At 35.6% G+C, this 60,948-nt stretch overlaps 2 protein-coding genes across 4 annotated transcripts; one reads left to right on the top strand and one right to left on the bottom strand.

Moving 5' to 3' along the window:
* Positions 1 to 2,436: 2,436 nt before the first annotated feature.
* LOC106070897 (homeobox protein 4-like) lies at positions 2,437 to 19,761 on the bottom strand. 2 transcript variants are annotated; one of them, XM_056004135.1, is made up of 4 exons: positions 19,499 to 19,761; positions 6,738 to 9,894; positions 5,790 to 5,862; positions 2,936 to 3,055 (listed from the first exon to the last, which is right to left on the bottom strand). In XM_056004135.1, exons 1-3 carry the CDS (start codon positions 19,632 to 19,634, stop codon positions 5,811 to 5,813), a joined length of 3,345 nt encoding a protein of 1,114 aa, XP_055860110.1. In that variant the 5' UTR covers positions 19,635 to 19,761; the 3' UTR covers positions 2,936 to 3,055; positions 5,790 to 5,810. The 2 variants fall into 2 exon arrangements, with proteins under 2 accessions (XP_013086339.2, XP_055860110.1); XM_013230885.2 differs by lacking the exon at positions 5,790 to 5,862 and having other exon boundaries at positions 2,437 to 3,055.
* A 5,878-nt stretch (positions 19,762 to 25,639) lies between these two features.
* LOC106071894 (coatomer subunit zeta-1-like) lies at positions 25,640 to 55,977 on the top strand. Of its 2 annotated transcripts, XM_056004149.1 has the most exons (8): positions 25,640 to 25,727; positions 40,497 to 40,565; positions 43,007 to 43,088; positions 45,575 to 45,666; positions 47,221 to 47,354; positions 51,344 to 51,434; positions 53,899 to 53,943; positions 55,833 to 55,977. In XM_056004149.1, exons 1-8 carry the CDS (start codon positions 25,650 to 25,652, stop codon positions 55,878 to 55,880), a joined length of 639 nt encoding a protein of 212 aa, XP_055860124.1. In that variant the 5' UTR covers positions 25,640 to 25,649; the 3' UTR covers positions 55,881 to 55,977. The 2 variants fall into 2 exon arrangements, with proteins under 2 accessions (XP_055860124.1, XP_055860125.1); XM_056004150.1 differs by lacking the exon at positions 53,899 to 53,943 and having other exon boundaries at positions 25,642 to 25,727.
* Positions 55,978 to 60,948: the final 4,971 nt, after the last annotated feature.

Below are 60,948 nucleotides of genomic sequence, written 5' to 3'. Positions count from 1 at the left end.
ATCAGCAAAGTCCAAGTCCGTCAATTGGAGTTGTTCATGCCATGGAATACCAAAGGCAGTCTGGTTCATTGCTCTCCTCATTATGTAGTCGATGGCTATGAGGAAAAGGAAGGGAGATAAGATGCACCCCTGTCTCACACCTGTCTCGATTGTAAAAAAACTCTGTTGTTCCCTCTTCTGTTTTAATGCAGCAACTAGACTGACTGTAAAGGTGTCGTAGGATCTGGACGAATTTTTCTGGGATACCGTATTCTCTAACTATTTTCCATAGTGATTCTCGGTGGACACTATCAAACGCTTTTTTGAAGTCCACGAAACTGATCGTTAGCCGTTGTTGGTACTCAAGACTTTGTTCTATGATATTTCGTAAAACGAAAATCTGCTCTGTACATGATCTGCCTCTTCGGAAACCTGCTTGTTCTTCTCTGAGCCTTTCATCTACAGACTGTTGAAGCCGTCTCAACAAAACAGTGCTGAAAACTTTGCCTGGGACAGAGAGGAGAGTAATGCCCCTCCAGTTGTTACAGTCTGCCAAGTTGCCCTTTTTTGGAAGCTTTACAATCACTCCCTTTTGCCAGTCCTCTGGGACTTTTGAAGTTCGCCAACAGAGATTTAAGAGATCAGTCATTCTGTTAACAATGCACTGTCCCCCATATTTTAGCATTTCTGCTGATATCATGTCTAGTCCTGGTGCTTTGTTATTCTTTAGCACTGCAATGGCCATGGTAACCTCCTCAGCAGTTATTGGGTCTGTCTTGACCTTGAGATCATTGTCTGGAGAGGGGTCCTTGAATATGTAAGTTAGGTCTGGCGACAGTTGGTTAAGGGTCTCTTTAAAGTGCTCTACCCATCTTGCATCCTGTTCTTCTTTTGTTAACAAAGTTTTGCCTTGCTTGTCTTTTATTGGTGCCCCATGTCCACTCTTTGCTCCAGTGAGATCTCGGACAATACGATGGAGGGTTTTTGTGTCATTTCTGCTTGCAGCTGCTTGTGCCTCTTGTCCCTTCTGCTCAACCCAGTCCCGTTTATCTTGCCGACAGCTTCTCTTTACTTTCAGATCTGCTTCCCTATAGGCTTCTTCCGCTAGGCTGCGATCCTGTGTTTCATTTTTCTGATCTCGTCTACGTTTGGCCTCTTTCCTCTCATCTATCAATTTCCATGTTCTGTCTTGTATCCACCGTTCCTTGTATGAACCTCGCCTCCTTCCGATAACTTCTTCTGCGCACCCAATAGTGGTATATTTGAAGTTGGCCCACTCTTCTTCAAGGGTCAATATATCTGCAAGAGCCTCAAAGCGGTTCGTTAGTTTCAATTGGAACTGTGCTGCAGTATTGCCGTCTTTAAGCTTCTCTACATTAAATGGGCGGGGTCGTGTGGCTCCTTTTGGTTGGCGTTTCAATCGGAGCTTACATTTGCCACTGACAAGGTAGTGGTCTGAGCCGATATCAGCTCCTCTGCGGGTCCGCACGTCTAACAGAGATGACCTCCATCGTTTGGAGATGCAAATGTAATCTATCTCGTTGAAGGTTTCTCCATTTGGTGATCGCCATGTTTTTTTGTGTATTTGTTTGTGCTTAAAATATGTGTTTCCAATTGAAAGGCTGTTGGATGCGCAGAGAGAAATCAAACGCTCGCCATTATCACTGATGTTTTCTGCAGAGCCATATGGTCCCATTACATATTCAAAGCCAGTTCGGTTGGGATTGATTTTGGCGTTAAAATCTCCCATCAGTAGAATTAGGTCGTGAGTAGGTGTTTCATCAAGAGTGGTTTGTAGTTGATTATAGAACTGATCTTTGATGGTATCTTCTGCATCCTCTGTAGGGGTATAAGCTTGGATGGTAGTGACTTTAATTTGCTTTGTTTGGAGTCGAGCTGTAATGATGCGGTCACTGACCGGCTTCCAAGCAATTAGCGCTGAAGCTGCTATTTTAGACATGATGATTCCTACACCACCAATGTGCTCCTTGTCATGTCCTGAATATATTATTGTCTTGCCATCATTGATTATTTTTCCACTTGACGTCAGTAAATGAATAAAAAAATAAGGACCTTTGTGCTTATAGATTAGAAGATCCATTCAAATGTAAGCAGCTGAAGATGCTATTGAAAAGGCAACATGTTTCTTATTCAAATTGGAATGAAATCACTAATCCAAAAGCATACTTATTTTAAAAAATACAAATGAATTTGAATTTTCTTTCAGTCCTTTAATGCTTTTAAGACGGCATTTTTTTTTGGGTCAACTAGAAATATTTTTTTTTTGTGAGCTTTAACATACTATTTATTACTTTCTGCCCAAACATTTTGCATGACAGTTCCAAGTGAATGATTTAAAAAAAAAAAGGGGGGGGGGGGCATCAAACAAAGCTTTTAGTATGATATGTACAAAACATTTCTAAACCAGTACCAGGTACAAAGAGTCAAGAAGAATCATAATTTGTGTGAAGTTTTATTGTTTCCCATTTAACACTAACCAATGTAGTACTTCATCCTAATTAATAAATTATTTTCCAACCAATGGACTGCGTATACTTTCTTAAGTCTTGTGTAAAATTAAAATAAATTAGGATTTAAAACAAAAGTATAATTCATACAAACATAAGATGCACATTAGGAATACAGTAACAAAAATTTTTTTTTTTATTTATCAGTGGTGTCACCTTCAAGCATAAATAAGTAAAAAAAGTTTGCTCTACACTCTTTGTGTTTACAAACAAGAAAAAAAAACATTGCCAAATAACTAATTAAATTTCATAAATTATTAGAGCAATTTAAAGACATTTATAAAACAAAATGAATTATGTTTATCTTTAAATCATGTAGAAAGAGAAAATGAATTGTTTTTCATTTTTAAAACTACTTGACTAGAAATTCAAAATACATTTGGTTCTAATCATCCACGTCAGTAAGTTCTTTCATGCTACGGCAAATAACTAAGGTTTGAAACAGACTCAATCCCAAACTTTTCTTTACGCCCGTGTAGAAAGAATCAGAGTCATGCATGTACTGTAATGCCAATCTCTTGAGGCCTTCTCCATCAAGGTCACTTAAACTGGGGAAAAAAAGGAATTTTTTAAATTGCATTATTAATGGGTTTTCAGAATATTTGATTGAAAAGCAATTATTTAAATCTTGAATTATTTATTAAGGTGTAAAACAAAATCCTATGTGTATGCTTCCATATACCAAGAGACCTAATACAACACTATAAAATTAAAGAAAATTACAAATGATAACACTTGACAAATTCTGAGACGGCCCCCAACTAACCATAGATGAGAAATAGTCCGAATGACCTTAAAGGAAAAAACCTTTTCACCATGGGTAAGTTAGACTAAAAAAAATGTCTTTTTTTAACACGAGGGAGTTGACAAGGGTAATTAAACATTTTTGCACAAGTTCTTATAATAGCATTTCATTTAATAAAATCATTCCGAATTAAGTCAAAGGAAAAAAAATATTTTTCCACATGAGAGAGTTGACAGGGGATGACAAGCGTTGCACGAATTCTTATAGCCTATGCATAAATGTAATAGCTATATATATATATATTTTTGCACAATTGCTCTCATTTTGCTGCTTCCCTAACATCTTTAGGAAGATATTTGGGCTAGGATGCAATAATCTTCAGTTCTGAAGGAACATTCAAAACAATTTTGGGCTATGTCCTGCCCATTAATCCTTAAAAACTATTCCCCATTCCATTGAAAAACAATTGGGATGCTAAAAAACTATATAGATCTAAGTTACAATTCAAATGTTAAAATCAATATAATTATAATTGAAATATTTAAAATTTTGATTTTAAAATACTAATGTGATAATATACTCCCACCGAAAAAAAAAGTCATAAATATATCTCTTACAATTCTTCGGCTTCTCCAATTCAATATCCAAATATTTTAAGGGCTCTGTATTGCTTTTGAGCTGTAAATTCTAAAGTTATTCCAAATGTAAGCTTATGTTAAGGAACCGCTAACCCTAAATCCAACAATTGCTAAGAACTCTTCACTGATTTTAGTGATTGTACCACAGCAATGCAGTGTCAGATCTTTATTAAAAAAAAAAATAATCTCAAACCAGACTGTCAAAAAAACTATCGCTTCCTTCCTATCAAATATTCTGGAGTGCATTGTGTTAGTGCTAATTATTTATCAACTGAAACGGTACTGTCTCACAGAAGAATTTCAATCACAGAGACAGCAGTAGTCAGGGTACTGAATGAGATTGACCTACTTCGCAACTCCGATATTGGCCACTTATCAATCCTTTCCGTGATGGACTTGTCCGCAGCCATGACATTGTGATGGCCAGATTCTCAGCCACTTTTGGTTTAGCACAAATTGTCCTGCCGTGGCTTGGATCCTACCTGACAACACACCCAAAGTGTTGTGATTAATGAGACAGTGTCAAAAAGCTTACCGTTGAAGTACGGAGGACCCTAAGTACATATCCACTCGGCAGTGTCATACAGCCACTTACAGACAATTGGCATTTTGTACAACTTCTTTGCCGATGACTCATACGACTTCTCAATTCCTCTGATGTGAAGCATCTGGCAACAAAAATCATCGAAACAGTTGCAAGGGTTTCATTACAAACTGCCAAGTTTCTTTTATCCATGCATGTAGTTTGCAATCCTAGAGTTTTCTTTGACTCATTTCTGTCTTTTGACCCATCGTAAGTCAGCTCAATGGTTTCTATCTGCGCAGAATAGGCCAGATTTGACAACAGTCAACAAAAAAGCTAGTTGTGGCATAGAATAGGCCAGATTTGACAACAGTCAACAAAAAAGCTAGTTGTGGCATAGAATAGGCCAGATTTGACAACAGTCAACAAAAAAGCTAGTTGTGGCATTCATACTCTCCCACCTTGACAACAGCAATGCTATGCTAGCAAGTATACCCGATATCAAAATCTCTAAGTTGCAGCTAAATCATAACAATGCTGCACGAATAGTTCTACGAAAAACAAGATGTGATTCTGTTATTGCTCTCTTGCATACACTTCATTGGCTTCCTGTGAAAGCAAGAATCGACTACAATGTGGCCACATTTTGTCATCAGTAAATCTACAGAAAAGGAATGTAGTACCCGTGTAATAAAGTGAACTGGTATCCCCATGCGTCTCTCAGAGCTCTAGCCGAGAGCCCTGAGCTCCAAGGATTCTTCACTTCTAGTAGTGTCACATTTCTCCCTTAAAAGTTATGGTTTGTGGGCTTTTTTTTGTGGATGATTTGGAAATTGCTCCCCTTGATCTCAGACTAACATGCTTCACTAAATTCAAGAAGAGCATCAAAACCTATCTGTTCAAAACTTTTGTTAGTTTGGTCATTATAACTTTTGTGATTAAATCTGTTTGTAAGTGTTATTATAGTGTCTTGAGCCTTCATTATGTTTGTTAACAAAGCTTTATAAATTAAATTATTATTACTATTAAGGAATAACTAGGTGAAATGTCCATTCTTAAAAAAAAAGAAATTAAATATAATTTACAAAATTAATTTACAAAACATAAAAAGTCCACATGTAAGCGCTCTCCCATACATTCATTTGGTCCTCAAAATCTAACGCCCGTAAATTCAAGGATCACTTCTTCACACACACCCCAAGCTCTTTGCCTTAACAAAGTCTTATTTAGTTAAAATATTTGTAAACACTATCTGACTTTTCTGCTTTTAATCTTAACCGAAATATTTGATATTCACAATGATATTTTTTGGGTGAGCGTCCTTTTTTTTATATCTTCAAATCATAATGCTCACATAATACATTTGCCTTACCTACCTCCCGTAATTTTTTGCACTTTCAATTAAACTGTCTGCTTATTATTACCTGACTTTGAACATGTACCATGTGCCTAAAAAGAAAGTGGACTAAAAGTGTGTTGTTTTCAGACATTTAAATAAAGTTAGTCAATTTAATTCCAGTTGGTCTACAGTTTATATTTAACTTCAGAAAGAGTATCTAATAGAACATTAGCAAAGTAGTAAAATAAATAATTTATAAATATAAAAAGTAGTTTTTGATTGTTCATGCATATACATGGGTAGTTTTTACTAGAAAGTTTGTCCTTAGTTTGATGCCCCTCAACATTTGATGGCCCGTATCCGCACATTACTAGATACGCCTATGCAGCACAAAGATATAAAGGTTATAAAGAGATTGAAACTCCATTTATGTAATGAATTTAAGAGTGGAAATGGGGAGGGGGGGGGGGGGTTAACAGATAATAGAATTCATAGGCTAAAAAGTTTGATAGGGGAGTCATTAAAATGCGGAAGTTTAAAAAAAAGGAGGGGATGTTCCGGCCTAAATAAACAGTCAATAACCTGCAAACAAATCAACAGGAGTAGCCAGTCTGTAATGCTAGTATTTATACATATGTATATAGAGAGAAAGAATATTTCAGACATCTAAATGAGTTGCACAGTAAATCCATAGTGAAAATGTTTTTTTAAAAAAGCATTTAATAATGTACAAATTACTCCAAATTAAATTCACTTTTTTCTACTTTTTATCGATCTGAGAAAAAATGTAGATTTATCTAGATTCTGATTAATGCAAAGTCTGCATTTTTTTTTAGTTACATGGGACTTTTGTAAGCTATTTTTATCTCTACTACAATTTGTTTCAAAAGCAACTGAACTGTGTAAAAAAACATCTTTCATTGTTGTTGGTGACCAATGACATGATTTATCATAATTTAATATAGCAAAACAAATAATGACTTACTTTGGACAGATTTTATCCATATGATGAGCTTTCAACCAATTATGTACTTGAACTTTAGACCAAGAAGCAATTTTAGCAATGACTTGTTGAACTCTAGTTGAGGATATTTGTTGTGCTGTTGAAATGTTTGTCAAACTGTTTCTGCTAGGCCCATGGTGAAGTAGCGATGAAGGCTCCAGACTAGATTCATTTGAAATTACTGACTCAACACTTGCTACAGGTATACTGATATCTTCTTTCTGTAGGCAGGATTCAGTTACTGGCACTACTTTTTTACTTATATCTGTCTCATTGAAAGCAGTATGATTTCTATCTTGTGGTATAACATCTTCAATTTCAACACTAAGATCAATAATCTCTTTTAAGTGCAAGCTTACTGGTATTCCACCATCTTCACATTTCACTAACGACAGATCAGGCTCAATTTCAACAGAGTGGTTTAAATTTACTGTTGGTAATGATACTGTTACAGTAAACTGACTTTCTATTTCTCTGTTATCCAAACAATCAGACTGTGAACTTATATTATTGCTAGAGTCAGAAACATGCCTTGATGGTAATGGTTCTAAAGTATTTTTTGGCAAAACAGGTGGTTCAATAACAACAGCAACCTGAGGCAGAGATGAGGACTGGCTGTGGATTGTACTTTCTTTCCTGGTATTACAAAGAACTGGTAATGTTTTTTTGCATTCAATTACTTCAAGGTTTGATTTGTTATTTGGTACTACTGCTGAAGAAGTAAGAGGAGACTTCAAAGTTATTTCATGAAATTGTTTACTGGTATTGTCTAGTTTAGATAAAACTAATGAAGATTTGTTAAGAGCCTTTTCATCTTTGCTTTTTAATGTAGAGCTTACTACATTCATTGCAATAGGTTGTGCTAAATTTTTTGATGACATTGTGGAGATAGATTTTCTTTCATCCACCAATTCTTCTTGAGATAAGAGATTAGCAACAAGTTTTTGAGATTGTCTTACTTTAGAAATACTGTCTGTGAACATATGACTTAGTTCAGATATACTTTCTGAATTCATCTGCTCAGACTTTCTTTTAGAAATGATATTACTGAGAATATTTCTAGATACAGAATCACAGTCAGTGGTTATCTGCTCATGATGTCTTCTGGTTTCAAGACAGCTCATCTCTGAATTCATGTTTGAAGATTGGCTTTCACATGTTTTTGAAATGTCTCTTTTAAAATAATGGTTGGAGAATAAACTATTATTAGAAGACATTATTTTTAACATACCGTCTTGTTGATTACTTAAATAAGTGTTTTCAGTTTGTTTCATTTCAGTATTGGTTGATGTTTTAAGATTTTTAAATGGATGCAGTATACCAACTTGTCTATGAAGAGATGCAGGATCAATAACTATATTTTCATCTGTGCAATGGGTAGTAGATGCTGGAGAAAAATTAATACTATATTGATTTGCCTGTTTATTGTAGAACTTGTCAGTACTGGTGAATGACTTAAAGTTCAACTGAAGTTTATTGTTATTTTCACTACAGCTAGATTCTTTAATCTCATTTTTAGATAAACTATTAGACAATGGACTAAGAATTTCAGGGCTTTGGAAATGATTATTTTTTTGTAGTGACATTGTGTTGAAGCCGTTAGTATCACAATTAACTGAACTTCTCCAGGGTAATTCTCTAGCAGAAAATTGTGCTTGAGATGTTTGTGGCAAACTTGTCATTTTATGGTGATAGGAAGGCATATGATTGTTTATAGATTGAGGTTTGTTAAATTGATTGGTTTCAGCCATTGTTTGATGTAAATATGGATGATTTGAAACTTCTGTAGATGTTGCACTACTTACAAGAATTCTATTTAAATGACCATGCCAACTAGAAACTTGGTTCATACAAGATTGCGTTGGATATAATGGTGAGAGTTTGTTGATAAGTGTCTCTGTTCTTGCATCACAATTCTTTGTCCCCCTGTTGCTACCATTAGGGCTTAATGCTTCAGACACAGATGTGCTATTATTATTTTGAAGAATATTAGAAACTATTGCAGTAGTTCCTGTATAGTTTGATGTAACTCTTGTTGAAGTGCTTAGTTTACAAGGATTTAAAATTCTTGCTTGTAAACTGCAATCATTCAGATTTACAATAACACTTTCTGCAAATGACTTGCTGGGATTATTAGTATTATTCAAAAGTGTTTGATCCTGTACAAAATTTAAAGCATTATTATGACTAAAACAATTAGGTGAGATGTTTACTTTACTGCATCCTGTATGGTTTATAAGGTTTGATATTTGATCAACATGAATCTCTTGACTAGCTTGTCCACCTGGAGCCAATAAAAAATTTGGAGGTAAATTGACAGGTTGAGTTTGTTTTTGAAAACTTACATTTTCATTCAAACATTTTCTGTCCATCTCTGAGGAGGACAAAACTGGTTCTTCTTCTTCCTCTTCTGTATCTTCATCTGGTAATTCTTCATAACAAATTCTCTTCTTCTTTCTTGTACTTCTAACAACTATATCTTGTGTACTGCTGTCTGCATCAACAATCTCTGGAATTGTTCTACAAATATTAGATCCTGATTTGTTTATGTTTGTTTTCTGAGAATTAGGAGTCTTTTTAAATGTTAACTTTAAATGGGAAGAAGAAGATACATTGTCACAATCTTTTATCTGATGAACACTTTTTGAATCTTCATTTGTGTGAGTCATTCCCTTTAAGTTTGCTTGGAATAAATCACTTTTCAAGCTAGTCTTAACCATTTCCTTATTTTGTAAATTTTTAAAACTTTTTTTATCACATTTTTTGTCAGTTAAAATGGCCTTACTTTTCTGGCACAAGTTCAGTTTAAATTTTTCATAAAGAAAGGAATCTCTGTCTTCTTTATTTTTACCTGTTGAATACTTTTCAGGAGAACTTAGTATAAGACCAGAATCTTCATCTTTTTTTTTAAAACTTTCCTGAAAAGTTTTCATTATTTCTTGCTGTCTACGCCTTTCTAATTTATAGTGTTGCTGTTTTGATCTCCTTTCTTCTCGCTCACGCACAATTTTTTCTCTTTTAGCTTGCTGGCGCAATCTTGCTTCTTGCCTCTTTTGCTGCTCCAAAGAAGCATTCCGATAAGGAAATCCAGAACCAGATCTCGAATTATGTCTGTGATTTACACTTGCTCCTGGAAGATCTGTAATATATATGTTGTTTTTGTAATGATTGAAAATTCAATAATATAAGATAAAATAATTTTTATTGATCCAATCAAATGGAAATTCAATTTGACTACAATTGACAACCTCAGCGTAACTACTGTACAATAACAATATAGATGAAAAAATTCGAACAACATTCACACACGAAACACATACACACTCACAACCAGCGCTTTATGAATTAGACTTCTATGTACTTCTCGATGACGACAGATGATCTTGTAACACTCTAACTGAAAGTGGGATAAAGGAGTTTTTAAATCTTTCTGTTTTAGTCCTAATGGAAAGGAGACGACCACTTCCTTTCAGATCTTTAGTACCAGAACAGTGGTTTAATGGGTGCATCAAAATTGGTACAACATTATTTTTATTTGTGTGTGTAGCGATGTAAATACATTCTGGAGGGGGGGGTCTGTGCTTAAATGATTTCTGAGTGTCCTGCACTTAAAAAGCAAAAACTGTGGACACTGCCCATTTCTCTGACACCCTCCATCAGTGCAGGTTACTAGATTTACTTATTGCCACTGCAAATTGTTATAATATTCCCTTAGGCCTTTTTAAAATAAACTCAGTGTCTTCTTACAAGTACAAATGCAGGTCAGGTTAATACACTTTATTGTTTTATTAGTATTTAGTAATGATTATAAAAAGCATTTAGAAATAGTTTTAATAGATAATCCATGTTGCTAAGATATTTTGTGAAAACCAGTATGTAGTTTAATTATTTAATTACGTAGCCTACTTATCAGACTAGATCTAGACCTAAACCAACAGAGTGAATTCTATTTATTATTTAAGTTGTTTAGAGAAACATTTTGTTAACTAGGAAACTTATTTTTTGCTAGCCAATATTTTTCCAAATGTCAAATGTTTGCAGATGTTCTTTATTGAACTTACTTGGAAATTTGAGTTCAGTACTAAGTACTATTTAAAACAAAATTAAATTGTGTTTGATTGTGTACATAAATTATTGAGACAATTTTTTTATTGCTTGTTTAATATGTGTAAAATTATCATGCTGTCATTAACATGTTTACAGTTCTATACTTTAGTTCTAGTATATTTAAAGAAATAAGCAAAATTTGTATGGTTCTGGTTTAAATTTACTATTAGATGTCTTTTGTTAGAAACTACATATGTTTACTTTTGAGACTGTTTTAATTTTAAATTTGTGTTTGCCATTGGCAAGTGGCTGGTTTTTAGTCCAAAAATAAAAAGATGAAGATCAGTATACAAATTTTCATCAATTTATTTCTGTGCCAACCCACCACATTTGTAAACATTCAATACAGCATTTCTTACACTGTGAGGATTGCCCTTGCCCCCCCCCACCACCCCGATGGTGGATGTTCTCTCTAGGGTGCACAACTCCCTGACAAAAAAAAAAAAAGGAGAGGGCGACAATGATGGTAGATTTAATTTTCAATGGCCCAAAAAAAAAAAAAGTAATTATCAATAAAAGTTTTACCAAGTAAAATGACATTTGTACTAGTGTTTAAAAAATTTAAATATTTTGAGTCAGAAATGTTTCACTTCTAAAAAGGACCTTTTAAAATGTATACCATTTTGGTTAGAAGTGTCTAATACAATACTGTCTCAAAACCTTTCTGAAGAAGACATTTCAAACGTTTCTCCTAACATTATTCTCTCAAATGTCTCTCCTAACATGATTCTCTCAACCTTCTTGTGTTAGAATGTTTGAAATTCTCCCTACCATTGTACATCAGTATGTTAACTTTAGTGGGACCGAAAAAAAAAAAATTCATGATCTTACTTAACACGAAAATGATATTACGAAAATCACACCTATTACAGACATATGTGCGCTATATGTACCTCGAATTATAGTACTGGTCTGTTCTGCCTCATTATTTATTATACTTACTTTGACCTGTGACTTTTTTAAAAATCGAAGGCTTGGCTTAAATTCAATAGAAAATAGTTTTGTCAAATCTGTTAGATAAATTAATCATGATGTACTGTACATAGAGTGAAGCTTACATACTTTTTCTTCATTCTTTTTATCAGATTAGTATAGAGAATACAATTTTATAGACAAAATTAAAATATTATATGGTTATTAAAGTCTTTTTATATTTATATATTTTACATGTTTCGGATGCTGCTTCAGAATTTAAGATTATTAAATCCCAATACTCCTAACCATTACTCATTACTCCTGATGGTTGGCAGGGATGAGGGAAGTTAAGGTTCGAGCTCAGGACCATAGAGACAACAGTCCAGAGAACATACTACATGACCAGGCAGCCACATGTATATGTGTTACCTACAAAATGAAATCCAGCAAAGGAAATAAATAACTTTTCTATTTAAATAACACTTTTAAAATATGATTTTATTGATATGAGAGGTTAGTGTTACACACTGTGCTGTAGGATGGTTAGGGAAAAAAACTGAGTGGTAAAAGTTACATTTGCTGATACCAACCCAACCCTCCATAACATCAGATTTATTTTTTACTAGATGCCCTATGCTTAAGAAAACAATATATCTAGACCTACTTCAAAAACTATTTTACATAAGAACGGATGAGGATTTTAAAGATTCTTTCAGTTTTTTCTAAGTCTAACCATTAAATTTAGCTAAAAACAATTCAATATAAAAAATATGGCGTTATAACTCTTTCACTTATGGATTCTTGGAAATAGTTCTTTACTACTACTACTAGCCTAGAAGTAGTTTTAGGCTAAATAAATATTTATGATTTTATCTAAAGATATTCTAGATCTATATAAGGGGTGCAATGGATAGTAGCGCTGGCTTCTGGCGAATATTCAGTCTTTTTTTCACTATTCAGCAATATTCGGCTCCGTCGAATATCATGGCTGGATAGTTGGCCATTGATATGCATAAAGTGGACCACGTTCCATTAATGTCTGTTATAGAATGTTTAAATGTTTATATTTAAAACATTATATTGTGCTTAAAAATAGGGTCTATATGAATATGCACCAAACATCTTTTATTATAAAGACAAGGTGTGTTAATATAAATAGAAATTAATTTTTACATTACAAATGCATGTTACATACATAACAGCAATGGCTGGTGGTACATTTTCTTCATTTTGTCTTGACCTTTGCGTGGGTTAGTTAACATGTTAAGATGTTATATTACTATACTAAGATTTGTGAATATTAGCATAAAAGACACGACCAGGCCTATCTTTAAAGGGAGAGCTAAACACCCCACCCACTGTATTTTATTTCTTAAGTCCTTTGCACTTGATTTATTGATAGACGTTGACATTTGTTTAGCTAGAATGGATAAACACAACATACAAAGACAGCATACTACACTGTAAATAAATGTTACAGTTGATTTGCTGAAGTGTTAAGAAACACTTGACCTCTGTAACTAATATACACAGGTATACTAGATCTACATGCTATTCAGCAATATTCGGCTCCGTCGAATATCATGGCTGGATAGTTGGCCATTGATATGCATAAAGTGGACCACGTTCCAATAATGTCTGTTATAGAATGTTTAAATGCTTATATTTATACACGGGTATACTAGATCTAAATGCTTGACTGACCATGCCAATGTGTTATGGTTTGCCTGACCACTCAACACTATTGTGTATGCCCAAGGGAAAAAAAAACATGTGATGGCCAACATCATCAACTATATACACTACACTAGGATTACATTTATGTGTAGGCCGACTACATCCATCTGACCAGGTTATTAAAATCAGTCGAATACACAGTCTATTTATTTATTTGGGTAGGGAGGTTAATAGTTTTTTTCTTATATATTTGGTTTTCCTAATGCAATAGATCAATAAAACTGTAGGTCTAAAACTAAATCTCAATAACAGGCCTACAGACATCAATTTAATCTATAGTCGGCACCATCTAATGTTCAAGCTATTTTATAGATGCAATTGATGTTACTATTATTATAAAATATCGTTTGCCGCAAATGAATTAATCTAAAACAATAAATATTGACCTACAACACTTCAGATTCCAACTATTAACTCTAGAACAGCTACTGTCAGTATTAAGAAAGACAGAAAGATAAAGGCACATTCCTCGTTCTATATTTATATGCTAGGACAAATTTGTACAAAAGCTCCTTCTTCCTTAGTGCTATTAGAGCAAGGAATGGTTTGCCTGAGCTAGCCAGGAAAACCAGTGACTTGGAGGAGTTTAGGTCATTGGTTAATATGCATGACTAAATGCATGACGCATAGGATGTAATCATCATCTCTTTTGAAGTAACGTCTGTAAGATAAGATTTAAGCCTTTGATATATAGTATTACTGATCTAAACCCTCCGACATATAAAAAAATGAAGAAGAAGATATATTTCTTTGATCTGCTCAGGAGACTTCCATTAGCCTCATCGAACTTACTAATCGATTTGATCGAGAGAAGTACATGCTTGACGATACCCCACCAACCTTACACCTCTTTGACCTTACATTTAATTTTAACTAAGTGTAGTGATACATTAAATCATATCTATTTTTATCTAGACAAAATGATGAGGAATTCATAGAATGATAGGTCTAGATACCAAAAATACCATCATTGCCAAGCATTGGCACCATAAGTTTTTTTGTCAGACCATTACTGAGCTATAAAAATTCTAACTTGAAAATGGCTACCAGCTGGCTTAACTTAGTGGCTTAGAATATTTAAAAATATCTTCATCTAGAAGCTAGATATAGAGTAACTTACATTTATCGAACAAGTTAAGCTCAGTCGCTGACATTTTTTATGTTTGAATTTGTGTATCTCCGTAAGTATTAGATCTAGAAAAAAACTGATTGTATCTATGAACTCCTCATCCATTTTTCTTTTCGTAGACATGTTTTATTCTATTATTACTCATAGTTAAAATTATATTTGATGTTAAAGTGGGTCAGGTCGATGCTTTCAAACATCGAACATCGTTTTACCGCTACCTTCAAGAATCTTATCTTATCGAATATATTAGGAAACTATCGAACACACGGGAAGTATGGTGTTTTAAAAGTGTTATAATCTTAAAATTTTGTGAAAAGTATGGTGTTTCAAAAGTGTTATAATCTTTAATTGTTTTTTTATTTATACCATTTTCTTTTTACGCCATGTCAAGACAGACAGATTTCCACACATGCTCCACAACGAAGGAATCTATCAACTCTGCTTAGAAACTGACGATACACATAAGTGTAAGGTGCTAAGCCCAGTAACGCATTACCGACACATTACCGTACCAGTACTTATTTAGGCCTAATTAGAAGCTATTTTGAGATATAAGGCCCTTAATAAATCCAGATATTATTTATTTGGGGGAGAGCCTAATAAGCTTTGGTAGCCAATAGATAATCCTGCCCTCCCCAAGCCACGTGGTTGACCTAAAAACAAAACATATGCTGCTGTACGTATCTAGCAGCCGAACTGAGCACGCTCAGTGTATGTAACAGCCCAAAAGTCAGTGCTTGATATTTTTCGATCGGGGCGGGGGAGGGGCTGATGGTAGCTTGTGAGCCGTGTTACCTATAGATGTAGATAGATCCGCCCTCCCTAAACCACCTGGTTGACCAAAAAAAAACGTATTTTAGAGCACGCTTAGTATTTGTCACACACACACAAACAACATATCTATATATCTATCTCACCTAGTGTTTGTGACCTAATTAGCGGCTTGACCGTAGGTACTCGACAGATGGCTCCTCCCCCTTTCCCCTCAACATTGTTCTTACTTCAACTTGGACAATGTTTTGGGGTTGTGTTGATGGCCTGGTTTACACCTGTGTGTTGCGTTATCACTGACCTTTTTTTTTGTATGTTAGTCTGGTGGCTGCGTTTAGAGTGAGTCTTGAAATTTATGTTGTTACTTTGCACTAAAAAAGTGTGAATGTTGGAGAGAGGAATTGTGTAAGAAGAAAGCGCGGGTAAGGGGGTGTAGGCAGAATAAGAGAGTGATAAAATGTGTTATTGTTTTTATTTTGTGTATTTGTGATGTTTCAAACGAGTGTCTTTGTAGCGCATTATGAGCTTTATCATACTTTATGGCAAAAAAAATAAAAAAATATATATATAATATATATAATATATAATTTTATAGACCCGGCGCCACAGGTCTAGATCAAGAGGCACAACTGACTCTGTATTTGAGGCTGACGTCACATTTTAATAATCGATCAATTATTGATGATCTCTGGATACAGTGTCTTGACTGTTTCTCTCCCCCCCCCCCTTTTTTTAACCTGCCAAAGACATTTTTATTTCAAAATACCATATCTACATTCTATACCCCCCCCCTTTGCCCTTTCGTTTTATTAATATCTCTTCACATCAAGCACATGCGCTAGGTATTGGTTTATAACACATAATTCAGAAGTTAATAGAATGGGGCATCTGAAAAATAAAAACACAATGGAATATATTCTACTTCCATGCCTCACACAATCATAATAATGATAATAGCAATCAAACTATATATATGTGTCATACAATCAAGCTTTTAAAATGGGTACAATTAGTGCATATTGATGTAAATCTATTGACTTAAAAAAATAATTTACGGTAAACCACAAATAGCTGATACAAATGAGTAATTTATATAGATCTGTACTTTGCATTACATTATTTTAAAAAATAACAATTAAAAAATATATAATTTAAATATTTTGTCTTCTTTGGGTTATATCCCTTTGATGTTTATTTTTAACATTAAAATGGTGTTTGATATTTTACGATGCTGAGATTGCTTATATAAAAACAGCAACTATCGAACACCCCCTATTTAAACCTCAATTTTCATGTTTGGGTAGCAAGGGACAGGGGTGCATCTTATCTCCCTTCCTTTTCCTCCTAGCCATCGACTACATAATGAGGAGAGCAATGAACCAGACTGCCTTTGGTATTCCATGGCATGAACAACTCCAATTGACGGACTTGGACTTTGCTGATGATGTTGCACTACTCGGGGCTACAAATAAATGCATTCAAGAAATGACGGAGAGCCTAGACAGAGAGGCACCCAAAATTGGCCTCCGCATAAACTTGGATAAGACTAAAATTATGCGAGTGGGATATAAGGCAAAGGGTGTCCCCGTCAGACTTGGCGAGTCAAAGCTTGAAGAGCTGGACAAGTTCACGTACCTTGGCAGCATCATAACAAATGATGGAGATGCTTACCATGATGTAGCGTGCCGAATAGGAAAGGCAGAGAGCATTTTCCAAAGGCTGCAGCCTATTTGGACTAGCCAAGCCATTGGACCCGAGACAAAAATACACCTTCTCAACACAATTGTCATTCCAACTGCTACATATGCATGTGAGACATGGAAGTCATCTGTCAAAATTGAGAAAAGACTAAATGTGGCTCAACAGAGATGGCTGAGACGGATTTTGGGAGTCAGTTACACAGACCGGATCTCAAACAAGGAAATCCTTTGCCGAACTGGGAGTCGAACACTTAGTGAGGTTGTGACTGAGCGTCGCATGAGGTTTGCAGGACATGTTCTACGTCAAAATGAATTACGCACACCAAGAGTTGCGATAACATGGAAGCCAAAACGAGGAAAGCGCAAACAGGGACGTCCTCGTATTACCTGGCGACACACCTTCATGGAGGACCTCAGAACAGTGGACACCAGATGGGAAGAGGCTTCAGACATTGCCAGTGACAGATCATTATGGAGACAGCTTGCCGCCCAATGCGCCGAACGGCGCGGGAGGACCTAAGTCTAAGTAAGCAAGGGACACTTTAAACAAATAGTTGCAAATATTTCTCAGCCTAATTAGAAGCATATTAATTATTATATAGATCTAGGTTTTGTTTAGCTGAAGCATCATTGGCATTAATCATTAAAAAATTATACCTTTAGTCTTTAGCCTTAACCCAAGACTCATTTCACTCTTCCCAAGAGTCCCAAGATGAGGAAAAAAAAAAGTGACGTTTTTATACCAATTATTTACCAATATAATATTACTGATGCACTTTGAATATAACTTAATATAAGTAAAAAAATCATCCTCGGGTGAAAATGAAATTAAATATAACTTAAGTCTTAACTATTTAGAATCTAAATTTTAATAAAGAAATGGACGATGCACAATGTCAATAGCATAGATTATAGATCTAGAATGGTCTAGTTTCATCATAATCATCGAAATAAAAATATTAAAGGAGAATTTGTAAAAAATACAATTGGGTGTTCGATAAGTACCTTAAAGGGTAACTCTGATGGTTTTGACAATTTTTGATATAATATGTGTTTTGATTTATAGATAATGAATATATTATTCTTTTTTTTTTATTTGCAAGAATAACTTAGTAATTGATGTTTTTGTGACATAATTTTTCTGCGCATCCAAAACAGTAAGATTTTCACTGAATTTCTGTGTGACGTCACGACGGTGCACTCAAATCCTATTGATACTCATTGATAGGGAGGCGAAAAAGAAATTATCTTTGATAAAAAAATGTTTTCGTTATTACATCATTAAAATACTTTAAAAGAAATTTCTAATGGTGTATAAATTATGACTGTATGTTTGACGGTAAGAAAATTATGATTTTTTTGTGCTGTTTCGACCTAACATTGGTTGACATGGAAAAAGTGATGAGAGAGCTTGACGCTGGCTCAGCCGGCGAGACACACCCCCAAGATCAAAAGTTAAAAAGTTGGAATTGAGTTTCGTAGACGATAGATCTACTTATTAAATAAGAAATTTAATAGTAGATCTAGTATTCGTAGTAAATTTCTAGCTCACAAATCTGATTTCATTTATATTTATGAACTTCAGTTGTTTAAAATGTCTCAGTAGTATCATTAATTGAATTCTTTGGCCTGGAAATCCAATGTATTGTTGGTACTGCACCTGGTATTAACTTCAATTTTTTTTTTAAATCCCATTTCCACAGCAGTGAAGTTGCTGAAACAGCTTCTCTCAAAATGGTTTGAGCATAAACAGGAATTAGCTAATGCCTTTGTAAAATATTTGCTCTTCAGGCGAATAAATTTTCCCCATTTTCCCTTTAAAACTTCATCTCTTGGAAACAAATGAAAAGAGACACTAATTTCTGTATCAGCATACTTGCTGATTTTATCTTTGTGATTGGAACTACTGCAACAAGCTGAAGAACAATATTTAATTTTCTTCAAGTAGAAATAGAGATTTATAAACAATGACCGATTATAAATCAACGTGGAGACTAGATCTAGCTGTGAAGCGTAACAATAAATGCGATCCGATAGGTCTAGATCTAGACTAGAGAGTTTATCGGTTATATAGGTCTAGATCTATATTTAGCCAGCACCTTCGTGACGTCACGTTTTTAAAAACTAAAAACATCTCGCAGAACCCCGTTTTTTTGGGGGCGTGGAGAATTTTCTGTCTAATTTATTAAATATAAAATTTTCCGAGCATTTAAATAAAAAATGATAATGTTTACTATTACAACTTTTTACGCAGAATTTAAATATGTCAATAACTAAAATTTGAAAACCTATCGGAGTTTCCCTTTAAAATGAAGGTGTTCGATAGATGTAAGTTAGTCTATATTCTAGATCTAGATCTAATCTAATTTTATTATTTTATTTACCGGAGTAATCAGATCGACCACAAAATGGATCTTTTGCCAGGATTTCACATAAAGCATCGCTTATCTTGATAGTTTGTATAGACTCATCAGCATCACTACCAAATTCTTTAATGAAAACACTTTTTACTTTACTCATGACTAGATCTAGATCTATAGATTCTATACAATAATATCTATGGATGGTCTAGATCTTTTTGTTTCGGTTTTGTGCAAAAACTAGACTTAAGTTTAGATCTAGCTCTTGGAGTCCATATTTACAAATGCTTCCGCTATTTTTGTATCTTTTAAATTTAAATACATAGAATCTACTTACTGAAATACCAAAATATATCAAGATTTGTTCCACCTTCAAGTTCAAAGGGGAAATAACGACAATAGTTTCATAGTTCGATTCTCGTTTACGACACCTTAAATTGAGACTTATTCCTTTGAACCTCCCAGTCGGGAAGATAGAGCGCAACATTTCACTTTTAATTCGTTCGGTTCTGAGCTGTTTTCTTCATCTGATGACCGGTCTCTTCCAGGTTTGCTTGGGCCTGCCACACTAGCAGATCCATAACTTTTGAAAAAAAAATAAAAGGGGGGAGGGCATTTTTTAATCCTAACCTATAATAAGGTGACCAGATATTTGAGAATCGAAAGAGGGACACATGTCGATCATAGGACATAACATATGTTGCAAACCAATGATGCTTTCTATACGTCTTAATTAAGACAATGTAAACATGAAAAAAAAAAAAAGAAAAACTGTATTTAAATTTAAATTGGACCTATTTTATCTCCCCTTAAGTTGTGCCGATGATGGTCAGGCAGCTTCAACATTTTGTGGGGCTGTTCCCTTTGAAACCAGTGGCGTAACTAAGGGGGGGGGGGAGGGGGGGGAAATTTAAAATCCCCCCGGGCCCCCACCTAGGGGGGGCCCCCAAATGGGTGTCCGAAATTTATTTGTAAATACATAAATTAATATATTTGATTGAAAATAGTGTCAACGGGTGTCTTTTTTTTCAACATTTATGGATTAAAAATTTATCACAAAGACTAAACCTAGATCTAGGTCTATCAGTACGTTGACTTTGTTGACATTTTAAAAATATTTTTTCCCACAGAGATTAAAGTTTTTTTTAAAGTTCGTTTTACATTTTAAACTTTGTTGCCACGAATAAAACTGCATGATAAACAGCGAATTCCAGGTATCTTGTTACCTTTACTAATAATAGATCTAAATGGCGAGTATTTTATGGCTACACTAATTAACCTTGAAGCAAAATTTACAGAATCGAGTATAACAGATCCAAAAGTTATTCTTAATAATGCAAGAATAGTCCATTATTCGGGTTTGGCGTCTATAATTTCAGAATTAAACTTCACACTCGAGTTATTACCCCTCTATTCATCTTTCATCAATCCAATGGAAACTCTATTTTTATTTCCATCTAATCCTTTTGCTTTCGCACAAAACATAAACAACAAACAATAACGTAATATCATATAATATTAGCACATCCTTCCTTTTGAAGTTATTATCACATCCTTCCTTTTAAAGTTCTTAAGAGTGATATCTACCATTTGGGGGCCCTATGCAAAACTGATCGCGCGGGGCCTAGTCTGGGTAGGGATGAGCATAATGTCAATATTATTTTTTTTGAATTAGAAAATAGGCCTACTTTCGTCTTTGCAATAAATTTTTATCAAATGAAAGCTCGCAATGCCACTTTTTATTTATTGGCACCCCAAAATGTCAATTTCGTCTATTCTTAAGGAGATTTGAATAAATTTAAAAAAAGTTCAGGACTTTATCGTATATTTTGCCTTTTCATGAGATTTCCTGGAGGCCCTGGAAAATCAGGAGGTCACGAAAACCCTGTTATTTTATATACGTTATAATGGTTTAATTTAATAATGTACACTTAGAATTAGCGCGTGTCCTATGAAAGCGCGGGGCCCACTGAGACCGCATAGGCTGCAGTGGCCTAAGGCTGGCCCTGTCTAGTAGGAACTTCAACAATTCGTCCACTTCTGGTTGTCTTGACTGGCACAACAAGTTCTCTAGACGTTGGTGTATAACTGTCTGTTTCGTTTGTTCCAACAGTTTGCAGTTCATTGTCTCCATCGGTATCATAGTACCCAGAGATGTCTTCATCGAAACTCTTATTCAAAAAGCGTTGATTTCTTCTGTATGTTTTTCCGTTTGTCTTTATGATGTAAGATCTAGGTGCTGAATTTTTTTTTATGACAACTTCTTTCTGCCATGTTTGACCTAGACGAACTCTGCGACAGAATAATCTTTAGGTAGTCTTGCTTTTGCATAGTATTTCACTTTGCTTTTCATCTGTCGTTCGTTGAGTAATGTCTCTGCATTTTCAGCTACCGATGGTTTCAATAGTTTAGGATCAGTTCGAATGATTCCCTGAGTCTTCTACTCGTCAGCAGTTGTGATTGTGAATACGGCAGTCCACTTATCGGAGTATTTCTATACTCGAGCATAACGAGATATGGATCTTTCCCACTTTTGTATGCTCTGAATCCTTTTGCTTGCGCACAAAACATAAACAACCAACAATGACGTAGTACCATATAATATTAGGACAGAATCTTCTTCATGCAGTGGAAAATTAAGAATTTTTTGCCTATCTTGAATTCTGGTCAAAGCTCTTGCTCCCAATTAATATAGTTCGGAAGAAACTACAAAAGTCTGGACTGCATATATGGAAAGCTGCTAAAGAAATTAGTACCCTTTCATGCTTTCTGCAAAATGATGAGAAACTGACAAAAACCCAATCCATCAAAAAAGCAAAAGAAGGTAGTGAATACTATGGATTCCCTGTAGTCCCTGTGGGAAGCGTGGTCGAGAGGCTAAGTGCGCTTGAACTTGGCTTGTCTTGGCTACCTAGAAGGGGACTCGATGTTCGACACCCGACTCGGGCAGAGTTGCGTTTACTAAAGGCAGAACGGAAAACCAACTCCTAGATTGGACCAAAGCGCTCTGAGCATGCTATAAGCATGAAAGTAACGCTATATAAAAGCTATAGAAAAAAGAAAAGACTTGAGGGGAAGTTGAGTTCTAATGTAGGACTGTCAATAGAACTGCAATTCAAACGTGTTGCGACAGAAGTGCTGGACAGATTTCATATGGAGATGAAGGGCAGATTCCAAAGGCTGGAAAGAAAATTGATACCTTTGGGTTTCTTCTTGAACCAAGACACCTGTTAGATGAAGACCCGCTTATGACAAACTGTGCTACTTTTCCTGTTTGTATGATGTCATTGATGCACGAGCACTTTTCATCAACAAACCAGTAATACAATCACCAATAGACATATTGAGGAAACAGGCTTCATATGGTAATTACGTGTGCTCAAACTTTGCAACCTCCTCCGAATACTGCTAACTCAGGCCACTTCCATTACGTCATGTGAGAGATCATTCTCAAAGCTCAAGTTCATCAAAAGCTATCTCAGGAGCACAATGACACAAGAAAGGCTTATCATGACTTTAATGTCAGTGAAGTCACAAATACTAGAAAGTATCGATGTAGTTGATGTTATAGATGTCTTTGCTGCACAGAATGCACGACGTGAAGCGATATCAATTGAGATTTGTCACTTGTGCATTATTTAACTAATAAACAAAGCTTTTATTCATTAAAATAGTCTTGATTACTTTTTGTTAAGTTTACTGATATACTGAACCAATTTGATTTGGGGCTTATATATTTTTGCGTACATTATTCCATGTCATATGTCGAATGTCAAAATGCAAGGGGCCCCCAAAGAGGTCAATCCCCCCGGGCCCCCAAATCCCTAGTTACGCCCCTGCTAAAAGAACTCACTCGGTGCACCAATGTCTATGAACCCTCGAGAAGCTGCTCGTATAGAAGACATTTTTTAGTCTAACTAGGACGTGTGACGTAAGGGAATTTTTTTCCTTTGACGTCATATGGAGTTCATTCTTTAAATGAAATGCTAAAAGATCTCACTCGGTGCACCAATGTCTATAAACACTCGACAAGCCGCTCGTATAGATGACATTTTTTAGTCTAACTAGGACGTGTGACGTAATGGAATTTTTTTCCTTTGACGTCATATGGAGTTAATTCTTTAAATGAAATGCTAAATGAAATCACTCGGTGCACCAATGTCTATGAACCCTCAACAAGCTGCTCGTATAGATGATATTTTTTAGTCTAACTAGGCCGTGTGACGTAGATGATTTTCTTCCTTTGACGTCATATGGAATAAATTCTTTAAATGCTAAAACAACTCGGTATAGTAATGTTTATTAAACCTCGTAATGTGACTCGCATTTTAAAAAGACATAATAGCTAGATTTAGATCTAGTCTAGATTTTTTTTACACTAGATCTAGATATTTGTTTACACTAGAGCTAGATTTTTTACACTAGATCTTGATTTTTTTTCTTACACGAGCTAGATTTTTAAAACTAGATTTAGATTTAAGTTCTAATTAAAATCATTATAGAATATAGATTTAGAATTTCTTGGTCTAGTTTAGAATGTTTGTTATTTTAAATGTTTCGGATGTTCCTTCAGAGTTGTAGTCCAAACCTCCCGTAGGACGACGGGGGATGGGAGCGGGCAGGGCATGAACCTGGGACCATCGATGAATCCAAACGACAGTCAAGCGCGCAAACCGCACTACCAGACAGCCATGATTTAGACTAGATCAAGATCTATAATTTTAATTTCTAGGCTTAAAGTGTAGATTTTTATTTCTGAAGTCTAGATTGTCAATATGTCAATATTGCAATGTTATAAAATACTCAAACTAATCTAATATTTTAATATTTCATATTGCAATTAGTCTATTAATTAATTATCTAATTGATTGTTGTTTTTATATATACATCTTATCTAAATTACATCTACATTATCCAAAATATATATTTTAGATCTAGATCTAGTAGATATAGATATTGAGAGTGCTAAATTGGTAGTTAAATTTAGGTAGATTTACATCCTCATTCTCGTTCCATTTAGGCCTAAATGAAAATGCTCAATACCAAAAGATTATCTAAAATCGCTCTTCTGACATATTGTACATATCCGGTATTTGTCATTCCGTCATGTGTAGGTATATTATCAATAGTAGGCTATTAGTTTGTAACCAGTTTGTCATTAGATTAAGAGCAATGCCTGGTTAGCGCGCAGGACTGATTGTCTCTACGGTCTCGGTTTCATACCCTGCTCGATGCCATCCACAGTCGACCAGCGAATATGCGGATCCGACAGGGATCCGTCTCTCACGGGGGCCGCCTCTCAGTTTGTGTGGCAACACAAACTCTCTTTGTAATCTTGTTTATATTGAAGAGGTATCATTAAGCTTCAAACCCCATTGAAGGGGGGGGGGGTTAAACCCCCTTTGGCTACGCTCATAGCATTTTGAGTGCGTAATTTGCTTTTTTTATATTGAAGAGATTTATTTTTAGTTTCAAACCCCGCTGAAGGGGGCTTAAACTCAAAAGCTCCTTTGGCTACGCTCATAGCATTTTGAGTTTTTCACTTTTTTTATATTGAAGAGGTATTTTTTTTTAGCTTTAAACCCCGCTGAAGGGGGGGGGGGTTAAACTCAAACCCCCTTTGGCTTCGCTCATAGAATTTAGAGTGCGCAATTTGCTTTTTTTTCATATTGAAGATGTGGTTTTTTAGCTGCAAACCCCGCTAGGCCTATAGAATATGGTGACTGATGAATGGATAGTCATATATTGAAGTGGGGTTTTTTAGATCATAATCTTCCTTAGCTGTGCTCTTGGAATTTGGAGATTGTCGTTTGCATAATTTTTTTTTTATTGTTTCATAGAAGAGGGGGATTTAACTGCAAACCCCCTTTGGCTGCGCTGGGTAAGTGATCGATGGTTAGTATTAAAATCTCACCTAAAATAAACAAAATCATAGCAAAAAATCAGTCAATAAACTCCGACTCCTACCCCCCTCCCCCCGCGGGGGGATTTCATGGTTTCACCCCCCCCCTCCCCCTGCTAAGCCCATGAATATTTATATTTATGTATACCTGTGGTCTATATACTTTATCCAGGCTACCAGTACTAGATCTAGATATAGTTTCCGCGTTTGACAGAAATATATATAGGTCTGTATAATGTTTGACCCCCCCCCCCCCCAAAACCTCTTCAGTTGATGAATTTTAATTTACTGCGAGCCAGCATTGATACAAGAAGACACGTCAAAACAATCAACATGGACGGTGGATTGCTGGTGGGTAGAAAATCTAGATCTGAATTAGATCTATATACAGTTTTAGGAATCTGGATTAGTGACAAGTTCTTTCAAATACTCTAGACTACACTGTAGATCTATTTAATTTTACAGTACAGATCTAGATTAGATGAATGAAGTAGATGACTTAGTTACTAGATCAATAAGTAGATCATCATCATCATCTGTCATCATCATCATGTCCATGATCATGATTGACATGATCATATATTTATATTTAGGGAGGTGAAAATAAAATTTATCTTTGAAAAAACAATTTTTCGTTAGTACATCATTAAAATACTATAAAAGAACTTTCTAATGGTGTATAAATTAAGACTGGGTATGTTTAACATTAAGAAAGTTATGATCTTCTTTGTGCCGTTTTGACCTAACAAAATTGGTTGACATGGAGAAAGTGAAGTGAGAGTGAGAGCTTGTCGCTGGCTCAGCCGGCGAGACACACCCCCAAGGTCAAAAGTTAAAAAATTGGAATTGAGTTTCGTAGACGATAGATGTACTTATTAAATAAGAAATTTGGTAAAACTTTACATCGAAGGACCCTTTTGAAGAGTGTTACGCAAGTGGCAGCACCGCGCTGTCTATCGCTATGGTAATCAGGTCACAAGGTCACTACCGGCTAGACGGTGTCGGTAGTATCATGTAGGCCTAATAGTTCGTGATAGATCTAGTCATTCGCTAATGACATGAAAACTCTGGTCACTCTGGATCTATATTATGTAATAAAAAAAATATTAAAAAGGCTATAAAAAATAAATAAAATGAGAATGAATTAATCTTTATTTTTTTAATTTGTTTTTTTTTTATTGTTTGTGTCACAAATGTATGGTACCGTTATCATATATATGTACGGGTTATAGGCCTATATTTATATATTTTTTCATTTGTAATGTTTTACAGACCTAAATTATTATTTTTTAATTTATTGATTTAATGTAATTTTACTTTAAAATTAAAGTAAACCATAGTCTATGAAGTAAACCAATCATACTGGGTTTCGTATATGTGCAACATATTCTTTATTTTATTTTCAAATTAAATTAAACTTATAAGTACAGATATTTATCTGAAATCCACACATTTTCAATAACAGTAGCTAGATGGGTATACCGCTAGATGTTTATGAAGAGTAGTGTGTAGCCTAACATATGCTCGCCCCTCCTCCTTTCACATTCTGGACTTGGAACCAGACAACGGAGGAGTTACCGGCATTTTAACTAAAATGTAACTGTTTTTTGTTTTTTTTTATATTTAAAGCCGGTAGAGGAGACATATGCTATACAATACAAAGGCTCAGTGCTGATGTAAATGAAATAAGTTGCAGTTGCATTTAAACCGTATAAACGAATATAGATAAAAAAAAAAAAAAGAGATTAAAGCTAAGCCTAAACTAGAAGATGTTCAAATATAAGAATATTTGTGATTCAGTTCTAACGTGTGGCTCTCACTTCTAATGTAATAAAGTAAGCATTAAGTGAATAGGAAACTATGAAAAAAATAATCAGTTGGGAAAGTGAGAAGCAGATAAGCTAACGGAATCTATTAAATTATCTCATGACATGAAACTATATGAGACAACTAAAGAATTGAAAAGATTGAAACTCACACTGGGTTTTGTATCCGAATCAATCAGAAATAAAAAAGGGAAAGCGACGATGCGATGTTCACTGTTGGATAGCTTGATAATAAACTGCCCTAACTAAAACGTGGACACGTAACTTAAGACAAACAAGCCAATCATGCAAATCTGTCGTGGGTTATCCAAATGTGTGTGATTTGACCATTTAAGTGAGGGTTACATGAAAAAACAGCAGGGGGGGGGTGATAGGAAGGGATGGGTGGATGTTGACAGTCTAGCATGTGGCGAGGGAGTTACGCAACATGTCCATCTGTCTTATATGGCCTGCGTGCTCATGATGTATTGTATGTATTGAGTATGTAAACCTACATTTATTACTTTAAAAGATTCATGTATCTTCAACTGTATAGCTTTTAAAAAGAAACATTTTAGATATATAGATAGACAGAGATGAGGCAGAGAGATAAAGGATAGATAGATAGATGGATAGAGAGATAAATAGATAGAGAGAGAGAGAGAGATAAGTTAGACAGAGAGAGGTTAGATAGGTAGAAAGAGGGATAGATAGATAGAGAGAGATAAGTTAGACAGAGAGAGGATAGATAGGTAGAGAGAGAGAGGGATAGATAGAGAAAGGATAGATAGATAGAGAGGGATAGATATATATAGAGAGAGATAAGTTAGACAGAGAGAGGATAGATAAATGGATGCATAGAAAGAGAGATACGTAGATTTTGTTTATTTATCTAGCTAATTATTAGAATAATTAAATAAAAAGTGTGTTTATTTAAATAAGCTATATAAAAATCCCATTTGTATAGTTATTTGAAACATTTTCACCATTTCCTATTTATTTTCTACGCGTGCTTTACTGCCCCGTTGGCGTTGTGTCTTACCATAACCAACGTATAGGATCTCTGTTCTCCGGCGCAATAGTTCTTCTCACGTCTGCTATCAAACTCGATAGACGGTCGGCCATAAAACACGGACATATTGAATGCGAATGTTTGCTCTTTCCCTACGGCTATGTGGCTATCGTCCTCTAATCTTGTCCACTTTTTTAACATATCTATGCCATCCAGTAATTAAGTAATTCCTTGCCACTCCGGTACTGTGTGTGGTACAGAACCACCTTCACATTTATTTTTCTAATTAGACATTAAGCTTTCCATGTGTTGAAATTTAGCATTGTAGAACAGGAAATAAATTGTCTATGACAGTTCAAAGTGTGTATACATTTTTTTGACGCACTCTGTCTGTAGTTTACCCTTACGGCTCAGGCCCCCCCCCCACACACACACCTGTCTCGATACTAAAAAACTGTTGTGCATTCTTCTGTTTTAATACAGCAACTAGACTGACTGTATAGGTGTCGTAGGATCTGGACGATTTTTTCTGGGATGCCGTATTCTCTAGCTATTTTCCATACTGATTCTCGGTGGACACTATCAAACGCTTTCTTGAAGTCTACGAAACTGATCGTTAGCCATTATTGGTTCTCAATACTTTGTTCTATGATATTTCGTAGAACGAAGATCTGCTCTGCACATGTTCTGCCTCTTTGGAAGCCTGCTTGTTCTTCTCTGAGCCTCTCATCTACAGACTGATGAAGCCGATAAAGGCACTTTTCTTATTCCATATGCTTGGACAAAGGTATTCAAATGCCCCGTCTTTCACCGTGACTGAGCAGGGCCTGAGATATCTGCGTTTCACCACCAATATACCCAGCAAATTCAGTTGATTCATAATGCTCTTGCTCGTATTTTTTATTTATTTATTCCAAATCAACGTTTTGACTCGTACGAAGTTGAAGAACTTTCTAATATTCAAACCTTTTATAGTGCAAAGAATTGCAAGCCTATTATTAGATGTACATGGTTGACCATCATCATCTCATCTCTGCCTGTGGTCCCTTATGGGACATAGGCCACCAGCCAGCTTCTTCAAGGCGTCTTGGTTCTGGGCGTGTCTCTCCAACTGTCCCCACGTCTTGCCCATCTGCTTCCAAATTGCGGCGCCATATATTCCTGGGCCGTCCCTATCTTTCTCTTTTTAAGTCTGTTGAGTATGATGGTAGTCAGTCTGTTGTAAATATTATCTTCCTCTTCACTGTCATCCAAGAAACGTACAAGATTTACCAACAGAGATGTCTGCAAGTGAACTTTGACAACTACAGGTATAAACAAATAGTTTGAGAACATCGCGCAGGATGGACAACAGAACAAACTGAGCTTGCTGGTACGAACCTCGCCGATAGCGAAAGAAATGAAGTTGCCATTAAGAAGGGGATGCACAAGAAAGCAGCCCTGTTAGATAGCCCTGAAACAGGAGCATTCAGATACACGAACAGTGGCTAACTTCGGAATCGGCTTACTTAGTAAGATCCGATTGTTCGTGGACTCAAAAAGAAACACAAACTAGTTTTTCATGTGAGTGCATTATTTACATCCTTTGTCTTTCAAGACAGAAGGAGACAGTCGGCAATCTCGTCATGGTGAACAAAATGTCCATTTCTAGCGTACTCGTAATATAAAAATCCAGTTATGGATTTACGGCAGTGCGTCAACCCTGTGCCTATATTTCCGCAAACCTAAGAATATACAAAATACACATTTTTTGCTTGCATATTTAATAATTATAATTATTTTTGAAGTAGAAAAATAAGATTACATACTCTAAAAAAAAAACGAGGGCAGAAAAAAATGTATTTCAATACGTATTTAAAATAAACAAAACAGTTAACACACGATTAGATTTATAATATTATTTTTTTACGTAGGTCTATAATTAATTAATAATATATTAATTAAAATTCCCCAATTAAAAACATAAAATACCATCTAAACATTAATAGTTATTCCAAGAATAATTTGTACAAAAAAATCTAAATCTATATTACATAGATCTACGATTTAACGTACTAAAACAAGAGAGAGAGAGAGAGAGGGCAGTGACCGGGCGCGCTCTGCGCGCGAGCAGGTGAGGTCACGTCAGTACGTCATCATACGTGCGGATAGACAGCTGCCAAATAATTGACCTGAAAAACTAGGGTCCTGCGATGTAAAGTTTTACCAGAAATTTAATAGTAGATCTATAGTAGTTTATTTATTTCGGACATTACATGAATTCGGACATTCGCTGTTTTTTGTGGTCATTAAATAATTATTTTAATATGTATTATAAAACTAGCGCGCTGTATAATGTGCTTGTCCATTTTCCAATGATTCTTCCATTTAGCTGTCTTTTTATGTAAGAAAAACGAATTTCAAATTTGTTAGTCAGGTTGTTGTTTTTTCCTATGTTACCCGGATGACTTTACCTCTTCCTAGAGTCTATACTAATGAGCCTGGCAATATTTATTCTGTTTTTCGAGCTTATTTATTTGATTCATAAGCCAAGTTTTCTAATTCCATACCAAAAAAAAATTAATACGGTGTCCGAATTAAATTACGATTTTCTTACCAAAATTTATTTCGGACAGCCAGTTTTGGACATCAATAAAAATGATCTTATATTATATTTGTTCGTTTGTTGTTGTTCTTTTCAATAGAGAATAAATGGGCAAATGTTTGGAGTGAGCTTGGTACATTGAATGAAGTTAAATGCTTAGATCTAGACCTACTAGATAGATCTAGATTTATATAGAGAGAATATAGAGGATTCAGTTAGGCAAGAATGACTATCGTAACCTATAGGGGCCTACTATACTACAAAAGATCATCTGTATTAGAAATTTATTAAATTAATAAACAAAAAAAAACCACAAACATTCAACACACATCTAATCATGCAAACCCCAAACATTCAACACACATAAAATAAGTCTAAAAGTCGGTGCAGAAATCACTATTCCAGTGACCTAATTTTGGTAGAATAAGTGTGTTCATATTTTAATTTTTTGTGTTCGTATTTATGCATAGTTTGAAAACATCGTAATGATTTCATGTGAGGGGCTATGCCTGGGGATCTTAAAATTTAGTTAATGTTAATATAGAATTAAAATCTGAGTTTATTGATGCCTAAATATAGAGACTGTCCGAAATAAATTATATATGGTGTCCGGAATCAAATAATGTGGGTCAAATGTGTCCGATTTAAATGAAAACACACATCCTCTTTGACCTTAAATATAATAACAAATATAGGTTTGGGGAACAAATATAAGTAGTCATCCTTATTCTCCTTTAACTAAAGAAGATTTTGATATGTCATTTTCTTTTCTATGTCAAACCATTGTAAAATAATGCGCTGTCAAAGTCAAACTTTCAAATTTGGGCCTATAGGTGTCCGAATAGCATAAACTACTCTAGTATTCGTAGTAAATTTCTAGCTTACAATTCTGATTTCATTTATATTTATGAACTTCAGTTGTTTAAAATGTAAATATTGATGAAATAAACAAATTATCGGGTCTAGATCTACAAGAAATGTCAGAGAGGCGGGGACAAAATGGCGGCGTTGTGATGGCAGGAAATAACAAAATATTTAAAAATTGGCATCAAAATCGCCTGAAACAATTTTTTTTCAAATGCGTTTTTAAAAAAATTGCAAGGTAAAAAATCTTTCAAAAGTATCTAGATCTGTAGCTAATAATATCTGCTACAAGATTATAATTTCATTTGTTGGTGACAAACAATATCTTCTAAAAAAAAAAATAAAACCTGAAAAGTCCATTGAGGTCAATGTTATTTTGTTTTTTTTCAAGTGCGATTGATGTTGACAATAGATCGATCTGCAAATTGGTAGGAATATAGCCAGACACATGTACTATTAGCAGGAAAAAAATCAAGAGGGTACGACTTTTCTGTGATGAGTATCAGCAAAAATAAAAAATGTATATACTTTCAATGCAAAATATTTAAATAAATTTTTTTTTTCCAAAAAGTTGTTAACGACAAAAATGTTCTCCATCATCAAAAGTAATCGAATTCACTCTTTTTAGCAATGATATCTTTATATATAGTGAGCATAATCGATTTCAAACAAAGACCTATGTAGCAGTAAGGAAAACTCTTGTCTCAAGTTTTTACGTCATTTTTTGGGCACCGGAAGTTCCGGAATTTAGCCTCCCTATTATATTATTATATATAGTTACAAATAGTAGCTTCTTATATTAGGCACAGCTCATCGAATTCTCCTTTAAGAAACACGTCGCTTTTTTTGTTTATAATTAATTTGTTTTTATGTTTGGAGCTAAAAACGACGTTTCGGGACAGTGCATGTCCAATTTTAGATAAGTTCCTGTATTTTTGTTCTGCTTTTCCACAGCAGATGGCAGTTTTTTAGATTCTCGGTAACCAAGTATGTAAAGCTATTGTTTTAACCTCCCCCGGCAATTCATACCCATATAAGGGATGAAGGCTATATTATTAGCCTGTTTGATCGTAGGCTGATGGATATATCAAAATAAGCTTCCAAACATCTTTAGAAAGACATTCCAATCACATTCATACTGTTAGCTGTTAAGTAAATTTAAAAACGGAGGTGTTTCAACGATAATATTGTAATAATAATGAATTTAACACATTCTCCTATAGTGCACAAGGCAAAATCGTAATAAGAAATATTATTGGGATTAATAAATCTATGATTTTTCAATGAATAAAAGTGACCTAGATCAAGATATCTAGAATATATAATTTATGAATGAAAGAAAAAGTGCAGGCTGCTAATTTGAAGCCAGAGACCATGTCCACTGCAGGTGATCACGCCAGGCGAGCGCTGGTGGTGAGGAGAGGTATACACTAAATGTGTAGTGTTACAACCTATCATACAGGCAGTGGAGGGAAGGGGGAGAGAGTCATGAAAAGACAAAGAAAAGCATCTATGGGAGGGAGGGGATGTTAAGGTGTAACAAAACGAACATCCAAATTATGAAAAGAAGAGGTTCCTTGGATGGGAATTAAAAGAAAGAGACAGAATAGGCCTACATGTAGCCTAGTTGAAAACATCATGTTTATTAAATTGAAATAATTAATTTATAGATCTATAATTTATATAGATTTATTTCTGTTTCTACACATAGATTATATAGGTAGGCATATATAAATAAATAAACTATAAACGATGTATATATAGAAAGGGAGAGAGAGGCAATATACTATAAATACATATTGCAGAAGTGAATCTACTTCTTTTAATACAATCTAAATAATTTTTAATTAACACAGATATAATTTATTAGCAATAACATAGTGGTGTTTCTTAAGGGTGCTCAATGTGCGCTAAAGGAGAAAGCACAAAAACTGCGTTTATTATAGGAGCATGAAGTGACCCAATTTATTTTAAAATAAAATCTTGGCTATGAGCGGTAATTCAAAGAAACACAGCTATATTTTTAGTCCTTTAGTTGCAGAATAAGAATCTGCTTTCAGTTTTTTTGAAAGTTAAACCGTCACCAAATAAAAAAATAAAATAAAAATTTGACCTAGTTCCTGAATACGGTGTGCCTAATATAAGAATCTACTATAGTAGGTTCTTATATTTTGGACACTCCATCGAATTCTCCCCAATGAACGGGTCGCTTTTTTTGTTTGTAATTCATTTGTTTTTATGTTTGGAGCAAAAATCGACATTTCGGGACTGCGCATGTCCAATTTTAGATAAGTTCCGGTAATTTTGTTCAATGAAGGAAAATTTGATGGGGTGTCCAAAATATAAGAGCTTCCTCTAGTACTCTCTAGTTCTCTAGACTAGACTAGATTATTAGGTGGTAGATCTATAGTTCTATACTGTATATAATCTATAGTATATATAGAATCTACTCTAGACTACTAATCTAGATGATAGATCTATATCTATCTATATAGAATAGATCTAGATCCGTCTCGAGACATGATGTTAAACTGCACTCCTCTTTCCTCAGCACTTTTGGAGCTCAAAAGTGACCTACTTCTTTTCTATCATTGTGTCTGCCTCCTCTTTTCCTCAGTCTGCCTTCATTGATCATCACTCTGTCTCCTTATCTCTAAAATCTCACTACGTCCTAGACCAGTCCGTTTGCCGTGGACTGCGATGGGTAAGGAGGGATAAAGAGATCCTGGTGTTTGAGTGGTGGCTATCTGAGGATAAACCACCACAACACAATACTTTGGCTCCAAGTTCCCCTAGACCTGAGGCCCATGATGGCCCGCTCTGGGTCAACCGACTGGTCATGCCGAGCTACCAGCATAGGTCTTCGACCTAGACCTATGTCTGGGCAAGAAACGTCTAATTGATGATAAAAAAGAGGAGGCCTAAAAAAGCTGTGCTACCTGGCCATCATCTCTGGTGGTCAGGTGCACAGAGGAGGGGAAAAGCCTGACAAAGTTGAGCCCTTTTCTTGTCTATAAAGTCTGTAGTGGGAGAGCCCAAGAGTGTGTCTAAGCTACACAAGTCGATGGAACTTCTTGTAGAAGTAGATAGCAAGATACACTCTGATGGGCTTTTACGATGCAGGAGAATCTGTGATCTCCAAGTGGAAGTCATGCCACACAAGAGTTTGAACACCAGCAGAGGTGTTATCAGCTCTAGAGACCTGCTGGAATGTTCCGAGAAGGAAATAGTGGAGGGCATTGAAGGAGTCACCCATGCCCGGCACATTACCAGGCGCAGGGATGGTGAGGAGGTAAAAACCGCCACTATTATCCTCACATTCGGAACTAGGACACCGCCAGAGTATGTGAAGGCAGGATACCTACGATTTCCAGTGAGGCCCTACATACCTAACCCCATGAGGTGCTTCAAGTGCCAGGGTTATGGACACGGCGCGGCAGTCTGCAAGAGGAACACTGTGTGTGCCAGATGTGCTGGAGAGGGTCATGAGGACAAAGGCTGCACAGCCCAGTTCAAATGCCCAAACTGTCACACTGGCCACTCAGCCTACTCCAAGGACTGCCCTGTGTGGAAACAGGAGGTTGCCGTGCAGGAGTACAAGGCAAGAAATGGATGTACCTTCAGCCAGGCGAATTCGGCTGTATTGGCCCTACCCAAGGCCAATTTGGCTTGACAAAGAGAGAAAGACTTCCCCCAAATGGGGTTGTCCTCCTCTCCATCCAAACCCAAGAATAAAAATACCAAGGTTACTGGAATAAAGGGAAACCCCTCAGAGGGCCTCCAAAGGCCAAGCTCCAAGTGGGTCATTTAGAATAAGCCATGGATTCCAGAATTGTACAGTGGAACTGTAGAGGCCTCAAGGCCAATTACAAGGAAATGCAGCTACTGATGGACTCTGAGACTCCTGTAGCTGTCTGCTTACTGGAAACATTTCTGAAGGATAGGATCAGTTTCCGAAGCTACAGTGATTACTCCAGGAATGTTGAGGATGCAGAAAGAGCATCAGGTGGAGTCTGTATCCTTGTGAAGGACAACATCCCCCATGAGAGGGTAGAACTACAGACTACACTACAGGCCGTAGCTAGGATAACCCTACACAAGGTTATCACTTGCTGCAGCCTGTATCTACCACCAGGCACTCCTTTTAAGCCAACGGACATGGAGGACCTATTGAAACAACTCCCTCGGCCCTATATAATCCTTGGGGATTTCAATTCCCATAACACTACGTGGGGATCCAACAACACCGACACAAGAGGTCGTAAGCTGGAGGATATCTTCCTCCAACATGATTTTTGCATACTTAATGATGCATCACCGACCTACTTGCACCCAGGAACTGGATCACTCAAGAGCATTGACCTCACCGTATGCATCCCTGGACTTCTGGACGCCTTTAAATGGTCAGTTAGCAACAATCTATGGGGAAGTGATCACTTCCCAATCATCATTACTAACAATCTCCCCTCATTGAGATGACCTCAGCGGTGGAAACTGAACAAGGCCGATTGGGAACAATTCCTAAAAAGATGCTCCAAGGATATCACAGAAAATATCCTCGATGAACAGAACCCAGCTGATTTTTTTTGCTACCAAGCTACTTGACATTCCCCGGAAAGTTGTCCCCCTAACCTCTGGAAATCCAAAATGACCTAGCAAACCATGGTTTGATACAGCTTGCAAAAGTGCTATTGGCGATAGGAAAAAACGACTGGCTGCATTTATAAAGAATCCTTCCCAGGAAAACCTAAAGCTATTCAGGATAGCTAGAGCAAAGGCTAGACAAACCATACAGACAGCTAAAAGGAATTCCTGGAGAAGTTTTGTTGGCAGTCTGGATGCCAAAACTTCTGCTAGAGCGGTTTGGAAGGCAGTAAGGCGAATCAAAGGGAAAGAATCAAATGCAATAGGGCATTTGAAAAACCAAGGACGAACTGTCACTTCCCCCAGAGAAATAGCTGACTGCCTTGCATCCTCAATAGCAGAAAAGTCATCCACTGCACACTACACGCCAGAGTTTCAAAAAGTCAAAACCAGGGAGGAAAGACACCCCATTGATTTCAGGTCAGAGAACAATGAAGACTACAACAAACCGTTCTCGCTTATGGAACTGAGGGACTCGCTGGACAAGTCACATGACACAGCGCCTGGAGAAGATGAAATCCATTACCAGTTCCTCAAGCACCTTCCCGAACCTTCATTGGTAGTCCTGCTAGGGGTATATAACTGTGTGTGGCAAACAGGCGCTTTCCCAAACAGCTGGAGGATAGCCACAGTTATACCGATACCTAAACCGGGAAGAGACGGCTCTGACCCAGCAAACTATCGACCAATAGCACTAACAAGCTGCATCTGCAAAACCATGGAAAGAATGATTAACAGTAGGCTGGTCTGGTACCTAGAGACCGGAGGATATTCCAGCTACTCAGCGTGGCCCTCCGGTGGAAATGTCCAGGGGTGGAACTGGAAAGGCAAAGAATGAGTAGCGAACCAGGCCTTCTAGCAGGTCTCCCTGGGTGAGTTTTTTTTTTTTTTTATCTCACTCAGGGTGGGGATGGAACAAGTAACCTGCAACCCAGTCCAAAAAGTCCGCCACGCTGTTCCACAAAGGGTGTCGTCATCAGTTCCGGATTGCTGGATTGGCGACCCTCGCACGGAACAGTGGCAGTTACATATTAGGAATATGAGACAAGCTCCCCGCAGTTAGCACTGTCCCTGACACTTATAGCGGGTGACGAAGCTTGGGGACGGTGCGCTGTGTACGCGGCATGGCCGGTCTGGCCCAGTCAATCAATATGGCTGTCTACCGCTGGGTGCCCTCAGACAGGACATGGGATGAAGAATCCCAGTGTCCAGGCCTGGTGGTTGGATAAAAGCCTTTCTAACTACCAACGGGATGAATGGCGCATGTCGGCGCTGATTCCCTACTGGAATAAAGTGATCTCCAACTACCAGTGCGGATTCCAGCAGGGGCGGACAACAACTGACCACCTGGTAAGGCTGGAAGCTTATATTAGAAATTCATTACTCAGAAGAGAACATCTAGTAGCTGTATTCTTCGATATAGAAAAGGTCTATGACACAACCTGGAAACATGGCATTCTACGTGACCTGGAGCTTATGTGGCTTAAGGGACACCTTCCCCGCTTTATGGGGGAATTCCTGAAAGACCAGGAAATGGGTGTACCCCAGGGCATAAGCATTCTGTCAGTCACCTTGTTCAACATTAAAATAAACAGCATCATAAATGCCCTTTCCCCTGGCATAGAGTGCTCTATGTATATTGACGACTTTGTCATTTTTACTTATGGGATTAACATGAACACCTTAGAATGAAAATTATAGTTATGTTTAAACAAAATTCAAAATTGGGCAAACGATAATGGTTTTTAAATTTTCGGACACCAAAACAGTTAGTATGCATTTTTGTAATTTAAGGGGACTCCACCCAGACCCTGAACTATTTATACACAAAAAAAAGATCCCTGTCATGAAAACTACAAAATTTTTAGGCCTCACCCTAGATTCCAAATTTAATTTTCTCCCCCACATTAAGAACTTAAGAAGAAATGCCAAAAGTCATTAAACATACTTAGAGTACTCAGCCATACGGCACGTTTCGTACATCACCTATCCCAAGTCTCCATGTGGAGGCTGGAGAACTCGCCATGGATATAAGAATGAAAAAGCTTGCAATGCAGTATATAGGCAAGCTAAAATCCAACCCCACGAACCCTGCTTTCGACTCCATATTTAACCCCACAGAGGCAGAATTATACAATCGAAGGCCTAACGTCATACAGCCGTTGGGCCTTCAAATGAGAGAACCCATCCAAAATTTAACCCCACCCATTGAACAAATCTCTAAAATAGAAACCCCACAGAATCCTCCTTGGCTAATGAATAAACCCAAATGAAATTTATCCCTCCTTAATTTCAAAAAAGAAAATACAGACCCAAGCATACTACAAGTCCATTTTAGGGAACTGCAGGAGAGCTACGGAGATTGTGGCACCATCTACACAGACGGATCCAAAATTGATGGAAAGGTCGCTTGTGCCTGCTCCTTTTGGAACAAAACAATCGACCTTAGACTCCCCGATGGCTGCTCCATCTTTACGGCCGAATTGCATGCAATATCACTTGCACTTATGGCCGTCAAAGCATCAGAAAGGAGAAAATTTATAATCTGCTCCGACTCCAAATCTGCATTGCAAGCTTTGGGGCGGATGAAGACTGACATTCCATTGGTACATAAGAACCTGAAGCTGTTGGACCAAATAACAGCCGACCATAGGGACGTCACCTTCATCTGGGTCCCCTCCCATGTGGGCATTGAGGGAAATGAAGCCGCAGACAGAGAAGCAAAGAGAGCCCTATATCATGCGGTGTCAGGAACCCAAATTCCCTGCTCGGACCTGAGACAAAGTATTGCCTCTGCCTCCTATCGAGAGTGTCAGAACCGATGGGAGGCTGAGACTCACAATAAACTCAGGCAGATTGTGGCGGATGTCAGGGGATCCAACAACACCGACACAAGAGGTCGTAAGCTGGAGGATATCTTCCTCCAACATGATTTTGCATACTTAATGATGCATCACCGACCTACTTGCACCCAGGAACTGGATCACTCAAGAGCATTGACCTCACTGTATGCGTCCAGGACTTCTGGACGCCTTTAAATGGTCAGTTAGCAACGATCTATGGGGAAGTGATCACTTCCCAATCATCATTACTAACAATCTCCCCTCATTGGGATGACCTCAGTGGTGGAAACTGAACAAGGCCGATTGGGAACAATTCCTAAAAAGATGCTCCGAGGATATCACAGAAAATATCTAAGGGTCTGACAAGGCGTGGTAGCACAACCATGTCCAGATTTAGGATTGGCCACACCTACACCATGCACTCTTTTGTGCTGAAGAAAGAGGAGCCCCCACTTTGTCAGTATTGTGACTTTCGCCTCACCGTGGAACATATCCTCATTAACTGCCCCAGATACCAGGATGTCAGGGAGAAATATTTTAGAGCCACTAATTTAAAAACACTATTCGACAATGTCGACCCTGGGAAGGTGCTGGGCTTTATCCGGGAAGTGGGGTTGTCTACTAAGATCTGGTTTATGAATTTGTGAACATGTACTATTTACATTAGATTTTTACCAAATTATTACATTTTTACTACCTTTACTATTTTAACTGTGAATAGGGTCCATGGAAAAAAATAGTGTTATAGAAACCAGAACAAAAACACAAACACTAAACATTGTCAGAGTAGAGCTCCACAAAGGAGACTTATGAAGCTGTGCAGGGAAAGTCGAACGAATCCTGTGAGGCCGACCACTCAACTTAAACCAATGAAAAGTAACACTTCCTTAATCAGAAGGCAGCATTTAACTTGGGAACGTGGAATGTCTGTACTTTACTAGAACCAGGTAGATGTGCACAAGTTGCCAAGGAAATGGCCAACTACAAACTACAGATCCTGGGAATGAGTGAAGTTCGATGGAACACATTCGGCGAAACAAGACTGCAATCAGGAGAAACCCTTCTGTTCTCTGGAAAGGAAAAAGAAGATGACTTACATGAAATTGGTGTAGCACTACTAGTAAACAAGGAAGACAATATTTGACTTTCATGGTCTTTGAGCCTTGCTTTAATAAACTTTAAAAATTTGACATTTAAATAACATAGAGTTCTTAGCACAAAAAAAAAATCACTTAAAAAACTAATGAAAAAGGGGGGGGAGGGAGGAGGACCCTTTATTTAAACAAATCATTAGGGAAAATTTATAAAAGCTTGTTTTATTAAATATTTTATTGGGGAATGAAATTTTTTTAAATGCCTTCTTTTCAGGAACCTTCACCTTATTCTATCAAAGCAATAACAATTCTTGACAATGATGGAAACAGATTGTTGGCAAAGGTAAAATCTGCTGTTTATTAATTCAACTTTGAAAATTTATCAGTGTCTAATTGATATTATGCATTGGCATTTTAAGTCATTAGAGTTAACTGAATATGTATTGTCACCCAACTCCCTTGAGATCGCCCACCTGCTACCTAGTTGCTGCTAGGCAATGTGGCTGTTTGTTTAACTATAATTTCTTCACCTTCTTCTCTCAATTATAATTGCTACTGCTATTATAAATTAATTGCATGTTTATTAATTTATTCAGAACTAAATTTTCAAATTCCTTTATTGTTTTATCAGTTATCTCTGAAACTATCTATATATATTGTATTTATATCATCCCAATGAAGAAGCAATTTTAATTAGAGCCTATTCCCCTTCTTCTCTCAATAATTATTGTATTGTAATGATTCTTATTATTCAGGCTCTCTGCAAACTGCTCCTCATGACACTACTAACTTAAAGTACTTGACAACTTGGGTCTCCAAAATAACGTAAAACTTAAATAATGTCCAATTAATCATCACCAATATTCTACAATTGGCAACATGTAACACCAACTATACAAATGTTCTGTTGTGGATATCTGAAATGCCATATCAACTCTGCACTGTTGTAGCGAGAAATGTACTGGCTTCTTTATATCTTGTTGAACTCTGTAACAACATACTGCATTGTAGATTAGGAAGTTGTGACTGGATCCGACTCTGATAGCTTCATTCTTTATATAGGGTCCTTAATGGCATTCTAGAATCGGAAAAAACATCACTTGACCCTTCTGGGTGGTCACCTGACTATATCGGACGTGACTTGCCTGAGTACTATTCACAACACATATCCTTCCCAAATCGTCATGTTGTCACTCGTCACAGTTTACCGTTAACCGCTCATCTAGCGCTGGCCTGGAATGATTTGTGTTGGCTGAATATGCAAACATTACTACCCCTATCTGTAAGCAACTTTTCAATTTTTTCTTCTACTAGTCTGGCCATAGGTGGTGGTCTGTTCCACACTCTGCACCAAGCAAGATCTGGTGACACGTATGTCCTGGCGGTCAGTTAGTCTGGTGATAGCTGCCAATGTCTTGAGCTGGGATGCATCCAGGAAGTTGTAGTAATAGACTGTTGCTGTTGCTTGAATTTCATCCACTTTCATAGGGTTCCCGCCAACTGTGGTAGGCTGGCTAGGGTAGTTTAGAGCAGGCAAGTTTCAGGGTAGCTTTTCTAGCCCTGTCCTCATGCTATGAAGGTGAGCAGTTCACTCCTAAAAATGGCTGCTCAGCTGCTCAGGTGGCTGCTTGACTCCACTGCTGCTCTGTGTCATTGGTGAACGACCATATGGCCTGAGCCACCTATGTGCAGGGTTGCAGCTCCGGCCACCTACTGCTTTAGTGTTTGCCTGTCACCACAGGGCTTTGGTTTGCAGGGGGGGGGGTGACTAAGTGACTTGTGCTAAAAATTTTGATTAAAGTGAGGTGGATTCGCACAACACGCCGACCTCATTCTCTCGCCCTAATGCCTATTTTTTTCCTAGACATCCGGGACGAGTTTGAGTGTAGTGAATATATTACTAGTGTTTCTATGTTTGTTGTCCTGCTCTAGAGTGCTCCACATCAATCTTCTGATAGTAGCCTTTCTGTCCGATTTGTATAGTTATTGTGACATTTCACACAGGCCACCAAGTCCAGACTTCACATGCTAGGTTTGTCATGGACACGTTAGATACCCTCTACTTGGTTTAGTCGGCCAGTCAAAGCCTTTTCCATGCATATGTTACAACTACTGAGAGCCACAGGTGAGAGTTGGGTACCGAGTGGGGACCAAGAGTGAGCCAAGCTACCCTCAGTAGAGGGTATGACTGCCTGTATGCTTAAAGGTGCTATCTCTCTTAGATACTCATAATAATTAATTAGGCTTGTCTTTGAGTCCGAAGATTAGTGAGGAATGCAGTATTTCCCATGGCTGTGCAACCCCAGCTGTGACCTACATATTTTGCCGCACCCAGGGCAAGCATAACGATTGTCCGCAGGTGGTCAATTTAGATTTTCTTTTCGCTGTCTGCATCTGTCCTTGGCAGCAGATTTTCTTTTGGTCTCCCGCGGCCTATGTGAGTGACCTCCATTGTGGTATGATGATTACCACTTTTGTCATCCAAAGGGGCTCAGGGCTTTACATTAGGGCTTTATGCCTCCTCATATGGCTCGTGAGGCTTATGTGAACCTGGAATTTTTGGTATATATATGTTTGGTTATATTATAACAGTATTGTAGTGCTGCTATTATGTCATAATATATTAATGGTATGTTCATTTATGTCAAAAACACAACACCAAATGATTCAGCATGTAGAGTTTTTCTTGTTTAGTTTTAATTTTGTTATTTTGAGTTCTAAACTATGGCCTTAGTTGGAATTGAAATTCATTTCACTCAGCAAATTTATTTTTTTCCCTTTCAGTACTATGATGAAACCTTTCCAACTGCAAAAGAGCAAAAAGCATTTGAGAAAAACTTGTTTAATAAAACTCACAGAGCAAATGGTAATTAAAGACATTTAAACTATTATAAATGTTCATTTCTTCTCATGTGTTGTATCCCAGAAAATAAGAAAATGCTCCCTAGATATGGTGGGTATTGGATCAGTAAAATAGCTGGGCCAGTCAAAATTTAAAAACCTGGTGCTCAGTTAGAAGTGGAGGATAAAAAAAAAAGGCTAGTTCCTTATCCAAAAGTATTAGACACTTTTTTTTTCAAAAATGCAAAGAAACATTATGCCCTAAAGGCATTTGACAAAAAATATTGTTGAAGCTAATTCACTTACTAAAAAAGAAATGTCTATGTACTATTGACAAAAATAAAATTGCTAGGGAACCAAACCCAATGGATGCCCCACACTAATCTACAGAAATGTCTTCAAACACATCCTTAGGACCACAATCATCAATAAAAATATTGCAAGATTGGACAGCATAAACAGAAATACCTACATGTATGCATCTGAGCATGGTTTATCATCTAAAAATATGCATTTTCCCCGCAAAAGTTAAAAATAAATAAATAAATCCTAATCATATTGATGTATATAGATCAGTGCGTCAATGTCTAGAAATGGACTATTCTTATTAGATCTACTTGATAATTTCTAGATAAAGAAATAAAGCAGAGTTCATTCAATGTGCCAGTTTATCTAGACTCTAGTCTTCAGAGTGATTTGGAAGTTATTGATTGTTTAGTTCTAATTCTTTGGACTTTTATAGATCTAGTATTACATTAAAATGTCTACAATGTCAGGTACCACAAATTTACTTAAATCTAGTCTTGTTATTTAAATCTAGATGTAACCAGGTGTGTATTAGACTAAGATCTAGAGAGAATTAATCTAGATCAAAGTAGATCTATTTGTCAATCTAGATTTAGACTACTGACTTGGTCTTGTAGCTCTAAAACTCTAGGATCTAGATATCTATCTGTAACTTGATCTGTTTGTGAAAAAACTTTTGTAAAGAAATTGCCCATTAAGAAAACTAGATGTTACCAATCCAGCCAAGCAAACCATTTCATCTGGTTTAAGTCAAAAATTCACTTCTAGCATAAAGTCCTATTGTTTTGAATGAATTTTCTGTTGTTGCTGTTATGGAATCAGAAATAAAACAAAAGAGGCATTATGATAATAAAAGCATTGCCAAGTGACAAGAATGGCAATATTTTAACATATTCTAGAAAAGTCTATGACAAAGTCTAAATGTGTAAATGTTTTGAAAATGTACAGAATGTCTTATATATAACTTAATGCTGTGTTAATTTTTTAGATTGCTGCATTTCATGTATGTTACATGCTTGAATGATTTTAATCTTTTCTGAGTATATTTCTTTGTATTTAGGAAAACACAAATTGTCCCCTCAAAATAAACATTTCCAGGTCTGAAAATACACATTTCCATTTTGCCTTGCAAGCATCTCTGCATAAAGCCAGCATGTATATGCTAGTAACATATGCTGATATGAAAAATAAATAAGCAAAGATGGAGAACACAACAAATAAGTATGAATGGAAGGAGGTGTTGAAGCAGGACAAAATTCTCCTTGCCACTGAATGGATGTATGACCATAGGCTAGGAGGTTGTTATAGCTGGTGGTGCAAACTTTTTTCTTATTAATTTTGGATTTTTTTTTCTTTGTTATATTTATTTGCTTGGTATGTCCTTTGGAAGCCATCTGCATGGCTTTGCACAAAGATGTTAACTTATGAACATCCCAGCCTGGAATTTAGAGATGATAAGAACCCATTGGCAAAAAATGACTATCAGGACACTCCATGATAAGATAATAGCAAAGAAATTAAACTTCATATTTTTTTCACAATATTAAAATTTTTTTTTAAATTCCCAGTAAGAGATAAACAAAACAAAAAAATATAATTGTTAAAGCCTTGGCATTTGTTAGAATTTGTTAGAAAGACGACAAGGTCTGCACTACCTTTTTTTTCTAAATTTGGTTGGTAAAATCATAATGAAACCCTAATTTTGTTTGTTTCATTTGTATGTAATTTTTAGAAAAGCATAATTTTCTCTTTCTATAAAATTGTATCTTTACTCATTCTATATGTTGCATAATATTAATTACAAATTATTATATTTAGCGGCTCCCGTAAGGGGAAAAGCCACTATTAGGTTTGTGCAAAATGTCAGTCTGTCACACTCAGATCTCGAAAACTAGAAGAGAAATGAAAAATATTATTTCACCATGCGATGTGGCTTGAAAAGTTTAGGTGCAATGGCTACTTTTGGTTTTCTAAAAGCAAACCGTTTAGTTTGTAAAATTAATTATACAAGAGATAATTAATTATACAAGAGATTTTTTCATAAAAATACACCAATTCTAAAACAATTACGTAAATGTAAAGGAGGCAATGTTCTAATATGTTAACAAAGAATGACAATTTTTTGTGAATTTTCTGTATCACTAAGTCAAATATTTTTATAAAATGTATTAGAAATGTTCACAACTATTTTACTTTCTATTTCAGCTGAAATAATTATGTTTGAAGGTCTGACATGCGTGTACAAAAGTAATGTTGATCTTTTTTTCTATGTTGTTGGTTCATCTATGGAAAATGAGGTAAATAAATCATTAACTTTAAATTAAAATTTATATTTTAATGAAAACATGCAGGAATATCCTCAAGCCAAATTTAAATGATTTTTTTTATTATAATTTTGAAAAATTATAATGGTAAACCAGATTTTCCAGTCTAGCCAATTAGCTAGTTATTCTTTTCCCAAAGATATACATTAACTGTAAAAGACAATGGTTAGAGCCATTTTCAAGAACCTTATCCACCCAGGTTTTTATTTTTAGACCTGATAAAGAATGATCAAAGTTGGATTTTCAAATGCCAAAGACAGACTGACAGACTACATTTAATAGCTGCTTTTCTCTAAGAATTTGTGATAAAAATTAAACAAAATCGAGACATTACTGTAGGTCTCAACACTGTCCAATAGACCTACTATAATGAATTACAGTAATGCTTTAGTTTAAAGAGTTAAATACATTTTGTGCACCATCTTCTAAGTCTGAATCTATTGGCCTATCGTCTCAAATGATAAATGTATTTTCAAGTAAATTATTTTATCTATCAATGTTTAGAAAATTTGTAAATATTGTTTTATCTTCTAGGTAGAAAGACCTTTTCATGTGTTAATTATTTATAAATGTTGTCATGAAACTTTTTAAAGAAGACATTCAAAACCTCATTTTTCTCACCTTATGTAAGATTAAATTTCTCCTGATTTTCATTTATCACATTGTTATATTGACAACTTTTGCGAGACAAAAAAAAAAGTCCACAATAAGACATCTTATTTAACATGTTAAATTGATTTTACTTGCTATATGTACCTCAAATGCCTCTGGAATAATAGTATTGGTGTGTGCTGTCTACTTCTTAATTTTGTATGCATATTCACACATCCCACCACTTCCTATTTAAACATTTTTATGAGAAAAATGCATTGTGAATGGCAAGAAAATGAATTGTTGAAGCTAAGAATGCAGGAAATTTGCTTGGTACCAGGACTCTGATCCAGATCCCTTTTGATGGCTGCTTCCTCTCCAGAAAGAATTTTTTTTCTAGTATACAATTTAAAACAGACTAGCTTTAATTAGCATTCATTACATAAGTTTGAATTCAAAACATATTGTAAATCTATATGCAAGTAAAAAAAAAGAAAAGTGTGTTATTATTATGTGCATTTAAGTTTCTCTTTTGCACTCTCCCAGCTGGCTGGAGTGGTAGTTACACAAATACACACATAATATACACATACATTTTGAACAGCTATTTTATTTTGAATTGCTAATGTTTTGAGTTGTCATATCAGCTTTGAAAATTTTAGTCTACATCTACTTTCTTCAACATTCTTACATAGTAAAACTTTTTTGCTTTCCTCCTATTAGCTTGCAAACTTTTCATAAGTTAAAAATGTAAAAAAAAAACTGGGTGGAAATTGACTGCAAAATGAATGTTTTTTTGTTTAAAGGGTTCTAAAGATTTTCCTAGAAATTTGTCAGTTATATATCTTTGGGGAAAAAAATACTAGCTATTTGACTACACTTAGAAGCCAACAGAAACATTGCATTACATTTTTTTAAATGAATACTTTTTTCCAGTTGATTCTAGCTAGTGTTCTTCATGCTTTTTATGACTCTATAAGTCAAATACTAAGAAAAAATGTGGAAAAGAGGGCACTTCTAGACAATCTTGACGCAGTGTTTTTAGCTGCTGATGAACTATGTGATCAAGGGTATTGTTGTTTTTTTCATTATATATTTTTTTATATACAGTTAATGTATATGTATAAATGTATAATGTATATATATGATGTGAGGTAAATACATTTATATATATATGTATATATATTTGTATTTACCAAACATCACTGGTCTTTGGGAACAAAATAAAGTAAAATGAGGACTGGTTTGAAGCAAGTCTGCCAGAAATGGACACTGCCACTAGAAACAAGAGAGTGGTCATGCTAAACTCCAAGAGGGAGCCCACCACCCCAAGCAACTTACAAGCGCTTAGATCTACACTGAATAATCTTCTTCTTATCTTAAATATAATACAGACATTACTCAAAAAAAGATGATTATGTCTTGTGTCATGCATTTAGTCATGCATATTAACCAATGACCTAAATTCTGCTAAGTCACTGGTTTTCCTGGCTAGCTCAGACAACCCATTCCATGCTCTAATAGCACTAGGGAAGAAGGGGCATTAGTACAAATTTGTCCTAGCATATGGAATGAGGAGTGTGCCTTTATCTTTGTGTCTTTCTGAGTATTTTATTAGATTTTGTTTTTGTATTTGAACATTATGGTTCAGTGTTTAATGTCTTCTATCCTGAAGGCTTTCTTAATTTAGTAATTTTACTAAAAGTGTTAGTCAAATTCAAATATTCATTTGTTATGAATCTCACTGCTCTATTTTGTATCTGTTCCAGTTTCTTAATGTTTTCTTGAGTTGAAGGGTCCAAAACAGAGTATGCATATATATTCTATTATTGGCCTAACCAAGTTTAAATAACATTTTAGTTTTATGTTCTTATTTGATTTATAGAAATTTCTTTTAATAAACCCAAATGCTTTGTTTGATTTTTTATAGTTATCTTATATAATACAGACGTTACTTCAAAAAAGAAGATGATTACCAGTACGTTCTACACGTCATGCATTCAGTCATGCTTATTAACCAATGAGCTAAATTCTGCCAAGTCACTGGTTTTCCTGGCTATCGCATGCAACCCATTCCATGCTCTAATATCTTATCTTATATGATACAGACATTACATCAAAAAAGAAGATGATTACATCCTATGCGTCATGCATATTAATCAATGACATAAATTCTGCCAAGTCACTTGTTTTCCTGGCTAGCTCAGGCAACCCATTCCATGTTCTAATAGCGCTAGGGAAGAAGGAGCTTTTGTACAAATTTGTCATAGCATATGGAATGAGGCCTTTATCTTTGTGTCTTTCTGAGTATTTTATTAAATTTTGTTTTTGTATTTGAAGATTATGGTTCAGTGTTTTATGTATAATTGTTACTTAACTTTTGAGTCTTCTTGAAGGCTTTCTAAATTTAGTGATTTTACTAAAGGTGTTACTCTAGTCCAATGTAAAAATTCAATTGTTATGAATTTCTCTACTCTATTTTGTGTCTGTTCCAGTTTCTTAATGTTTTCTTGAGTTGAGGGGTCCCAAACAGAGGATGCATATTCTATTATTGGCCTAACCAAGGTTAAATGACATTTATTTTAATGTTCTTATTTGATTTATAGAAATTTCTTTTAATAGTCTGTGTTACTTGCTTACCATGAATAAGATAAGTGGAATTAATTTGTTTTAGTTTTTTTGTTACTCTTAATAACTGACATTTTTCTGGATGGAAAGACATGCTCCAATTTGATTTCCATTTCTGTAATTCTCTTTGTAAAATATCTGTGTCTTGTGTTGTTTTTATTGTTCTATATATTATGCTATCATCTGCAAATAATCGGACTTTTGTTCTTGAACTAATGCAATTTGGTAAATCATTTATGTAAATTAAAAACAGTAGTGGACCTAAGACTGTTCCTTGAGGTACACCTGAGTTAACTGTTATTGGTGTTGATTTAGTGCCATTTATTATTAAAGTTTGTTCTCTCCTTATCAGAAAATCTTTAATCCACTGATGCAAAGGACCATCAATGCCAAAATATTTTAGTTTTTAAGCAAACTATGGTGGTGAACTTTGTCAAAAGCCTTGGTAAAATCTAGTAAGATAGCATCAATTAACTCACTATTATCTAAATCTTTTGAAAAATCATCAAGTAGTCCTATTAGTTGTGCTTCACATGATCTATATTTCCTAAAGCCATGTTGGTATGGAGTAAGGACATTATGTTTGTCTAAGTGGTTTATGATGTTACTACATATTATGTGCTCTAGGATTTTACATGTGATGCTCGTTAGTGATACTGGTCTGTAGTTTCCTGGGTCAGATTTTTCTCCTTTTTTAAATAGGGGGTGATATTAGTTTCTTTCCAGTCCCTTGGTACTCTGCCCTAGTTAAGAGATGCCTGAAAAAGTATTCTGAACACTGGTGCTAGCTCATTGCTTAGTTCTTTGAGTAATCTAGCTGGAATACCATCAGGTCCAGATGCTTTATTTGGTTTAATGTTTGCTAATAGTTTTTGGATTCCCTTTTCTTGTACTTCTATATCTCCTATGTTGTCTACTTGGTTCAAATTAAGTAATATGTCTTTGTCTCCTGGGGCGGAGAATGCTGATGCAAAGTATTAAATAATTTGATCAATATAGCGATTCCATGACATATTTTCATTTATTATAACACCTAAGTATTTTGCTTTTTTAGTCTTACCATCAATAAGATTAGTTGAATTAATTTGTTTTAGTTTTTTTGTTACTCTTAACCTACATTTTTCTGGGTGGAAAGACATGTTGATTCCCATTTCTGTAATTCATCTAATTCTCATTGTAAAATTTTCTGTATCTTGTGTTGTTTTTATTGTTCTATATATTATGCAGTTGTCTGCAAATAATCTGATTTTTGTTCCTAAACTAATGCAATTTGGTAAATCATTTATGTAAATTAAAAATAGTATAGAATAATGACCAAAGAATAGGGAGACATTGCACTAACAAATACTGGCAGGACCTGTGTCAAAATATCCAATCTTGAGCAGACTGTGGTAACATCAGAGCACTATACAAGGGCATGAGAAAAGACTTTGTACTTCATTTCAGCAAGCGTGTCCCGCTCAAGTCAAAGTATAGCATAAACATCAGTGATGGCACACTGCAAATGGAGTGATGGGTAGAGCAGAACTCTACCAGATTGAAAATACTAACTTTCCATCACTATCAGTTTAGAACGAAAGAGACAAAGGTAAAAGAAAGGTAAAGGAACTGAGCTCAGCCATTAACAAGCTTGCACACAGGAAAGCACCTGGAGGAGAAGGTATGCTTGCAGTAGCCATTCTGATTCAGGCTGGAAAGCACACCCTAATCAAACCACCATATGTACTGCTAAGCTTGTGTTGGTCTCCCAGGAATTAAAAGATTCATAGTTTTAATTTATTAAAAAAAAAGGTGGCTGCTCTTGAGTATAACAGAGAGGCATTTTGCTGCCTAGCATAGTTGGAAAGGATTATGCAAGAGTATACTAATGTGGCTGCAAGTTTATCCTGATTTACATTGTGGCTTTATGGTAGATAGATCTACAACAGACATGATTTTCTTCTTTTGGAAAAATAGTTTGCTGTTCTCTTCAGTTGGTCAGCACATCCGTACAGTTTTATTTATTTTAGGCTGTAGTGGCAGTAGGGTTTAAGTTGGATTAGGAAGGGGCATTCAAAGAGGAGATGGTTTACGGTTTCATGAGGGTGCAGATAAGATTTAAACTTTAACCAAGAGGTATATATTTACAATTGCTGTAAAATTAGCAGGTAAATAATAAAATGGAATCTTCTTTTTTTCCAGTTTTTCTATAATAAGACTTTTAAACTGTATTAAAAAATTATTTACTTCAGCATTCAGTTATTTGTTATATTACTTGTAACATTCTGAGGTCTTTAAGTGAAGGAGTGGGTTATAATGATATTTGTTGGATGTAAAAGGGTTTATATTCCAAGCTAGAAATTAATACATGAATAAAACATTGAAGTAAAAGACTATTGTTACTAATCATTTTGAGGTGCACAATATATTCAGCCATTAACTTATATTACAGAATCATTCTTGAAGCAGACAGCAATGCCATAGTCCAAAAAGTAGCTATAAGAAATGAAGATATACCTCTTGGGGAACAAACAATGGCTCAGGTAAAATGATTTAATGTTGTTTTTTTAACCTAACATTGTTTTTCTTGACCATTTTTGTTTAGCTTGTTTAATTTTTATGTTATTTAAAGAGCCTGCAACTAATATTTTTCTTGCATGTACAAAAACAAAATTATATGGGCTACATAAGAAAGCTCCTTTTTTATTTATTCATATAAATGTGTATTGCTCTTAGATATGAGATCCTGTGCTAGAAATACTGAAATCATTTAAGGTTTCAAATGTGCACATCTTTTTATGATTCATCCTCTTTTAGAGTCTTGCCTTTCAATTGTCCTACTTTAGCCTCATTGTGTTAGTTGTGAAATTCTTCAATGCATTTTTTAGATGAGGATTATTTCCTGTTCCACTTATCTAAAATATTGCAAAATTAAAATCATTTAGACATTTTTTTTTTTTGAGGAAACAGCAAATTTTTAAAGAATACTTTTTATTGGGGTACAAATTGTATAGTGTACTTGTTTAGAGACTCTGAGATAACAATTCACTTTATTGAGGGATATTTGGAAGTTTTGACAATGTCTGTAAAATTGTGTATGTATGTATCTTATTCCTTTTAGTCAAAAGTCTAATATTATTATTTTTTTATTGCATTTAGCATCTATATGACTATTTTCTGAAGGCTCCATTAATTAATTAGGCATATTTAAGTAAAAAGTTAAGTTCCCCTTTCAGACCATGTGGTATGACAGATGATGTTTCTTCAGCCCATGGTTAATGGTCATGTGGCCAGCACTTTGACCAGCCGCCTTTGTTTTTACCTGACTAATGTCAGGTACCCATTAGAGCTGGGTAGACTCAGATATGCTCTAAAGATCCTGAAATTTAAAATCCCAGGATTTGAACCCAGGACCCTCCTTTCAGAAGGACCACTCAGCCACCACAACTCCAATTAGGTATATTCTGTTGATGAATATTCTAACAGGTTTTTAATTATTTTTTTTCCTGAACTGTTTCAATAATTTTTCTTGATCTATCTTTATTATAAAATAAAAAAGGCACTCTGTAATATTCAGAAAAAAGGCTTTGTACTAAATTGTATGAGCAATCATTCATCTTTACTACTATTTGCTACAGCCTAAAAAATACCTTCTTCACAACCACAAATTACATTTTTTCAAATCGTTCCAAAGATTTTTACCTTGTACAGCATAATATCGACACACATTAAGGTTCTAGGGTAATATTAGAATGACTGAAAGATATCCTAGATAAAAGATTAAGACCAGAATAGGCTGGTTTCCAGTGAGACAATTCATGTATGACCATATAGCTACATTATGAATCATTATAGAATAGCAGCCTTCTTTGTGGATTTTGAAAAAGCCTTCAACAGCCTTGACAGGCTTAGTTTGGAGGCTGATGACTCAATACGTAGTTCTACCGAAATAAGCCAACATCATCAAACAATTATATGATGTCTAATTATGCGGGTGATACACAACAGTAAGCTTACAAATCCATTTCCAGTCAAAACAAGGCATGGCAAGGATGCATGCTTTCTCCCTTTATATTTTTGTTGGTCATTGATATGATCATGAGAAGAAAACAAAAATGGCATACAGCGGACCCTAACCCAACATCAAGATTTAGATTTTGTTTCCTCTCCCACACACAACAAAATGCTCAGGCCAAATGGACCAAAAGAAATGAAAAATACTGAACTACTGAAGTTATAAGAATTGACATCAAACAAGATAGCTCAATTATACTACAGGTGAAGAACATCTTCGATACTGACCATTTTCACCTATCTGGGAAGTAGGGTTTGTCTTAAATCTTTAACACACACAATGAGTCGTTCTTTCTGTATTGTTCCATGACATGAAGAGTCTCACAAAAACAAATATGAGAAAATTCTAGACTTTTACCAACTGTTGCCAACACCAGATACTGGTAATTAGCTGGCCCGGAAAGATCTAGCATCCACTTGTGGGATAGAACCAATTAGATACCCATAGCCTAAGATATCAAAAAGTGAAAATGGAGCTGAATAGGACTCACATTGATAACTTCCAACTACCAGTGTTGCAAGGCAGACACTTGATCGGAATACGCAGGGAAAAAATGGATAGTGTGCAGATCCAGGCAAACCTGGAATATGTGAAGCTGTGAAATGACATTGGAGCAGATAAAGAAAGCTGCTCAGAACTGAGCTTGATGAAGAGGTCTGGTTGTGGATACTGGAATGACATTGGAGCACACAAAGAAAGCTGCTCAGAACTGAGCTTAATGAAGAGGTCTGGTTGTGGCCCTATGTTCTCTGGATTAAGTAATAATTGGCAGAAACAATTTCATTGCTTTTTGATGTCTGAGGTCATTCTATGAATCCAGTTATAATTGCAATTTTGGTCTTAACTTAAAGAATAAAAAATCAAATATATATCTAATTTTTTAGTATTCCCAGTATACATTTTTAAATAACAATAACAATAAACACTTCTAGATTACTGCTAAGTATGGCCAACAGGTGTCAGCAGCAACAGATAGGGTAATGTATTGATAATTAATTTCCATTAATATACGAGGGAAATACTTAGGAGCTTTCTTATGTTATTGTAATGCTTACTATCAAACATTTGTCATCCAAACAATAATGCTTATACAATCTCAATTTATATTGGTGTCAAATTCTCTCAGTATCTCTTTTCAATTGCCCCTTGGCAACTTAGGATTATTTAAAATTAGTATTGTACTGTAAGACCCTAATTTTTTAATTTTATAAATTAAATGGCGATCCTCAAAGTTTTTTAAGTTTTAACAGAATGACTACTTAGTGGCTCATTTCAAATTGAAATTATCTTCAGTCTGTAGGCATACAAAATTTATGTACACTATTTTTTTTAATATATACACTTCTCGATAATCTTTTTTTTTTATAATAAGATAAATATATCTTTTTTTTTCTTAAAACAAAAAGGATTTAATAGTGGGCATATTTTATGGTTATCTTTTCTAAACAATAATTTATGGGGAGCTGTGCAAGGAAAGGTTTTAAAGGGAGACAACTCTTGAGTTGATATTATTATACATATGGTATACTTAAATGGTATGTATATTTTACATAATCATAAATAATCATCTCAAGTCCTTAGCATATTTGTTAAAATACTAATATTTTTGTTTATATTGGCGTCCTAAGAGTTTAGAGATCAATCAGGCTAATTGGGACATGAGAACAAAAAAGAGGGGTGGGGTACACACATTTAGTTATTCAATACAATGTGCTACCCATTCCAGATAAACTTTTAAAGAATTAGGTGACCCTAAATGATACACAGTTAGGTTTTAGTTTCATTTCCTTTAAAGTAAAAAAACAACAACTAGGTATAACATTGCCTTCATGGAAAACTTAACATTTCTGTAGCAAAACCCAAGCCAATTGCACAATAAGATATTTAATGGGTATCAAATAGTGGAAGAAAGAGAATGTAACACTCTTACACAATTCTGGTCATCCTCTCCTCCAACCCAACATTTACACACACACTTGAAATCATTTAAGAGTGGGTCACTAACTATGTTTTTCATTACTGAAATGCAATTTAGTTTTTTAGTGGTTTGCTTTTTTCCCTATTGTCTGTATTTTTTTAGTTATATCATTATATTTATATTAAATCTTTAGGTTATTCCCTTTTATTTTAAATTTCAGAACCAATTAAAGGGTTTTTTTTATTGACATAGATAAATTGCCAAAAATTAATTAGTTAAAATACTTTTGTTCATAACTTGATTTGTATCAGCAATGTTGCAGACTATTTTTACAAAGCTTTTATCAAACTCGCTCTGTCTGTGTGTATGTCTGTCTGGCCAAAAGCTTGTACTAATATATCTCCAACACCCAATCTTGGATGAAGCTGAAATTTTGCACAATTATTTCTTTTACCTGACAACACTAGAATCATAAAAATAATAACCAATTATTTAATTAACTATTGATAATAAATTACTTTGTACTTGGTAATTCAAAGAAGGAAAGAAATAGTACTTGACTGATGTTCATAGACTCTTCACTAGCAGAGTGGTTAACACAAGTTTAAATTCAAGTCGTTCTTTTTTAAAAAAAAAAAAAAAAATTTAAAAAGCGATCACCCAGATACCCCGTTCTTCCTCCCCCCTTTCCAACTGGTCCAGACAAGTGATAGGATCATAGGGTATTGAGAACACTTAAAGCATGAAATTGCGCTAAACAAAAACAATTGTTAAAATATTTCTAATCGCACAGTTTTTTTTAAAGTATTTTTTTTATTTTTGCTTGTTTATCAATACCAGTCGACATGTTTTCTAAAGATTGGCTACTTGTTTTGTGTATGTTCACTGCAACCTTTTAAAAAAAAAACATTAAACATGTATAATGTCGATTTTTTTTCTTTTTGACAGGTTCTTCAGTCTGCCAAGGATCAGATTAAATGGTCTTTACTGAAATGAAGGAGCTGTTTTTTTTTTTTTGTTTTTTTTTTGCTACGTATATGTATAATAATAATTATGAATAAAAACTTATTGGGTTATTATAATGTGAAACCAGTGCTTTTTGTTGTTGTGGTTTTTTGTTTGTTTTCTATGTTAATAGTCACTCAGTGCTGGTCACACATTGCACCAAGGCTGACAAAAAAAAAATTTCCAAGATGGAATTTTTTTTTAAAAGAAAAGGACTTTTTTGTACAGTGTTCAACTCAGTGTTAAGTAGTTAAATATTCTGAAAAAAATATCCTTCATTAAATAAAAGATGGAAATGTTTGATAATATTCATCAAAATTCACTACATTTATCTGGACCATTTGAACATCGAATAGGTACATTGCTAGAAGTAAGTGAAGATGTGAATTCTTGAGCTGTGCTGAATGGTGTTGATACTAAACTAAGGAATTTTACATTTGCTCTGTTATTATATGGAACAATGTATAAAATCTAGGTCTCCTCGAATGATTACATCAAAGGTGCCTTCGTTATATAATGGCATGTGTTGGCGAGACTACCTCACAAATAACCATGTTCTGTTAGCTTAGCTAGAGGCTGGTGTGAACCTGCGGATCCAGGATTTTTGGGGGCGATTTTTTCACTAATCCTTACCTTAAAGTGTATCAAGGATTGGCCTCTTTAGTCACACAAGAAGTTGCAAAGGGAAAAGATCGTCTCTCGAGACGTAAAATGCCACAGAGAGAATAATAATAAGGCTTGTCTTCGAGTCCAAAGATTTAATGAGGAATGCACAGAAACACACATATATACACAGGTAGGCCTATATTATTTATATACAGGGGGGCAGACTGGATATTTGGGCATTCAGGCAAATGCCCTGTGGGTTGATGCCTGAATGGGCCAAGTCCCATGCACTCCACTTACAACGTAGAAACATTAACTCATATCCACGAACATGCTGCATGCAGACTTCATAGATATACATGTGCGCCCCCCAACGCCTTTCAAGAATTAATTGTGTGTCTCTACATTCAATCATGAAACAATAGTGTCTGACAACAATTTGACCTTGACTTTGACCGAGTCGGCAGTAACTTGGAATATACGTGTAGGTAACAAATTATATGAACATGACGATGGCTACCATGGGCGTAGCCAGGATTTTTTTTCGGGGGGGGGGGGATTTTATCACCCCCTCCCGCCTATATATATATATATATATGCGCGTGTGTACTTAATTAATCTTTATTACATTTTGACCCTTCATTCATTCGGAAGACGTTTATTGTAGGTTCTTCCTGAAGTTAATGGAAAAATTGTAGACTAACCGCCCTGCGGGGAGGGGGGGGTGCCCGGCTACTGTAGGGATGGTTTTATGGAGATGACAGCAAGTAACTGTCCTTATGGTTACTACTGAATTTGAGGTAAAATTTATTAACAGGGGAGCGGGTATTTTGTAATCATCACTTAGGCTTTTGAGCTAGTTGCAAACTTAAAAGATGGTCTCTTGAGGCACATACAATTTATAAACAAAGGTTTCTGTATGTAAAAAACAACTGAAAAGCATCATGACACAAAAACAATTGCAAGGTTTCATGCTGGTGATAAAGACGTTCTACTAGAAATTGTTTTGGATACAATTATAAACCATCTGTCAGCCAGTAATTTGTTCATGAGGGATCTTATATTTTAAATGTGGATAGGTTGATCTGTTGCAAGAACATTTCATGTTGCTTCCTTTCTTTTACTTGTTTCGGATGTTCTTTGAAAATTTAAGATTATATTCCATTGATAGGATCCTCTTCTCGAGATCTTTAAGATTTGCATGCATATAAGAAAGTGGGCATGACCAGGGAGCGCATCAGTCTGATTTTATTTATTTATTACAGGCTTGAAATTCTTTGCACTATTAAAGGTTTGAAAAATTCTTTGGAACGTTAGTCGTGACGTTATGTTTTCATTTACTCATAATCATACTCGTAAGCTAAGGCCTAGAATGTTTGTCTTTCAGTGTCTTTCAGTTGGATTATGGGTGATTTCAACCTACCTGATATAAATTGGAAAACACTAACCATAGATAAACACCAAAACCTTAAGGACATAAATGAGCTTTTCATAGAAACTTTACACAACCTAAGTTTAGATCAAATCATTAAAAAGCCAACTAGATTAAACAACACATTAGATCTCTTCTTAACCAACAGACCTAGATTAGTAGTTGATTATGAAATTATCCCTGGTCTATCAGACCATGAGATCATAAAAATACACAGTCAGATAAAAGCAGTAGCCAATACAAAACCCAAAAGAAAAATCTTACTCTGGAATAAATGTAACCTAACACAACTACACCAAGCTGCACTAAACTTTCAACAAACATTCTTATTAGAAAAAGACATTAACCAACCAGTCGATGACCTCTGGAATTTCATTAAAAAACCATCTTAAAAGCATTATAGAAAATCATATACCAACTAAATACACATCAAACAAAATAAATAAATGCTGGTTTAATAATAGACTAAAGAAGCTTTGTAAACAGAAGGAAAACCTCTATAGAAAATTTAAAGAAACTAATGCAGAAAGAGTTTACAAAAAGTATATAAAAATTAAACACTTAACCCAAAAAGTAAGCAGACAGCTGCAGAGTGAATACATAAACAATGTAATATCTAAAGATAACAACAAAAACCTATGGTCATACATTAAGTCTAAGAAAATGGAAACAACAGGCGTAGCGCCATTAAAAGATGAACATAACATAATACATAATGATAATGAAACTAAAGCAAACATTCTAAACAAATACTTTGCATCAGCATTCTCAGCCCAGGGGCGTAACTAGGGATTTGGGGGCCCGGGGGGATTGACCTCTTTGGGGGCCCCTTGCATTTTGACATTCGACATATGACATGGAATAATGTACGCAAAAATATATAAGCCCCAAATCAAATTGGTTCAGTATATCAGTAAACTTAACAAAAAGTAATCAAGACTATTTTAATGAATAAAAGCTTTGTTTATTAGTTAAATAATGCACAAGTGACAAATCTCAATTGATATCGCTTCACGTCGTGCATTCTGTGCAGCAAAGACATCTATAACATCAACTACATCGATACTTTCTAGTATTTGTGACTTCACTGACATTAAAGCCATGATAAGCCTTTCTTGTGTCATTGTGCTCCTGAGATAGCTTTTGATGAACTTGAGCTTTGAGAATGATCTCTCACATGACGTAATGGAAGTGGCCTGAGTTAGCAGTATTCGGAGGAGGTTGCAAAGTTTGAGCACACGTAATTACCATATGAAGCCTGTTTCCTCAATATGTCTATTGGTGATTGTATTACTGGTTTGTTGATGAAAAGTGCTCGTGCATCAATGACATCATACAAACAGGAAAAGTAGCACAGTTTGTCATAAGCGGGTCTTCATCTAACAGGTGTCTTGGTTCAAGAAGAAACCCAAAGGTATCAATTTTCTTTCCAGCCTTTGGAATCTGCCCTTCATCTCCATATGAAATCTGTCCAGCACTTCTGTCGCAACACGTTTGAATTGCAGTTCTATTGACAGTCCTACATTAGAACTCAACTTCCCCTCAAGTCTTTTCTTTTTTCTATAGCTTTTATATAGCGTTACTTTCATGCTTATAGCATGCTCAGAGCGCTTTGGTCCAATCTAGGAGTTGGTTTTCCGTTCTGCCTTTAGTAAACGCAACTCTGCCCGAGTCGGGTGTCGAACCTCGAGTCCCCTTCTAGGTAGCCAAGACAAGCCAAGTTCAAGCGCACTTAGCCTCTCGACCACGCTTCCCACAGGGACTACAGGGAATCCATAGTATTCACTACCTTCTTTTGCTTTTTTGATGGATTGGGTTTTTGTCAGTTTCTCATCATTTTGCAGAAAGCATGAAAGGGTACTAATTTCTTTAGCAGCTTTCCATATATGCAGTCCAGACTTTTGTAGTTTCTTCCGAACTATATTAATTGGGAGCAAGAGCTTTGACCAGAATTCAAGATAGGCAAAAAATTCTTAATTTTCCACTGCATGAAGAAGATTCTGTCCTAATATTATATGGTACTACGTCATTGTTGGTTGTTTATGTTTTGTGCGCAAGCAAAAGGATTCAGAGCATACAAAAGTGGGAAAGATCCATATCTCGTTATGCTCGAGTATAGAAATACTCCGATAAGTGGACTGCCGTATTCACAATCACAACTGCTGACGAGTAGAAGACTCAGGGAATCATTCGAACTGATCCTAAACTATTGAAACCATCGGTAGCTGAAAATGCAGAGACATTACTCAACGAACGACAGATGAAAAGCAAAGTGAAATACTATGCAAAAGCAAGACTACCTAAAGATTATTCTGTCGCAGAGTTCGTCTAGGTCAAACATGGCAGAAAGAAGTTGTCATAAAAAAAAATTCAGCACCTAGATCTTACATCATAAAGACAAACGGAAAAACATACAGAAGAAATCAACGCTTTTTGAATAAGAGTTTCGATGAAGACATCTCTGGGTACTATGATACCGATGGAGACAATGAACTGCAAACTGTTGGAACAAACGAAACAGACAGTTATACACCAACGTCTAGAGAACTTGTTGTGCCAGTCAAGACAACCAGAAGTGGACGAATTGTTGAAGTTCCTACTAGACAGGGCCAGCCTTAGGCCACTGCAGCCTATGCGGTCTCAGTGGGCCCCGCGCTTTCATAGGACACGCGCTAATTCTAAGTGTACATTATTAAATTAAACCATTATAACGTATATAAAATAACAGGGTTTTCGTGACCTCCTGATTTTCCAGGGCCTCCAGGAAATCTCATGAAAAGGCAAAATATACGATAAAGTCCTGAACTTTTTTTAAATTTATTCAAATCTCCTTAAGAATAGACGAAATTGACATTTTGGGGTGCCAATAAATAAAAAGTGGCATTGCGAGCTTTCATTTGATAAAAATTTATTGCAAAGACGAAAGTAGGCCTATTTTCTAATTCAAAAAAAATAATATTGACATTATGCTCATCCCTACCCAGACTAGGCCCCGCGCGATCAGTTTTGCATAGGGCCCCC

The sequence above is a fragment of the Biomphalaria glabrata genome, chromosome 11, assembly GCF_947242115.1.
Source record: "Biomphalaria glabrata chromosome 11, xgBioGlab47.1, whole genome shotgun sequence".
NCBI lineage: Eukaryota > Metazoa > Mollusca > Gastropoda > Planorbidae > Biomphalaria > Biomphalaria glabrata.
This window is presented reverse-complemented; position numbering and strand designations above follow the sequence as displayed.

Bases quoted from the DNA above. Each gene is read 5' to 3' on its own strand.
- LOC106070897 (XM_013230885.2), bottom strand. From the start codon at position 19,634: ATGAGTAAAGTAAAAAGTGTTTTCATTAAAGAATTTGGTAGTGATGCT. The intron at 9,895-19,498 runs GTAAATAAAATA...TATATATTACAG, and splicing joins TGGTCGATCTGATTACTCCG to ATCTTCCAGGAGCAAGTGTA. The intron at 3,056-6,737 runs GTAAGTCATTAT...TTTTTTCCCCAG, and splicing joins ATGGATAAAATCTGTCCAAA to TTTAAGTGACCTTGATGGAG.
- LOC106071894 (XM_056004149.1), top strand. From the start codon at position 25,650: ATGAATTTTAATTTACTGCGAGCCAGCATTGATACAAGAAGACACGTC. The intron at 43,089-45,574 runs GTAATTAAAGAC...TTTCTATTTCAG, and splicing joins TAAAACTCACAGAGCAAATG to CTGAAATAATTATGTTTGAA. The intron at 47,355-51,343 runs GTATTGTTGTTT...CTTATATTACAG, and splicing joins GATGAACTATGTGATCAAGG to AATCATTCTTGAAGCAGACA.